Source organism: Arvicanthis niloticus, chromosome 17 (assembly GCF_011762505.2).
Source record: "Arvicanthis niloticus isolate mArvNil1 chromosome 17, mArvNil1.pat.X, whole genome shotgun sequence".
Classification (NCBI taxonomy): Eukaryota; Metazoa; Chordata; class Mammalia; order Rodentia; family Muridae; genus Arvicanthis; species Arvicanthis niloticus.
The window spans coordinates 61,676,379-61,748,467 of record NC_047674.1 but is presented as its reverse complement, the minus strand read 5'-3'; the positions used below and the strand labels follow the sequence as shown (position 1 = coordinate 61,748,467).

At 39.7% G+C, this 72,089-nt stretch overlaps 1 protein-coding gene and 1 pseudogene across 2 annotated transcripts; both read left to right on the top strand.

Annotated features, from left to right (window-relative positions):
• Nucleotides 1-27,781: 27,781 nt before the first annotated feature.
• On the top strand, nucleotides 27,782-29,020 carry LOC117722170 (rRNA-processing protein FCF1 homolog pseudogene; annotated as a pseudogene).
• Nucleotides 29,021-32,282: 3,262 nt separating this feature from the next.
• Nucleotides 32,283-67,704, top strand: LOC117722540 (sulfotransferase 1C1). Of its 2 annotated transcripts, XM_076915406.1 has the most exons (9): nucleotides 32,285-32,420; nucleotides 42,926-43,063; nucleotides 54,789-54,971; nucleotides 56,927-57,055; nucleotides 60,703-60,800; nucleotides 63,751-63,877; nucleotides 65,331-65,425; nucleotides 66,976-67,156; nucleotides 67,357-67,704. In XM_076915406.1, the coding sequence occupies exons 3-9, from the start codon at nucleotides 54,800-54,802 to the stop codon at nucleotides 67,467-67,469; spliced, it is 915 nt and encodes a 304-aa protein (XP_076771521.1). In that variant the 5' UTR covers nucleotides 32,285-32,420; nucleotides 42,926-43,063; nucleotides 54,789-54,799; the 3' UTR covers nucleotides 67,470-67,704. The 2 variants fall into 2 exon arrangements, with proteins under 2 accessions (XP_034377641.1, XP_076771521.1); XM_034521750.2 differs by lacking the exon at nucleotides 42,926-43,063 and having other exon boundaries at nucleotides 32,283-32,420.
• The last annotated feature ends 4,385 nt before the right edge of the window (nucleotides 67,705-72,089 follow it).

Below are 72,089 nucleotides of genomic sequence, written 5' to 3'. Positions count from 1 at the left end.
AGCAAATTCTAATATTGTTGCTCATTTGATTTATAAAAACTATAGCTGCTGAAGACTGTTTGTATTTTATCTGAGTCAGAAACAAGTGTAACCTGAGTGTCAGTTTCTTAACACAACATCTAAGATCCTAAGAAAGAACTCTGGGTTCTGGTTCAGTTTTTTAAAACTTATTGGTGGGACCTTATTTTTAAATCAGACACGCCCTTCAGTAAATGTAAAAACCATAGACAATTCAAGGGCACAGCATAGAACAGCAAGGTGCCACGTTGTCCATCCATATGAAGTAAACAGAGCTGAACTTGATTTCCTTATTTCTTGACCAAAGTGGTTGCTTTAAGCATATGCAATATATTATAAGGTTGTTATAATAAGCTTTTCACATACTGTGTAACAAATGGCAGAATAAGGATACATATCCCATGTGTTTCTAACACCAAAATTCAGGACATTGAATGCATTCTAGAACAAAGAAAGTGACTTTTTCTAACATTTGTTACATCTTGTAGTATCTAACAGAGAGTTCTAATAAATTATTATTGTTTTAGAACCATGATCTGAGGCAGCATAGAGGAAGAACAAGATGGAAAACAGTGAGCCAACACAAGGACATGTTACACTTGCCAAATCATAGTTCACCTGAGAAAAACAAACAGCATGCCAGAATTGTCCCTTCAAGGAAATAAAATGAGCCATAACTTACCTATTGGTTCTGCACTACCAAAAGAACTTTGCCTTGTAGATTGTGAATAATCCACATTTGGGAGCTGTACCTCCCCCCACCCCCCGGCACAGCTGAAAAGCTCTAGAGTTGAGATACTGAGGTGCAAGTTAGATCAAATGTTTGGAGATAACTTGTTTGGAAATCACCTTTAGAAGGGCAATGAAGCACAGACAGAGCTACAGCCGGAGGCTGGGAAGGTAAACAGGCCTGGAACTGGTAAAAGGGATCTGATACAAAACCCTAAACTAGTCTGGAAAAGAGTGGTGCAACTGTAGGTGTTCAAGGCCAATGATTGGAAATTAGCCACCTCTGTCAACTGTAGCATATGAGCCTAAAAATCACTATGAACCAGACTGAAGTTATTTCCAATGAAAGACAGATCTTTTTCTTTGTATGTTGGTGATGTCTGAAAAATCAAAACAAAATGTTAAAGTCTCCCTCTAGTGTCCAAAATGCTACTTCACAATTATTGTATACAAATGCACTTTTAAATTGTTCTTCACCTAACACTAAGTGCTCTCAACACTGCAATGAGAAAGAGAAGAACAGTATATTTAAAAGAGTGTGTGTGTGTGTGTGTGTGTGTGTGTGTGTGTGTGTGTGTGTGTGTTTTGTCTGGATGGATAGATGTACACCAGGTGCCCATAGAAGTCAGAAGAAGGCAGTAGATATGAAACTGGAGTTACAGGCAGTTGTGAGTCACTATGCAGGTTCTGAAAAACAAACACAGATCCTCTATAAAAGCAACAAATCTTAACTACTGAGCCATATCTCCAAAACTGAATTTGAATTTTTAAAATAAAATATGCAAAAGAAAGAAAAAAATGAAACTTACAAACTAATTACAGATACGCAAATCCCAATGCAGAAACAGAAACATTAAAAACAAGATAACTTGTCTCCCTCACAAATAATTAGTCCTATAATAATGAAACAACATGTAAGAAATAAAAAGATAGCTCAGCAATTAAGAGCACTAGTTGCATTCCCAGAGGCCCAAGATTTAGTTCCGAGCACCCACATTGTTTCACAACCATCTTTACTCCAGTTTCAGGGGATCTGGCTCCCTATTCTGATCTCTGCAGAAAACTAGACACACTCATCCATATAAAAAATTAGCGCATCTATCAACCCTTACCAGAGTAATTTCTTTTTGCAGTTGATGATGATTAATAAAGACTATAACTTGTCAATGTTTAGAGAATGAAAGTTCGTGGAGTGCTCACCTGTAAAGAGAACATCTATATCACACTATCTTTCCCCAGGGTTTAAGGATAATCCAAGAAGAGTAGGCAGAATGATTTTGAGTCAGAAGAGTAAATGCTTGTACCAAAAAACTACTTTATAGGACATAAACAAGGCTGTTACATGTACACAGTCTCAGAGCCTATGAATGTGTGCATAAAACCTACACAAGACCAAGTAAACCAGAGTCCCAGAATGAATGCAGGAGAGCTCATGTTGTTCCACCCCATCTATGGAGCTACTGGCAACTAATGGCTGCTGAGGAAAGGAGAGTGAATTTTCTTCATAGATGCAGCCTCTAAGAGGCTACCCAAGTCCCAATAGCTAGTCCTATACCCATGCTTTCAAAAAAACCACTAAGTATATTCAGTCATTTTTTTTTAAAAGACCATATGGCAGAGAGGGAAAGGCAGGGTATATGGGATGATTTCGGAGGAAAGAAAAGTGGGAGGATATTATCAAAACAGATTTATGTGTACATGATGTTTTCAAACAATTTTTAAATATAAAAATGTATTACACTTCACATATCTAGATAAAATAATTCAAGAATTCATAATGGAACCACAAAGACCACAAATCACCAAAACCATTCTAAAGAGAAAAACTATTGATAAAATTCTCATAATACCTGACTTCAAATTATATTGCAAAGTTATAATGACAATGACAGCCTAGTACTAGACTGAAAACAGACAATTAGACCAATGGGACAAAATAGAACATTCAAAAATAAAGTGACAAAGCCGTAGGCGTCTAACTCTTACTAAGATGCCAAAACATCTTAGTGGTAGAAGAAAAGTCTGTTTTCCAAATGTTACTGGAAAAAACTGGATGTCCACCTGTAGAAGAATGAAGTTAGATTCATATCTTCACTCTCAGCAAAAATCAATTCAAAGTATATTAACAACATAATTAAAACACAAATTGCAGAAACTGCTAGAGGAAAACATGAACCATAATCTTCAAGACACTGGGAAAGCTAAAAACCTTCTGGATAAAACTTGAACAGTAGCCAGGCAGTGGTGGCGCACACCTTTAATCCCAGCACTTGGGAGGCAGAGGCAGGTGGATTTTGAGGCCAGCCTGGTCTACAGAGTGAGTTCCAGGACAGCCGGGGCTGCTCAGAGAAGCCCTGTCTCCAAAAACCAAAAACCAAAAAGAAAAAGAAAAAAAAGAGAAAAAAAAACTTCAACAGTATAAAAACTAACCCCAAGTTTTCAGCAAATGAAATTCTGTAAAATTAAAATGCCTCTGCACAGGAAAAATAATTTAGCAAGAGAACTAAGATCCTATAAAATGAGAGAAAATAATTAATAGCCATCCTTCAGGCAAGAGGCTAACATCCAAAATATACAAAGGACTGCAAGATGTCAGAAGGATAAAAATTAAAACTGTCTTGAGATACCAGCTCACCACAGTCAGAATGGCTGTTAGAAGTAAACCTGGGAGCTGGAGAGATGACTTAGCAGTTACAAGCAGTTTCTGTTATTCCAGAAGTCCTGAATTCAGTACCCAGTACCCAGATTGAATGGATAACAACTGCTTGCAACTCTTGATTCAGAGGATCCATTGTCCTTTGCTGGAGAGGTTAATATGGGAAAATAAGAAACTTTTTTCACTGTTGGTGAGATTCTGAATTAGCACAGTCATTATGGAATTCAGTTAAGGTTCCTCAAAGATTGAAAGCAGAACTACCATATGATCCACATGTTCTACTCCTAGACATAAGACCTCCATATCCTACCACAGAGAAATTTACAAATCTAAGTTTATTGTTGCCCTATTTACAATAACTACCATGAAGAAAAAAAAAAAAAAAACGAAACAGAAACAGTCTCCATGTCCAAAAACAGATGAATGGGGAAATAAATTGTATAATATATACATAATGGAATATTATCTAACTGTAAATGTACCTTGTAAATGTGAAGGGAAACTATAGCCCTACTAGACACCACAGGCTTACAAATAAAAACTCTTTAAGCAAGAATAGAGTTAATTCTTTTGTAGTTGCTTGGCAGTGGGTTTCCATAAACCCCCAAGCATTATAGGCTACGGTCAATACTCTTGGTGTTCCTCTAAAACTTGACTGTAAGAGCCTCGTGCTTATGATTTCATATACTTGAGTCAAAGAACATAGAAAGATTAAGGTAGTATTCACCTGGAAGTCCCACCCTTTCACCCTTAGCTTTTGTAATGATAAAAGGTGTTATGCATGCTACTATAGAAAAAAAGTAATCATCAATATCACCCAGTTTTTGAATCTTGTGAACTACAATAATGACCTGACAATGACTTACAATAATGGCCTGACAATGACCTACAATAATGGCCTGACAATGACCTACAGTAATGGCCATACAGTATATGCTCACTGGTACAACAGTCGCATGAATAAAATGTGAATAATCAGCTGCTTTCTGAAAGGATCAAGACCCACTCCATGAGATAGAACCCATACGTGGCACTGTTACAGGGCCACAAACCTGTTGCCATATGCCAAAGGGAAGGCTACTAACATTACTATGCTAAGTGGACACAGTACTAAAAGTGACTGGCTGCTGTACCCACATATACTCATAGGTCAGTGAGACACTTAGTTTTCACTTCAAAGAAGCTTTTTTTTCTTCAATAGATAGCAATCGACACAGAGTTGTTCAGTGGGTCAGTGTAAAGAGAATAAGAGCTGAGGGCAGTGCTCAGCTTAAAACTAAACATACATCATCACCCTCCTCAAAAAGCTCAGGGATTTCCATGGAAGATGGACAGAAGAGTCAGAGACAGTGGGTAATTTCAAGGAAACAGCGTTTTCTAGACACAGGGCAGTTGAAAGTATCAACTCAAAACAATTGTAACAACATGTAGAAGACCTGTGACAGCTCAAACCAGACCAAATCCCAGTATAAGGGTCAAAGTGGGTATAAAATTCCACCATTAGATGAAGAGCTATCGACAACTGGTAGCAGCTGGGAGGGAGAAAGCTAGTCTTCTTCAATAATGTAATGACTGCTTACTGCACTAAAGGGTGATGGGACCCTGGAGAATATATGCTAAATACAAATAAGGTAGATGAAAGTCTCATGCAATAGTCAACTTTACTCACAGCATCAGACAATTTATATTCTGTTGTTAAAGAAAACTCTCATGAGTAAAGTGTATACTCAAGGACAAACTGCGTATGACAAAGATATGTTTTTCTGTAAAGGCATACAAAGAATAGTTTAACCATTTTATTGAAAAATAGCAACAAGCAGTAATGAATAATCTGAAGAAAATTCATTCCTATTCAATACACCTTGAAGGAGCATGAAAACACATTCCAAGAATTCTATGTTTTGAAGAGACAGAGGTAACAAGACTTGGGTCTTGTTTCATTTGGCTTTCTCACAAGCATTCAGAATTCTCTTTGCACAACTTCATTCCTGGACCAGGTTCTAGCAGTTGACCACACTCTAACAAGAAGTTGGACAAAGCAAACTGGACTCAGTGAGTGTAATAAAAAGGAAAATGTGTAGGTGGGTGAGTAGGGATGTGAGGGTAGACAGGGTGGGTGTGGAACAAGTTGGAGGAGGGTTGGCTAAAGACATTTTATGAAACTTTCAAAACAATACTAAAAATCTTTTTTGAAATATTTTAAACCATATAAAATAATGCTAGTACAATTTGATATGTAAATAATTTTGCCATGCATAAAATAAAACATTGTTTTAAAGATAAAAATAAAATGAGCAGTAGGTACAGAATATCGATATGGAGCAATAAAAATTTTATTGGACAATAATGTTGTGATAGCCACGTACCATTGCAAGCATACATAATGCCTTGATATATTACTTTAAAAAATTACTAAAATGGCAAGTGTTAAGCTATATATATTTCTTGGAGTTTCTCACCAGCTAAACCCTCTCCGCTCCAAATTTTGTTACAGTTAATATTCTTTCTAGTCATTAAAATTCTTTCTATTAAAAATTTCCTGCTCAAATTATTGTAATTTACTACCCCTAATATTGTGTGAGCATTTAAAATGCTTTTATTATACTTTGTTGTCAATTTTTAACATCAATTTGATCAATCACATTTTCTAATAGAACATGAAATTGAAATTGAAATTAATATAGTCCCATATTTTCTTTTAAAAAGTTTTCAATCTGTATACTGATCATGCATTGTTCATCTCTAAAATCTATTAGCCTTTTTAATTTACTTTGTTTCCCTAGACAGGGTCATTTTTACTTTCATGTAATGTTGATACATAATTTAATGTATCTATTAACTAAAAATTACAGAAAACAAACAATATCTATTTTTCTGAGACAGGGTTAGTTAATTTAATAAGATTACATGCCTCTGCCAGCTAATTTTATGTCAACTTGACAAAAGTGAATCATCTGAGAGGAAGAAACCCCAATCAAGAAACAGCATCCATAGGATTGAGCTGCAGAAATACTTATAGAACATCTTTCGTAACTAGTGATTGTTTGAGGAAGGTCCAACTCACTGCGAGTGGCGCCACCCTTGGGCTGGTCATCCTGGGTTCTATAAGAAAGCAGGTAGAGCAACTCATGAGGAACAAACCAGTAAGCAGCATTCCTCCTCCGCTCCTACCTCCAGGTCCTACTCTGCCCAAGTTCTCGCCCTCACAGCTTTTGATGATGAACTGTGTGAGTGAAATAAACTTCACTTTCCTTCCCAAATTGCTTTATGGCATGGTGCGCATTATAACAACGGTTAACCTAACTAAGACAATCCTATTATATCTAGTTTCCTCAAATGACAAAAGTTGGTTGTTTTCTTTACAGAAGGAACCTTGCATTGTGTATGAATTTTTTTCCTAGCTTTCTGTTGTTAGACACATGGCTTGGCTGCATACTTATCTATGATAACCAGGGTGCCAATAAACATATGCAAGTGTCTTAGAAACCTTTGGATATATACTCAGGTGTGTTACAGTTGGATCATATTGTATATCTACTTTAATATTTAGAGGAACCTCCAGTCTCAATTACATAACAGCTGGACTTACTTACCTCTCCATCAACAGTGTGTAAGGAATCCTCATTGCCTACATCCTAGCCAGCATTTGTCACTATTTTTTTAATATCTTCCATTCTGACTGAGGCGAGATGGAATCATAATGTTGTATTCATTTGTATTTCCTTATGCTTATTGAGGATAAACATGTTTATGTGTTTATTAACCATTTATACCTCATATTTCTTCAAGCGTATACCGTTTTATTTGTTTATTTAGTATTAAGGGTAATGAGTTTGCCATGTCGTGAAATGTGAATCTCAGAGAACAACTTGCAAAAGTTGATTTTCTCCCTCCACCACGTGATTGGAAGGTTTTGCAACTTTACCCACTCTGGCACCTCGTGAGTCACAAGTTGTGCTCCAGGAAGTGTGATAGGATGTGTGCTGGGGACAGGGCTCAGAGTGTGGCACATCCACTGATCTCAAAAGCCATGTCCTGCATTATAAATGGGGATGTGTACTAGCAGCTAGGGGTTCACATATATTCTGAACTCATGAACCATGTTGCACATATAAAATTGTGTCTATTCACTTTGGGATTCAACTGAGTGGTGGTACAACTGAGGGTGTGGCCACAGTTATACCAGCCTCCTAAACTGATGTCACTGTTTTCACTGTTGCTGGTCTCTTATTTGTCCCACAACTATCTCAATCAGTCAGATGATGCCACTCCTCGTTTCCTATCCTATTGAGATGGCTTCTCAACACATTAACAACAAACTCCATAAACTCCTCCCTCAGATCTGCATACTCCCAAGATCACGTCTCTTGTTTTCTATCTTTATTCACCAAATTTCTGCTATCCATCTCCTTAAAGATATTTTCTATTATTAAATTCATTAAAAATATTATCACTCTGAAATGCTACTTGCCTGGGCCTTTACTTATTTTTCTCCATGACATATATCTCATCTAAACATTTCTATTTATCACCTATATCCTAACACTGATTGGGGCAAGTCTTGGGATATTATCCTAGTATACTTTTAATTGCTGGTAGACATTGTAACAAAAATCAATGTGGGAAAGAAAGTTTATTTGGCTTACATGTCCTGATCAAAGTCCATCATTTATGGAATCTGGGAAAGGGACTCAAGCAGGGTCAAAGGCCAAAATATGGAGGAAAGATGACTACTGGCTTATTCTTCATAGCTCACGGAGTACATTTTCTTGTACAACTTAGGACCACCTTATATGGTTCACATATATCTAGGTTCACAGGGAACCTAGATCTCACACATTAGACATTAGTAAAGAAATGGGTCCTGTAATCTGTCACCAACTACAAAAATCACAAGCCTAGTTTCAAATGTTCAGCACATTAACATTCTTTGCTACTAAGCCATCTTTCTGGGGATATTGATGAATGAGGAAAAGATTATATTAAATGAGGGAACCCAGATCCAGAAAGAAAAATGTTTCATGTTTTCACATCTTCTCTTCTTAGTTCCTAAACTTCTGAGTATAAAACATGGAAGAACAGATAGGAAAGGGTTTACGTATCAAGACTTGGCACCATCCTTGTATATGGACCATTTGCTACAGTGAAGGGGCTACCAAGAATGATTGGATACCTAGATTTTTATTTATATTGGGACATTGACTCTAGGGGACGGCTACTCAGCAGGAACTGAACTCTAATTCTGTATGTATGTGTGGCTTTGGCTGTGTGGAATGAAATACCTAGTAAAACCAGGCACAACCAATTTTTGTATGACGGTTTTGGCATCAGGAGAGGACACCTAGGACCCTGCATCTAAATTTTGTTGGACTTTTTTTTTTTTTTACAGAAGAAAATACGTAGCAGAAATTCACACCTAGCTGTGAGTGGTATGTATTTGTGTGTGTGTGTGTGTGTGTGTGTGTGTGTGTGTGTGTGTACATGTAGCAGTTGCTCATTGGGGTGGGGGTATCTAATAGTACTGGTCAAAAAGCTGTGTTTTTGTTTTGAGCCTTTGAATTGGAAGAGGAGGTACCTAGTATAGCCTGAAACCTAAGGTGGTTTGTAAGGAAGAGGAAGCATAGCAAGGCCTGAAGCCTATTCCTGACTATGGGTGTAGCTGTTAGGGAGCGGGCACCGGGCACCGGGCACCTAATATAATCTGACTCTTAGCCTTCTGGCAGTGTGTGTGTCTGTGTGTGTGTGTGAGAGAGAGAGAGAGAGAGAGAGAGAGAGAGAGAGAGAGAGAGAGAGAGAGAGAGAGAGAGAGAGGTATGAAGCAGAGAGACAAAAGAGACACAGACATGAAAACACACAGAAAGACATAGAGGGGAAAAAAAGAGGAAGAGAGACAGACTCTGTGTGTGTGTGTGTGTGTGTGTGTGTGTGTGTGTGTGTGTGTGTGTGTGTAAGAGAGTATGTGAGAGAGAAACAAAAAAGACAAAAAAATCACAGAAAGAGACAAACAGTGGGAAAGAGACAGTGGTTTTGCATGTTTGAAAGAGTATGTGCCTGTGGTGTGTGGGGAGGGGGAGAGGGAAGGAGAGAAAGGTGGGGAGGAGAGAAGGAGAAAGAGTGTTTATTTATGTGGGCTTTGTTATAGTGGAGGGAAAACAAAGGAAGCCCTGACACCTAGCCCTGTGTGCTGGGTTTGGCTGCATATGAAAGGGAACCTACCACAAATTTAGTCATATGTATAGCCATAAGTGTAAAAGAGGGAATAGAAGGACTTGGCACATATATGTGTAAGTAAACTTTATGCCAGGATGACATGCAGGACCTCACACCTAGTGTTGTGTGTGTGTGTGTGTGTGTGTGTGTGTGTTGGTCTTCAGAATCTGAAACCCAGCAGTGCATTGGATTTAAGTGTAGGGGAGGCGATAAATATCTAGTTGAACCGGTTGCCTAGCTATATATATGTGTGAGGATTTGTTTGTAAGTGTGGGGGCAAAAGGAGGCAGGACCTGACATACAGTTGTGTGTGTGTGTGTGTGTGTGTGTGTGTGTGTGTGTGTGTGTTTATGATAGTTTAGTTTTGAATAGTAGTGTATATGCCCCAGGGGTTTAGGTTTGAGGTTAATGTCCATCATGGCCCGATAACTAGCAATAGAACTTTACTTTGACATATCCCTTGGGGCATATACGTTGCTGCATATCAGGCTGAAATTATCACCATGTCTTCCTCCCACATAACATACTAGATTTCAGACACAGCTACACACATACCCTTATCCTAATACCCATTGATGGCCAACAAACACTGCTATTTTTGTACTCTGTGTGGTTGTGAGAAGTGTCAAGTAGAAGCTAATGCCTAGTAGTATGGGTATCGCCCGAGCAAGAAAAGGAGTATCAAACAAGGCCAAAACTTCACTTCTCAATTTTGTGAAGTATGGCATGAGGGGCAGCTTCCAACAAGGTCTGATAGCTAGACATGTATGTGAAGTAGGAGGTAAAACAGGACCTGATACCTAGAAATGGATGTGTGGTTCATCAGAGAGACGGTGGAGTTTCCAATGTGCCTGAAAATAACATTGTATGTCAGAGTGCAGCAGTGGAAGGAAGGTGTGTCCAGAAGTTCACAAAACCTAATAAGTACATGTTAGTTGATGGGTGACTGGGTGCCATTCAGAGCCTAGTAAATCAAATTGTCTGCAATGAGGTGTATGATGTCCAAGAGTGCCTGAAACTTCTAAGAGTGTATGTAAGGCATTTGGCAGTATCATCAGGGTCTGATAGCTAGCAATATATATGGGGCAGCTACAAGGTTGTGTGTGCATGTTCAAGGGTCTTCAGCTAGTATTGTAGGAGTTGTCATGGCTTGAGTGTTGGGATATCCATCAGGTCCGAAATCCTAAAGTTTATATGGGTTGATGTGCTTGTAGTATCATGCAGGGCCTACTGTAGTAGGTCAGTGTTCAGAGATGATGACCCAGAAGGATTGAAACCTAAGAGTGCATGTAGGTGGTGTGAGGGTGTCAGGTAGGGCCCAATAATTATCAGTGTATTTAGGGTACAGTGGCAGGAATATATCCATCATAGCCTGATAAGGAAAGGTTAATATGGGGTTGAATGTCTTCATTCAAGATCCAATACCTAAGAATACATGTGAGATGTGTGTAAAGGTTTGTTCACCAAGGCATGATTCCTAACAGGTGATTTGTTGTTTTGTGGAAAGTCATGCACTGGCCAAGACTTAGAAACTTAGAAACATATTTGAGGGTGTTGAGGTGGTGGGTTGTACAGCAGGGACTGACACATGGCAGTGCAAATGGAGTAACATAGAGTTGGTGTCCAGGAGTACATTATACCTACTGCTATATATCAGATTAGGAGACATCCAGTCAGGTTAGAACTTAGTAGTATACATGTGTTATTGACACGAGGTGGGGTATCCAACAAAACCTGATACCTATTACCCCCATCACCTCATCTCAGTTGAGACTGGGTTTAGAGGAACATATAGTGAATAATATCTATTATTGTATGGGAGATGGCAGAAGGACCACTGAACATGCAAGCCTGATCTCCCAAAACACTATATAGAGTTAGGATAAAGAGTATTCCTTATGTCTTTAATCTAAACATATATAAGGTATTAATTGAGGGAGATGCATGCATAACACATGTAACTTTCTAGGTACCAGGAAGTGCTGCTCATCCCATTGCACTGTACCTGCCTACACAGTACTATTATCAGATCCAGCTGGACAGCTTCTTTCCATCCCAGTGTCTCAGTCTCTTCAGTAAAGCAAATCAATGATAGCTTTTCCTCTGTGTAGGAGATGCTGGCCTAAATCACCTCATGTGTTCTTTTTCTTCACTGCATCAAGACGAGGCTTCAGTAACTCATCTTCTACCACAAACAGGCTTACTGTACTCAATCTCACCTTCAGACCCATGCTCACATGGACTAGAGCCCTTGATTCTCTTTGGAGTTCAGTTGAATCTGTCAACTTAGTGAATTGTTCCTAACCTGGAAAGTGTCCTGGAAAACATCTCAGACATGACACTCATCAGTGGCTGACATCCACAACTCCATGATGATCAAAGTTTCCTCTAAGCCTAAGCCTTATGGTGAGCATTAGTCACAAAAAATTCCCATGGCTTTTGACCTTGTGAAGGCAACACTCATCATTGGGCCTGGCAATGTCACATTGGAGCAGAACAATGTTCAATGTCAGTTCAAATGAATATTATGAATCCCTCCATTAATTAGATGGAAAAAGATACAAGATTCGTGGACAATGAGATGAGAGGCAACATGGAAGGCCTAGGTGAAGGTGGCTATAGAGAGAAAGACACTGAGGTAATCAGATGAGATAAAGATCTCCATGAATGAGATGAGATATCTCCATTGAATGATGGAGCTGTCCTTTCCTGCCACACCCTTCATCAGTAACACAGGACAAAAGTGCATTTTGAAGGCATTCTCCCTCTTCTCTACCTTGACACTTGCTTGGAAACATCAGATCAGGTCTTTGTTTTATAGTTGACATAAACATGCCCCGACAACTCACAGTTTGCTCTGCAGGGGACATTTTTTCCTGATCTTCTTCAAGACTGTCCCCAGCAAAATACATTCTCCCTTTTCTCCTTACACATTAACAGGAATTTCCTCAAGACAGACTATTTCACTCTGATTTGATATTTTTAAACCATAGTAATTTAACATATTCATAGTAACAATGTTCTAAGATTATTGTTAATTATTTGCTATAGGATTTTACTCTATAGTATATATATGGTGTAGACAACAAATAACAAATGTGGGAAATATTAAAATGCTGGAAGGTCATGATAAATGTGCATTTCTTTTTATTGTTTTTATTATTATTATTATGCTATTCATTTTACATCTTGCTCATTTCCCCCTTCTGGTTCTCCCTTCCCACACTCCTTCTACATCTCCCCTTCTCCTCTGAGCAGGTGGGATCCCCTGGTCCTGCTCCCACCTTGGCAAAGTGTGCATTTCTTATATTGCTTAGTATTTGTGTAGAAGTCAGTATTTGTGATCCCTTAAGGCATCACCAGGGTCAGTGTTCTCGCCCTTCATCCATGTTCCGAACCCCTCTTCCCAGGTTATGCTCCTCCAGACATCAGAAGCCCTCTGGAAGGCTTAGTCCAGGGCAAAAGCAAAATAGGTGGAGGGAAACCTAGCTATAGGGTACTGTGTGTGCAAACCTGGAGCCACAGGTATGGAATTCTTTTTTATATTTAGAGTTGGTGTGCTTTAGTGGTTGTTGTGTTTCTTTTCAAAGTTCCTAATGTGCTGTGTCCATCCTGGCCTGGAGGTCTCTATTCAGCTCAAGCGATTATTGATTTTTATCCCTTTTCGTCCCAAGTCTTGGCATGACAGCCTTGAGCAAGCCACACTTGGACAATGAACTGATATGTTGTGCTTTACATTTGTGTTCATGACAGATATAGACTTGTTTCTATGCTTTGCCAGATTTGGGTATTTATGAAATGCTGACTTCAAAGGATTGGGTAGGAAGTATACCATTACCTCTGTACTCTGAAGTTATTGTAGGGAATTGGAGGGCAGAGCTGTAGCACTGTTGTAAAGCTTTTGATTTCCACATAGTGTGGCCCTAATACAGACAAAATAAAAAAGAGGTACAATTTCTTCCCCCAAATGTTTGAAGGAAATTGCCATTAATGCTATATAATACTTGAAGTCAGCCATGTCAGTATACATCATTATCCCACCTCATCAGGAGACAGAGGTAGATGAATCTCCATAAATTTTAGAACAGCCTGGTTTTTTCTATTTTTTTTTTTAATTTTGGGGATTATAATATAATCATAACCTTTCTCCCTCTCGTTTCCTCCCTCCAAACTCGTCCATCTAAACCACCCACCCCACTGCCCCATTTCTGGTCTTCCCCTCACACAGTCACTCCCCCATCCTCTTTCTTCCTTCTCCCCTGAGACGGTGAAAGCCCCCCCTAGGAATCCCTCTCCCTGGAGCATCAAGTGAGAGCAGCTTGTTCTAAGTAGAGAATCCCAGGCCAACTAGGGCTAGTGAATTGGCTCATCAGATGAAGGTGCTTGTCATCAAACCTGACATTCTTGAGTTCAGTATCCAGGATACTTCATTATTGAAGAAAAAACTAACTCTCATAAATTACTTTCTGGCCTCCAAAGGTACACAGTATCTCTTGTGTGTGTGCATGTCTGCACATACACAATTTAATTATAAAAAAAGTCAAGGAGCCTGGAACCTCAAGAATGACAAATTTGACTTCTTGGCTCCCAATGTACACACATGCAGACTACGTAAATGAATGTCAATAGGTACTCACCACCCACCCACAAACATATATGCATTTGTGATATGGACAAGAAATCTGTATCTAATGTGTCAACATCAATACTACAATGCAGGGCACATTACCACTGGCTAACACTTGAACAAAGTATAGCTACTACCTTCTTTTTAGGTATTCAGTAAGAGGAATTCCTGTTAAAGTCAGTGACTGAAGAGTTACAAAATCTAAGCGTTAAAGAAAAATGTATGAAGCAACTTATTTTCCTAAAGACAAAGAAACCCTTGCAAAGAACACGAATCTCAGAAACTATACAGGAAATGCTGATAACTCAAGTCTTGTAAATATTTATACGTTTTCCTTTCAGAAGAACAATTAAATGTGTTAATAAATTTCTGACCTTGTTAATTATGAAGAGCTTACATGAAGCAATAGAAAAAAGACAAATCATCTAATAAGAAATGTGAACCCTTGTGGTCAAGATGTTTACAGACAGTTAAATCTTTTAGTAGCCTTTGAAGTAGGTCCTACTGCTCACTGTGAGGCTGGGAAGGGCAGGGAAAATGGCTGGAAACAGTCAGGAGTGCCTTGCTCCTATGACAGACAGGCTGTTTCTCGCAATCAGTCCTGAATGTGTGAGAAGGACATGGTGTACCATGATGAAAATCACATGAGGCTCAGTGTTGGGTGCTCTCCCATTTTTGCTCCTTACTTACCACTGGCACACAAAGAACTGACTCTGTCTTCTGAGGTGAGAGGAACTGTCCCTTTGCATTTGGCTTCTCCAGTGTATCATGGAAGTCCATGTAATGGACATGGCAATGAAATGGAAACTGAACCAAAGCAGAGAATTTTTATAAACACATTTTTCTGGTGAAATATTTTTATGTTGTACCCCAACCCACGGGGCAGTGAACTAGGATCCAGGCAGGGGACCTGGAAGAGAGAACTGGAGAACAGGGGAACACAAAGAACCATGGCTTGTCAATAGTCTGATCAAACCATAATTTTACTTTTTTCACACAGGGGTTATATACACAAAAAGGCAGGATGTGGGGAAGGGGGTAACACAGGAAAGTAGGTGTTCAGGGGGAGTAAGGTATCTTTCAGAACAGAGTGTCAGCTGGGTGAAGGTTCAGGGGACAGAACACTATGACTTCGCCTATGATTCACTTGTCCTAATCTAAGTTGGTACTATCCACCAAGGTCACCTACCTACAAGGTCTATGACTAAAGCCTGGCAACTATCCACCAAAGCTGCTTGTTTACAATATCTTATAGCTATCTGTTTCAGTGTTTTTCCACAGAGACCTGAGACTTTGTGTTAACAGGCTGACTTAAGCCTATGGCTGAATTTAGGCCTTCAGTGTATAAGCAAAGCTGCCCCTGACAGTGTTGAATAAAAAATTGGCAATTTTTTTAAATGTGCATTTTATATCAATAAGATTTTGTTTTATGTTTGTTTTGGTTTTATTCAATATTTTATTTATTTACATTTCAGATGCCATTTCTGTTCCCCATTCCCTCCCGCCCCCCCCCCCCCCATTAATCCCCTATCACATCCCTCCTTCTCCTTTTCTGCTTTTATACTGTTTAAATTACATGCAAGGATTAAGGTCAGTTCTAGGTTGAGGAACTAGCAATGCAGTGCATGCAAATAGTCAAGTAACAAACAAGACAATAAACCCAGATAGTCAAAGAACAGACAATAAACAGAGTCCGAGATCACAGGAGTTCCAAGGGCTTATCAGCATGACCAAAATATCAAAGTCTACTTCCCTGTCCTAGTCCAAAGTCATTTTCATGCCTGAAGCCTACTTCTTTGTTGTTTTATGTTTTTATTGTTATTATTGAAAATAGGTTTGTCTATTATACAGTACCTTCTGAGTATAGTTTACCCTCTTTCTACTCCTCCCTGCTCTTCCCTACCTCCCCTCTCAACTAGATCTACTCCCCATCCCCCCTTTCTTTCAGAAAAAAAATAGGCCTTCAAAGAACAATATAAAATCAGGACAAACCAAACTACCATGAATCAAGACCAAAGCCCTAATTTGGAGCCTGAAAAACTGAATCCATTAGGAGAAAAACGGTCCAAAGAGCAGGGAACTGAGTCAAAGAAACTCTTACTCCCTCTGTTAGGAGTCCCACAAAGACACCTACCTAGCAACTGTAACAGATATGCAGAAGATGTGTATAGATCCATGCAGGCCTCTTGCTTACTGCTTCAGTCTCAATGAGTCAAATGAGCTTTGCAAATAAATAGATTTTAAAAACAGATAAAATGATAAAAGAAATATACATAAAATATTTATGGAAAGATATTTGCATTTTTTCCCTTTGATATCAATGGCTTCTGTTTAAAAGGACATTTGTTGCTCTTTGCAAACTTGATAATAATTTCAATAATTATCTTTAGGCAACCAAAAGTGGCAGCATGCATGCCCTTATGCAGCATGCATGCCCTGTCATGCCACGCACATCACAGACATTGCATTTGAAGCTAGGAGGTCACTTATAGCATAGATTTAGGTAATAGAATAAATAGCAATCATTCAAATAAAAGAACAAAAGGTCTATTATATAGTTATTTTTCAGGAAATTTTAACATAATATATTAACAGAACATATTCTTTTAAATAAATAAAATAAAATGAACAAATTATAGACAGCAAGATGAAATATTGTGGGAGAATGGACAAACAACAGATATATACAAACAGCCAAAACTTTTCACTGGAAAGGAATTTTCTTCTATCCTGTGATTTTGATTTGAACTTGTTTCTTACTTTTAATTTATATTACATGCTAATAAATACACTAGACTATAAACTTCCCCTTCATAGTCTCTCTGTTCCCATGTCCTCTGAGAGGGTGAGTCTTCCCTGGGTATCTTCCAACCTGGCATATCACATCTCTGCAATTACACACATCCTTTCCCACTGAGGCCAGATAAGCCAGCCCAGTTGGGGAATGGAGTCCACAGACAGCAACAGTTTTAGGGATTGCTTCCAGTCCAGCTGTCGGAGGACCCACATGGAGACTGAGCAGCACATCTACTACATAAGTACCAGGGGCCTTGGTTAGGGTAGATCTTCTTACATTGTGGGCTGCACTTGTAGGCTGTCACCAGAAGCTATTGACTCTAGGTCTCCCTACAAAAACTGTTCCCTTGTATCATTGCTGTCTAAAAGATGCCTAGCACAGAGATAATGAGCACTTGGTGAGCAACAGGGCAGGGAAAGAAAGGTGAGTCAGAAGCAGGGGGTTGATAAAAGTAAGAAAAAATGAGGAAGGGAAATCTGTGATGGGGGATAAGGAAGAGAGGAAGGGAGGAAAGGAGGATAAAAGGAACAAGAAGAAGGACAAATGCTGGTGAAAGATGGCCTTATGAGGTGGTAGGAAGGACAGGGAAGCATTCTGACACTAGGTTTGGCTGTAGTGCAAGCACCTGTTGCACCCCGGGGTTTTCTCTGCAAAAGGTTATACACATACATTCCTGCTTCTGCCATTTATCATCATGGCTCCAAAGGAAGTAGAGTATGGCATACTCTTCTTCTTCAGACAGCAATAATCTCACCATATTAAAACAGATGCTGCAGTTAAGAAAGGAGGGAAAGCCTTTGAATACAGTAGGTAAAGAAAAGTTTACAGGTCCTGAAAAGCAGAAAATTAAATCTTCTGTTGCTCCTAGGCAGCAATACAACAAGAAGTAAACACTTGCTAGGGTGGGAAAAGCCTATCAAACTTCAGGAAGAAAAGAGACATTCTGGGTGTGGAGCTGCTGGTAAGTTGCTCAAATAATGTCAGGATTGATGTTTTCAAGATTTTCACACACCATGGCATGCACTTTCTAATTATGCAGCTACTATTGACTTATCCTTGCTACTTATAACCCCTCAGACATAGTTTCAATAATCCCAAGGAAAAAGTCATTGGTCCAGCAATGTAGACATTGGATCCCTGGTCTTATGTTCTATTGTGCAGTGTGGTCCCTCTTCTGAGGTGAATTGATTGCATATGTCTATCACATGATAGAGTTTTACCCAGGTAATGCCTGGACTTCTGTGCATTTTCTGCTGTAATCCTTTCTTGAAATACATTTTCCCACCTATAGTTTTTCTCTCCTGCTCCTCTTTCAAAATGAAGCCCCTAAAACCCAGTCCAATAATAAGAGCTATGTACTCCAACATTTTCTATGCTCTGCTTCTACTAGCTAATGAGAGCAAACAAGGAAACTAGAATACACTGTTTAAAAAACAAGTGAGCAGACCACATGAAGCTCAGGGAGAAGACCAAAGTGTGGAGGCTTTGGTCATTCTTAGAAAAAGTAACAAAATACTCATGGGAGCAAATATGGAGACAAAGTATGGGACAGAAACTGAAGAAGGGTCCATCTGGAGACTGTTCCACCTGGGTATTCATCCCATGTGCAGTCACCAATGGTAGATGCTGATGTGATGCCAGGAAGGGCATGCTGACAGGAGTCTGTTATAGCTGTCTCCTTAGAGGTCTGCAGGAGCCTGACATATACAGAGGCAGATGCTCACAGCTAACCACTGAACTGATCATGGCGTTCCCAATGGAGGACTTAAGAGAGAAGACTGAAGGAGCTGAAAGGGTTTGTGGTCCCATGGGGAGAGCAACAATACCAACCAACCAGAGCTCCCAGGGTCAAAACCACCAGCCTGGGAGCACATAGGGAGGGACCCATGGTTCCAGCTGTATATGTAGAGTAAGATGGCCTTGGTCAGGCATAGGTGGGAGAGGAGTTCCTTGTTCCTGTGAAGGCTGGATGCCCCAGTGTGGGGGAATTCGAGGGTGGGGAGTTGGGAGTGGATGGGTAGGTGGGGGTACATCTTCATAGAAGCAGAAGGAGGAAGGATGAGATAGAGGGTTCCTGGGTGGTGGTGGTGGTGGTAGTGGTGATGGTGGTGGTGGGTGGTGGGAATTGAAAAAGGGGATAACATCTGAAATGTAAATAAAATATCCAATAAAAAAAAGTAAAATAAAAAATAAGTGAACATAGCAGGATGAGCTCCCATGTCTCCTGTCCCTACTGTTTCTTCCCCATGCTTCCCTCAGCGTTGCCACACTCACGATTGGGCCATGTTTATTCTCAAAGCCTGTTTTACTATTAACTCAGTCCAGGTTGATAGATATAAATTTACAGAGGGTTTTACAGCCACCAAAATCAAAGTGTCTTTTCCAGTAAATCCTAGTAGTATTCTTCATATAGGCTGCTGGCCAGGAATTCCCTGAAGAAAGTTGAATTGTTCAAGCTATTTACCAATAATACCTACTCTGGAAAGACCATTTTCTTTGTTTCGCCCGGAGCTGCCCCACACTTGGGCGTCAAAATGTTGAGAGCCACTCTAGCCCACGCTTGGGATCCAAAATGTCTCAGACCACTCTATCAATGTTGGAACCTGCACTGCCAAAAGCCTTGGGGACTAACTTGTTAGCCCACAATGCCCCAAGAAGCTCCTGTCCAAGGGCCAGGATTCAGCCAGAGAGAGAGTGAGGACGGACTCAAAGAATGTTGACCAGATAGAGTGTGATTCAATCCCATTTATTCTTCAGTCTCTCTTCTTCTCTCCAAGTCCCAAGTCTTGAGTTCCTAGTCGCTAGTGCCTCCAAGTTCCAAGCTTCTTTCCAAGCTCCCTTTCAAGTGCCTAATACCTAATAATAATCTCTTCTGAGTTCTCTAGTCCAAGTGTCTTCTTCCTCAATGCTTAATTCCTACTCCAAGTTGTACTGAACTCTTCTGTCTGCCTCTCACCTTTTATATGTCTCACTTCTAAGCCACGCCTTTAGGTCATGTCTTTAAGTCATGCCCTTAGGTCTTGTCTCTAAATCTGATGTCTAAGTCACACCCTTAAGTCACACACCTTAAGTCTCACACACTCAAGGGAAGATCCTGGGTATCTAAAACAAGATGTTATCAGAGTGTGCTCAGCTGTTGCAGGCTATTGTAATCAAATCTCTTATCAAGGTATATGGCTCAAGATGGCTGCAAAGATGATAGCCAGCTTCTGTCGGCTCCCCACATTTCTTGACCTTGATTTCCCTGGGTGCTTTTGACAAAATCAGCTAAAATAATTAGGTGAGTCTGTTACTAGGCTTTGTGGTCAGTCAGCCCCATGTGTCCAGTCTCTGTTCCTTTCCTGTGGCACTTTCTGTATATCTGAGACTTTGTGGGAAATGCTAGAACCATAAGTGTACTGTCTTAAGGAATCTCTTCTGCCCTCTGCCATCTCTTCTAGGGTTAGTACAGTTGGATATTACATTTAGTGTTTGGGTAACAGACTGAATTTTGCTAAATCTATAGATGACATTCAAAATATCTACCACCTTAAGAAGAGTGATTGAGGGTACAAGAGAGCTTATTTTTCTTTGATTTCTCTCAGCCATGTGTCAAAGAATTATATTAATTAATTAATTAATTAAGTAGCATTCCAAATATAGTGACCCCTCCCTCCTCTACTCCCAGTCTTTTTCTTCACCTCCTCCTCCATTTATTATCAGAAAAGGGGAGACCTCCCATAGATATCCACCAGTCCTAGACTATCAAGTTGAAGTAAGACTAGGCTCATCCTCTCCTTTTGAGGCTAGATGAGGAATCCTACTAGGAGAAGAGGGTCCCAAAGGCAGGAAATAGACTCAGAAACAGTATCTGCTCTGGCTTTTAGAAGTACTGCTTGAAGATTAAGCTACATACACAGTAGTAACATATGTGCAGAATGTAGTGTTGAAATCTCCCGCTAGTAATGTGTAGTTTTCAGTGTGTGATTTAAGCTTTAGTAATGTTTCTTTTACAGATATGAATGATCTTGCATTTGGGGCATATGTATTGAGAATTGAGAAATCGTTTTGGTGGGTTTTTCCTTTGATGAGTGTGAAGTATCCTTTCTCATCTGTTTTTATTAATTTTGGTTTAAAGTTTGTTTTGTTAGACATATAAATGACTATACCAGCTCAATTCTTAAGCTCATTTGCGTTATCTTTGATGTTAAAGTGTGTTTCTCATATGCAACAGAATGTTAAATCCTGTTAACAGATCCCTTCTGTTAGCCTGTGTCTTTTTATTGGGGAATTGAGGCCATTAATGTTGAGAGATATGAATAACCAATGACTGTTAATTTATGCTATTTTGATTTTATTGGTGGTTTTGTGTGCATGTGCCTGTGTGTGTATATATCCCTTCTTTTGCTTTTACTAGTGTGAAATTGTTTCCTATGTTTTTGACAGTGTAGTTAACATCCTTTGGTTGGAGTTTTCTTTCTAGTATCTTCTATAAGGCTGGATCTGTGGATAGTATGGTTTAAATTTGATTTTGTCATGGAATATCTTGTTTTCTCTATCTATGGTGATTGAAAGTTTTGCTGGGTATAGTAGTTTGGACTGGCATCTGTATTTTTTTAGAATCTGCAAGACATCTCCCCAGGTCCTTTTCTATCTTTTAGAGTCTCTGTTTAGAAATTGGGTATAATTCCTATAGGTCTACTTTTATATGTTTCTTTTCTGTTGCAGATTTTAATGTTATTTCTTTTTTCTGTGTACTTAATATTTTATTATATAGCAGGATAACTTTCTTTTCTGTTCCAATCTATTTGGTGTTATTAAGCTTCTTGTATGTTTATAGGGATCTCTTTCTTTTGGTTAGGGAAATTTTCTTCTTAGATTTTGTTGAAAATATTTTCTGGTCTGCTGATCTGGGAATCTTCTCCTTTTATTTCTTTTATTCTTGGGTTTAGTTTTCTCATAGATTTCTTAGAGGTTTTGTGTCAGTTACTTTCTAGATTTAGCCTTTTCTTCTATGCATGCAACAATTTCTTCTTTGCCTGGTACTCTCCCATCTCTTGTATTCTGTTGATGATGCTTGTATATGTAATTCCGGTTTGCTTAATCAAATTTTCCATCTCCAGCATTCTCTCAGATTGTGTTTTTTTTATTCTTCAATTTTCATTTTCAGGTCTTTTGATGTGGAAATTTCTGGTTTCTTGGGAAACTCAGTTGCGTCATGTCATGTGTTCCTGGAAGATGTATGTGAGAGGATATTTTGCTGAAGCTGACACATAGGGGGCAAAAACAATGGTTTGCAGGAGTGGACATTAGAGAGAGCACATGATGTTTAGAAAGAATATAAATATAACCCCACAGACAGTGAACAGGAGCTCCTTAAAGTCCTCTATCATCTTCATATATTTGGATTTAAGGTCTTTTTCTCATACTTCATCTTTGTTGGAGTATCCAGTGGTTTCTTGTACCATGATATCTGTGCTCTTCAGATGCCATATTGCCTGGAAAAAATGATCCTGGGCTCATTATGCAAAGGGAAGATAGCATTATGGAATGGATTTTTTAGCACATAAACAAAATAAATAAATAAAGACTTATATTTAAAAGTTTCTGATTTAATCATAAAAGGTTGACTAAGACTACATCAGAAACAGACCTAGCAGAAATCATAGTACCTGCTGAGATCATGTCATTATAGGTAATCAGCAAAGACTGGCAAAGACTTTGTAGCAACTATTGGGGAGAAATTAACAGTAAATATTCTAAAAAGCAAGTATCTTGAGTTCATAAAATGAACTAATTGGATTTTCCTATGTATTATAAATGGAACACCAATTCCTGAAGCACCTATAGTCTATACTGATACAATGTATTTGGGAATGGCAGGGATAAGTCAGACAAAATGAGCAAAGTAATTCAAAGCCCATTTAAGCCCAGTTCAAAAATTAGACCTCTGTGTAATTCTTATGGTATTATTAGATTTTTCTTAATCTCATAATATAATTATTGGCTCTTAATATGCCAAAAGAGTTATTCTGCATATAGAAACTGAAGAATTTATTCCAGATAATTCAAACTTACTTTTTTATTTATACAGATGCAACAAGCAATCAGAAATAGAAGCTATCCACTGTACATCACCTATATTTGGTCCCATACAGGGTTGTCAGATGCATTGGCACAAGGAAATTAAGATATTGGCCAATTATTGGTAGAAAATATTTTAGAAGCCTCAACATTTCATTTTAAAAAAAACTCTATTCTGACAGTAAAGATTTTTTAAAAATTTCATCAGCTCACAACAAGCCAAGGATTTATAAGAAAATCTCCTACTTGTTCTTTGTATAACTAAACTCTATTGCCTGATGGGAAAAAATGTAGGGGTACTAAAACAATAAAAATGAAATAAAAATAATATTTGCTACATGAATGTGCTTCATTTTGCAGATTTTGGAAAACTAAAGTTTGTACACCATATCACTGATACACATTCAGAATTTTAATGCTTTAGGTTCTGAGAAGGCTGATTCTGTAAATACACATTTACTGGAAGTAATGTCTATTGTGGGGTGCCAGTACAAATTAAGACTGAGAATGCTGTCATATTTGTCTCAAGTAAGATGAAGAGATTCTTGCATACTATAATAGAAAGCACATTACAATTTAGCACACAATTCTACAGGACAGGCAGTTGTAAAAAGATATAACCACACCTTGACGGAAATGCTTATAAAACAAAAGGAAAAATAAAGACCCACAGTGATAGACTAAATAGTGCCAAACTAACTTTAAATTTTCTAAATGTTAATGAGAAAGGAACAATAGCAGAGAAGAGAGGCTGGGTTATATAAAAATCTGGATCTTCAGGGGACCTGCCTAATGTTTATCAACTTGGAAAGACCCATAGCTTCTCTTTTCCTGTGGAAATATAGCCATAACCTCTCCCTCAGTGTAAAAAAAAAAAAAATTCTGTTTTTCATTCTGAGGTTAGGAGATCTTCATGTGTCCGTTTCTTTGCGTAATTAACAATTTGTAACTCTTAGGTCCTAATATGGAGATTCCTGTACCGTTGTCTCCCTCTAGTGTTTGATTCTGGACAGTGCAATCCTTTCCAGTTCTTTTATTCATAGGAAGGGGCTAACTCTAGGAGAAAACAAACAAAGAAACAAACAAACAACCCCGAGGATTCTGTACGTCTGATCCTCTTTTGTCTCTTATGCCTCGGGCATGGAACTGGACTCCAGCAAGCAGTATGTACACTGACCCCAGGCACCCTCGGTGCAAGCAGGCAAACGAGCAGGAACTGACTGTCCTGTGTCCTGTTTAAATGTGGGGGTGTGGCAAAAAATGCTCAGATCAGCCCGCTGTGCCCATGAGAAGGTGTTAGAAAGCTAGATGCTGTTTTCTTCAACTGTTGATCCTCAGCTGTGAAGGCTGTGTCTCAGGCAGCCATATCCCTAGGACCCTAGTCTGTGTCGGGCGGGCATAGGGAACCCTGGCTGTGTTTTGGCACTGGCACTGCCTTGTGTCCCAGCTCTGACCAGGTTTGCTGCCTCCAGGTGCCAAAGTTTGCTTGGGGATTGTGCAGTGGGGAGGAGGCCTCTCAGTGCTCTGTAGACTCCATGGACACAGCGTTTGATTTCCATCCTGCTGCAGCTTTAGAGTACAGCCATAGTTGTTTATATTTGGGAGTGAAATTTTATCTCAAGTTAATTCGGTTCTGAGCCCACTATTAACCACCTCAGTCCCCAAGCCCAGGGAATAGGGGCACCGACTCTTCATTAACTTCTTCAAGCTGATTGTGGGTGCTGAGATATTAGAAAAGGGGCGGGGGGAAGAGTAAATTGATAAGCCTCTGATGTCTGTGTCTTCACTGCATCCATCTGGAATTCCAGGACATCAGAGGTTCGAGCAGTTCTTCTCAGCTTGCTTGATGAGTAGATACACTGAGGCTGTGTATTCTGCAATATACAATTCTCAAAACAAATATTAGTAACAATATAATTTTTTGTTTGAATTCTGGAATCTAGTCTTCTGGGGGCCTGCCTTTGTCATGTCTAATCCATATAATTCTGGGAGTTTCTATGAGGGTGTGCTCCCACCATCCACCCATTCCCACCTCTAGAACTCCCCAACACTAGGGAATCCAAACTTTCAGGCACCAAGGCCATACACTTCCACTGATGCCTAACCCCTTACCCCATTCCCCTCCTCCAATTGCTTTGAGGGTGTGCTTCCACCATCCTCCCATTCCTGCCTCCCTGCTCTCAAAATTCCCCAACACTAGGGAATCCAAACTTTTAGGCACCAAGGCTTTCCACTTCCACTGATGCCTGGCAAGACCACCCTCAACTACCTATACAGGTGGAGCCATGAGTCTCTCCCTTTGTGTTCTCAGGCTGGAGATTTTAGTATGGCTACTTCAACTTGTTTCTTAGGACCATTTGCTTGACAAATTATTTTCCAGCCTTTTACTCTAAGGTAAAGTCTGTCTTTATCACTGAGGTGAGTTTCCTGTGTGCAGCAAAATTCTGGGTCCTATTTACATATCCAGTCAATTAGCCTATGTCTTTTAATTGGGGAATTGAGTCCATTAATGTTAAGAGATATTAAGGAACAGTGATTGTTACTTCCTGTTATTTTTGTTATTAGAGGTGGAATTATCTTTGTGCAGCTATCTTCTTTTGGATTTGTTGAAAGAGGATTACTTTCTTGCTCTTTCTAGGGTATGATTTCTCTCCTTATATTGGAGCTTTTCCACTATTATCTTTTGTAATGCTGGATTTGTGGAAAGAAATTGTGTAAATTTGGTTTTGTCATGGAATATCTTGGTTTCTCCATCTACGTAATTGAGATTTTTGCTGGGTATAGTATCCTGGGCTGGCATTTGTGTTCTGTTAGGATCTGTATGACATCTGTCCAGCATCTTCTACCTTTTATAATATCTGGTGAGAGGTCTGATGTAATTCTGATAAGTCTGCCTTTATATGTTACTTGGCCTTTCTCCCTTACTGCATTTAATATTCTTTCTTTATTTTGTGCACTTGGTGTTTTGATTATTATGTGATGGGAGATCTTTTCTGGTCTAGTCTATTTGGCATTCTATAGGCTTCTTGTATGTTTATGGGCATCTCATTCTTTAGATTAGGGAAGTTTTCTTTTATAATTTTGTTGAAGATATTTATTGGCCCTTTAAGTTGGGAATCTTCACTCTCATCTATACCTATTATCTTTAGGTTTGGTCTCCTCATTGTGTCCTGGATTTCATTGATATTTTGTGTTAAGAACTTTTTGCATTTTGCATTTCCTTTGACAGTTGTGTCGATATTTTCTATGGTATCTTCTGCACCTGAGATTCTTCTATCTCTTGTATTCTGTTGGTGATGCTTGCATCTATGACTCTTAATTTCTTTCCTAGGTTTTCTATCTCCAGGGTAGTCTCCCTTTGTGATTTCTTGATTGTTTCTACTTCCATTTTTGTGTCCTGGATGGTTTTGTTCATTTCCTTCACCTATTTGGTTGTGTGTTCTTGTAATTCTTTAAGAAATTTTTGTGCTTCCTCTTTAAGGGCTTCTACGTGTTTACCTGTGTTCTTCTCAAATTCTTTGAGAGTGTTATTTATGTCCTTCTTAAAGTTCTCTATCATCATCATTAGAAGTGATTTTAAATCTGAATCTTGCTTTCCTAGTGATATGGGGAATTCAGGAGTTTCTTGTGTGGGAGAATTAGGTTCTAATGATGCCAAATACCCTGAGTTGCTGATGCTTATGTTCTTGCACTTGCCTTTTGCCATCTGGATCTCCTTAGTGCTAACTGCCCTGTCTCTGAGTGGAGCCTGTCTTTCCTGTTACTTTGGTTGTATCAAAACTGTGTGGGGTGGGTGTTACTACTGGGGTTAAAGCTGGGTCCCAAGATCTGCTCAGTGCTTAGGCACAGACAGGAAGGAACCAGTGCTCCGGGCCAGGAGTGACTTTCTGGGTCCTAGTGGGTCCCAGTTACTACCTGTTTGGGGCTGGTGTTGCTTTCTCCTTACCTAATATACTGCCCAGTTTAGAGCTCCTGGAAGGTCGGCTTCCTCTGGGTTCTGTGAGACTGGGAGCAGAACTGGCACCCGGGATCTGCTCAGTGCTCAGGCCCAGACCAGAAGGAACCAGTGCTCTGGGCCAGGAGTCCATTGTACTCCTTATTATGCAGCCTTTACTTACTATTCTATGAAGAGGGGACACATTCTATTCTTGATTCTAACCTTATTACATCTTTCTGGCAAAATAACTAAAACCATCTTCTTAAATTTTCTTCCTAAAATTATTTGAATTCTATAAAATCATTAATTCATATAAACAACATCAATTCATGAAAGTTCATCTTCATGTTGATCTGTAGAAAATTTACCCAATAGGGTAGGCTGATGTCCAACAATCATTAGGCTATATTATTGGCAGGAGAGGTATATCAGCAATGAGAAATAATCCTGAGATGAAGTCCCTGGGGCTGTGCCACACCTTTCCAGCATGTACCTGTCACACACATGCAAAATGGTGGTCCATCTCTAGGAAATTCATTTGGTTGTCATAGCCTTTCCTAGATGCGCTCTCTCTCTCTCTCTCTCTCTCTCTCTCTCTCTCTCTCTCTCTCTCTCTCTCAAACACACACACATTTAAAAGCTAAAAGAAAAGGGAAGACATTGTTTAAAATAACATTTAACTTACATACTTATCCAAAGATTATCACATAGTTGATTCTAGAATTATATTAAGGTCCTACTCTTAGTAATTTTATGAAAAATATATTCATAAATATAACATATTGATAATATATTCTAAATGTGACAGGAAGAGTATGACTTGACAATAAAAGTATTTTTTTTTCAAAGTCACTCACTGTTCAAAAAATGAAGACAAGACACAGACTTGGAGCAAGTGTTTCAAACCACATTATTGACTAATAATAACATATGGCTATGACCCATAACTTTAAAGGTTCTATAACACTAAAACAATTTTAAATGAACAACAAATCCAGAGAAGACTTTTTACTAGAGATGATATGTGTACAGCAATTAAGTATGTGAAATCAAGTTCAGCTAGTAAACAGACAACACCAAGTGCTCATTAGGATGTGGAGAAAACAGATCGTTCACAAGTTACATGAGTCATGGTAGATGATTGAGTCTTAGAAAATAGTTCATTCATAAGTCTGCCCCCAATCTGAAGTTGGCAACCCATTTTTTTTCTTCTTTTCCTTCTATCAGAAATAGATTGGTTTTTTTTACATAATATATCCTGATTATGGTTTCTCCTCTGTCTACTCCTCCTAGTCTATCCACACCTTTCCTCACATTCTGACTCAACTCTCTTCTCATCTCTCATTACGAAAGATCAGGCTTGAGAAACAGGAGTGAGGCGTGAACATGGGGAAGCAAAAGAAAACAAGGAAATATGCGACTATGAAGTGAATGCTTAGTCTCAGACATAAGTGACTTAAACAGAAGGATAGGTTGAAGGCTAAAAAAAAAGAAAAGAAAGATTTGAGTGCGCTGAAGGAAAGACAAGTACCCCAGAATCCTTCCTGCTTGTTCTTCCAGTATAATACAGAGCTGGGTCCACCTTGCCACATCCTTGTCAATACCAACTTCATCAACTTTTCTTTTAAGGCCAAACTGGACTTAGGGCAGTCAATGATGGACTGTCTGTATGCCAAGTGTATCCTTTGTTTAACTGATTGTGTAATGGCTGAAATTGAGAAATTGGGACAGAAGTACCCTGTGGCTCTGAGAATTGCCAAGGATCCACGATTTGACTGATTGCCATGTACACACAAAGGAACCTACACTGATGATTGCCTAGTACAGAGAGTAACTAAGCACTAGTGTTACGTTGTGGCCACAGTTGACCAGGACCTCAAACAAAAAATCTGGATGATCCCTGCTGTTCCTATCATGTACATTTCTAACCACAGATACAACATCGAGCAGATGCCAGATGATTACAGGGGCCCTTGCTTCTAATTCTCGCTCCACGGCCTCCGCCTGCCATTCTTGGACTCTCTCTCTCTCTCTCTCTCTCTCTCTCTCTCTCTCTCTCTCTCTCTCTCTTTCTGTCAGTTAATTAAATGCATTTTCTGATTTTAAAAAAAGAGAGAAAAGAACAGGCTTCTAAGAGCTAATAATGAAAGTCACAAAATAAAGTATAATATGATAAAACAGAAACTATCACATCAGTGTTGAAACTGATAAACGAGAGAAAAAGAGTGCAAGAGAAAGCAGAAGAATCAGAGACCCATTCCTTTATATAGTCAGGAATCTCGTAAGTACATTAACTGGAAATCATAATATATATGCAGAGGAATTGATGCAGACATTTGTAGTTCCTGTGCATGCTAATTCAGGCTCTGTTAGTTCATATGAGCTTTGATCATGTTGATTTAGAGGGCCCTGATTCTCTGGTGTCCTAGAGTCCATCTGGCTCTGATGTTCTTTTACCTCCTCTTCCATACGAGATTCCCATGTTGGAGGTGGGAATTTAGTGGAAAAATTACATTTAGGGTGAGTGTTCCAAAGTCTCTCGCTCTCTGTGTGATATCTCGATGTGGGTGGTAGTATTTCTTCCTGTGATACAGCAAGTCATTTTTCTGATGATGGCTAAGCAAAGCACTGATCTGGGAGTATAGCTGCATGTCATTTTATCACACTTTTTAGACCAGTTGTATTTGATTTTACCATAGATCCCTAGGATACCAAGTCTCTTTGTTTTGATTTTTTGTTGTTGTTTTCATCTAAGCATTGTCTGGTATGGGTTTCATCTCATAGAGTGAGTCTTAACTCAGATAAGGGTTGGTTACACCCACCATCTTTATACTACAACTGTACTAACATATCTTGGAGGAAGGACACTATAGTGGATCAAAGTGTTTGTGGCTCTGTTTGTGTTTACAATTTTATTTTGGTAGGATGCAGAATACATTCCTGGACTAGAAGACACTAAAATGTAGCTTATGTTGTGACCGACTCAACTTTTCCACATTCAATGAGTTGTGTATGTGTTTTCAGCAATAGAATCTTGCTGTCAGGAGAGAAAACCCTAGTCTTGGCAACAGCAGATGCTGTTGCTTGGAGATTCCCATGAGACCCATTTGGCAAACACTCCATCTTATATAACCTAATCCAGGAGTGCTGTTAGCTTCATTTGATGACAAAAGATGGCCAGCTGGAACTCTATCTTCCCCCATTTTCTGTCTATTTAATTTACATTGCACTGATATACGTAAATATTTTAGAACACATCTACTATATTAGGTTTTCATACTATCCCTAAAGTGGACCTTAATGTCTTCTGTATTTCCCCATATTTCCTCCATCATTTCTTTCTCTGATCCCAGTTTCAGATTCCATTCATTCATGACACTCTATTCTACTTCCCTTTCCTAAAAAAATTTATTTGTATGCTCTAGTCTCTTACTGTGTATACTCCTGTGGGTCTATGGGTTGTATCTAGTTTATTATTAAATTAATAGCCATTGTACTCCTGCAAGTGAATGCATGCCAAATTTGTTTTTCTGAATCTGGGATACCTCACATGGAATGGGCTTTTCTTATTCTACCAATTTACCTGCAAATTTCATGATGTCCTTTTGTTTTAATAGCCAAGTAACACCCCATTGTGTAAATGTACTACATTTTCTTCTGTTGAGAGATATCTAAGTTCTTTCTAATTCCTTACTATAATGAATAAAGTAACATGGACATGGTTAAGCAATTGTCTCTGTGGTAGAATGAAGAACCCTTTAAGTATATGTCCAAATGTTAAACAACTGTATCTTGAAGTAGCTTGATTCCAATCTGCCTGAGGAATTGCCACACTGATTTCTATAGTGGCTATACAAGTTTGCATTCCAGCCAGCAATAAAATAATGTTCAACTTACTCTACATCCTCATAAAACTGAACTGTCCCTTGTTTTATTGATCTCAGCCATTGTGATGGGTATAAGGTGAGATCTCAAAGTCCTTTGGATTTCCATGTCTCTGATGCCTAAGAATGTTGAACATGTCATTAAGTGTTTCTCAGACATTTGAGTTTCCTCCATTAAGCGTTCACTGTTTACATTGCATTTTAAAGGGGATTATATGGTTTTCGTATCTAGTTTCTTGAGTTCTCTTTATATTTTGTATATTAGTCTTCAGTTAGCTATGGTGTGGGTAAAATTCTTTTCCCATTCAGTAGGTTGCTCCTTTGTTCAAATAATGGTGTCCTTTTCCTTACAGATGTTTTCAGTTTCTTGAAGTCCCATTTATTAATTGTTGATCTTAGTACCTGTGCTATTGGTATTCTGTTCAGAAAGTCTTTTCCCATGTCAATGACCTCAAGGCTATTCGTCCACTAACTCTTCTATCAGGTATAGTGTACCTACTTTTATTTTGAAGTCTGTTATCCATTGGAGTCAGTGTTTAGTGAAGGATCCACTATAAAGTGTTTCCCTTCAATAATAGGCTCAGTCACATGATGGGGATAAACAATTCTCCAGGAATTCATCCTCCATTAGCCATATGAAGATGTCCTCCTGTGAAAGACTCAGAAAGAGAAGATGACTTCAGAGAAAATAGGTCACAATGCCAAGTCCTAGTAGAAGGAAGTGTATACTGAGTCACAAGGAGCATGCAGGGAAGAAACCTGAGTATTTTGTGATGTTTGCTCCTCTGGATTCTTTACAGGTACAAAATATAATCTTTACATCCTCAACTGTTGAAAATATTATCACTGTTTTATGGAAGGGTAAGCTGAGCTTAGAGATTAAAATGCTCACTTAAGGACACATGTCACTAGAATCTAAGCAGGCTCCTTAGTTTGTCTTGTGGCCCAGCATAAGGAACTTGCCAGCCATGGAGAATTGCTGAAACACTGAGAAACTGATATTGCACTGAGAGGTACACAAAGGAGGTGAGGATCCAAAGAAGTTATTACAGTATACCCTGCCTATTCTTCTTGCTAAAAGCACACCACACTGGCCACTTAGTGATCCTCAAGTGGGTTAAAGACTGTCCAGCTGGGCTCTTTCCAACCTACGCAGATAGTAAACTGAAATCAAGAATTGACCCAGGTTTTTGTTTGGTTTTTTTTTTTTTTTTTTGTGGATTTGATTGAATCATCTGGGAGGAAGAAACTTTCTTGCATCATCTTGGCCCAAAGAAAGTCTGTGTATGCATTTTAATGATTAATGCTTATGTGGGTGGCCTCAGCCCTATGTTGTCGGGGACATGATTGGCCAGGAGATTCTGTGTTATACAAGAAAGGTACCTTATATAACACAAACCAGGCAGAGATGGACGTTAAGCAGATTTTCTTCATGGCTTCTGCTTTAATTCCTGCCTCCAGGTTCCTGCCTTGACTTCTCTTCATAATCAGCTAAAACTGTAAGCAAAAAAAATTACAAACAAACAAAAAACCCCACCCCTGCCCAGGTTGCTTTTGATCTTTCTACTACATCCCAGAACTAGCAAAGTAATAAGAACACAAAGAAAAGTATTTACTTTCTTCAAATCTAATCTTAGGAAAGTGTGTGTGTGTGTGTGTGTGTGTGTGTGTGTGTGTGTGTGTGTGTGTATGTATGTGTGTGAGTGTTTGTGGGGGGGAGGTGGGTGTGTATAGGTGTAGGGATGAGGGTAGGTGTGTCTTTGTAGGTCTGTGTCTGAATATGTATATATGTATTCTTTTTCTTTCTATCTTTCATAAAGAATGGTAAACTGAGTTCTTGCCCCATGGAAAGAGTATGGGATTTTGGACCCTCAATGTCTCATGCCTTTTCACAGGAGAATCACTTCTTGGCTTTATTCTAGAATTAAGTGAACTTGCATAAATCCAGTGGAGGAGGGAATGGGTGGGCTCTCCTGTGTGACATTTGGAGAATGTATTTGTAAACTTTCCATATCTGTAATATAATTCCTATGAACAACAACTTAGAAAGACTAAGTATTTGTTTGGGCTCATAGTGTTGAAGGCTGTAGCCTATGATCCTTATAACCTTATGATGTCTTTGTCTATGCTGGGGTCAAATACCATGAGGTAGAATGTATAGATTTCTTCATGACAACCGGAAAACAAAGGGACAAAGCCACCGGGGTTCTAACATACTCTTCAAGGCCATGTCTCCAATGACATAATTTCCTTCCCTTACACTCTACCTCTGAAAAGTTCTCATCAGCTCCCTCTAGAGCTTCTGCTAAGGAGCAAGTCCTGAACAACAGTGAACCCTTGGAAAATTTTGAAATCCAAAACTCAGGACCCACAGAAATCTCCAAATGTTCACATCCTTCCCAGAATACAAAATTACTCAGTTTAGTCCAAAAGTTCATTGAGCCTCCGGGCATAGTCGCTCAACCATCCTGGGTGTTATCAAAAGTTATCCTAAATCTCAAATGCCAACACAGTGGCACAAATGCAACATGACCCATAATATAAGGGTCTCAAGTACTTGGCAACATCACTGAGTAACTGACTAAGCATGCTTTTCCAAGCAGCCTTACTGTGTGCAATACTAAATGTTTCTATTCTCAAGGTCAATAAGTACAAGTAATTAGCACAAAGCTCACTTTTAAAAATAGTTAGGTTAGTTTTTTTTATAACTAAACTAAAAAAAACAAAATAGTAATATAAGAATAAAAAGATAAACTTTTGGTGCTACTATGCTATTCTGCCTCTAACATTGGAAAGTGTGAAGGTCTGAATGAGAATGGCCTCCAGAGGCTCACATATTTAATGATCAGTCATCAAGGAATGACACCATGTGAAAAGGAGAAGTATGTAAGTATTACCTTATTGTAGGACATACGTTTTTTGAGGTTTCAAAAACCCATGTCATGCCCAGGCTTTCTCTGTTGGCTTACAGATCAGGATATAGCTGTTAGCTAACTGTTAAGTATCATGGGTGCCTGCTGCCACTTAAGTTAATTAAATAATTTTATATATGTGTGTGTGTATCTGAGTTGCATTGTTCATTGTGTCTCTTCACAGCAATAGAACCATAACTAAGAAACAATTCTTCTAAATCCATTCTAATAAAATAGATACTCTAAAATCACCAATGCACAATCCTTTCTGAAACAAGGAAGGCCATATAAGGACTCACATACTTTTCTTCTCTTTCAGAAGTACCCAGTTTTATTACCAGCACACACAACTGGCAGTTCACAGACTCCATAACTCTAACTCTGAAGGCTTCTAACTCTTCCAGCTTTTGCACAAAATACAGGGCAGTAGAAATATATAGACATTGACACATGTGTGAACTTAAAATCTTGTTAGATACCATTAGGCAAATTCTTAATTCAGAAATTATGTTTATAACCAAAGAGTTTTTCACCAGTATTTTCCACTTTTGAAACATCCAATAAGTTCTTCATACTTATTACAAAGCAATTGAATTCTAGAAGCCGGTGAAATGTCAACTAGAGGCCCAAGTATCACTCCTGCACCATGCATTTTATTTATCAAGCACTAAGCACAGTAGAAGCTTAAAGGCCGATCCAACAGCTTGCAGAAAGAAAAATAAGGGACAAGCTATTCTATCCATACCCTATGCGTAGCTTCAGTGGCAAGCTTTTTTTCTAGCCAAGGCCTCAAATTATATATAATTCACGAGAATGCATACATAATGTGAGGGCAAATGCTGGTTAAATATAAAAACAGACACTGCAATATACAGGGAATGAATTTGGGTCCTGGCCTGTGCCTCCACAGGAGTCACAACTGAGTCCATGGTCCTACAGAAGCAACAATCTGTTACCACCAAAGGCCAGATGATGTCCCAGTTATAGGCTGAACCCTGGCGACATATTGATGTCTGAGAGCTATACAGAACTGGCCCCACCCCTCACCTGAGCATTGTGGGATAGCTGGCCCTGGAGGTATGAGAGCAGGAGAGCGGACATTGACCCTATTCAACTGCAGCACTCAGAAAATTGAGACTCATACATTTCAGGAGGTGCATGTGAGCCACACTGAGACTATGAACATTGGAGAGCTGGCCCCGACACTCGATCTCCCATGTAGTGACATGAACAAGGGAGAGATACCCTCCTCCCTCTTCACCTCTGAACACCTGCAACAGGAGTCAGATTGGTTCTTTGGGTCATAAGAACAGGAGTACTGACCCTGAACATCACCAGCTGCAGCACTCAGGAGAGCAGCCCCTGTACCTATCCTAGGCAGCAGGGTAGAAATGGCCCTGGTGGCAGGGACATGGGTGAGCTGAACCTGAGGGCATGAGTATGGGACTTGTCTACTGCGTGCTGGCATGGGGAAAGAAGACAGACAGAAGAGATACCCCTGCTCCTTGCTGCAGCACTTGGGAGAACTGACCTTGACCCTCACCTGAGCAGTACAATAGAGTTGGTCCTGGACATGGAGGCTGCAGGTGATCTAGCCCAAGAATTTAAGTGTGGGAAAGCCAATCCCCCCCCCCCATCTCTTGTTTGCTGTGTTGTGGTGTCAGCAAGGGAGTGATCCCTTCCCCAACCTTTTATAGCAAACAGAAGAGCTGGCCCTGGGTTCATGAGAGCAGAAGAGCTGGTCCTGCTCCTCACCTGCTGCAGCATTAAGAAGGGCAGGCCCTACAACTCACCTGGGCAGCACAGTAGAGCTGATCCTGATGGCAAAGGTGGTAAAAGTGAGGCAGCCCTGAGGGTGTGAGCATGAGAGAGCTGGCCATGCAATGTGTCTTCTGTGAAGCAGCCTGGGTGAACAAGAAATGCTTTCCCCCACCCTCACTCCTTTACATCTGTGAATGGCATGATGACTCTGGGGTCATGAGAGCAGGAAAACTGGTCATGTCCCTCACCAGCTGCAATACCCAGGAGAGTGGGCTGTGCACCTCTCCTGGGAAGGAAACTAAGGGTGGCCCTGGTTGTGCAAGTTGCTGTTATGCCAGCCTCGCCGATGTGAAAGTGGGAAAGCTGGTGGGCTGCACAGATCAAATACCTCTCAGACCCAGACCCAGGGTTTTGAATTGCCCACCTCAGCATTTATCCCATTGATGAACTGCTGGAGAGCAAGAAGAGACATGTCCTACAGATCCAAAACTACAGAATCTTCATGACACAGGGTAGCAACAGGGTATCTGAGAGGAGACCAAGTCTGGTGAATTTGTTAAGTAGCTGAAGGCACTTGCCATCCAGTCTAATGATCTGGGTTCAATCTCCAAGACTCCCCATAGTAGAAATAGAGAACTGACTCTCACAAATTATCTTCTGTCCTCCACAGACACACAGTAGTACACATAGTTCCACTCATATATACATATAAACATAAATTTATACATGCACGCATATATATATATATATATATATATATATATAATTTTGCTTATAAAAGAATCGGGGGGGGGGGTGAAACTTGAAAAGGATACCCAAGGTTGACGTCTGGCCTCAACATGTACACATATGGAGACACGTCTATATAAACACAAAGAGACACCCCACACCCTGCACAATATACACAAAAACATACAAAAAAGTAACAGTTCAAATCAGTGACAATATCAAAACTACAGAAGATACCCAAGGGTCTGTCTTAACCCTGTGATGGGTACCATAAAATGAGCAAATATGTGACAGAGAGATGGGAAAGACAAGAATATGTGGTGGAGAGATGGGAAAGTGAAGCTGAGTGGTCCGTGCACTGTGGAGAGCAGTGGAACTGGAGATATGACTGTGGTGAGGAACAGGCTGACATGGGGAGCCTTTGCAAGTACTTGAAGCCATGGCGACAAATGTGGTTAAGAACCACCAAGAAATGTAGTTTTTAAAGGCCTGAGTGAAGTTCAGCTGTTTTAATGTAAGCAGTTTCTCCTTTGAATGTCTTCCTGGAAAAATGGAATTAATGTCCACTGGCCACATTTTCCACAGGGTATCTTCTCAATAACCAAAGGGTAAGTCTGGCTTCTGACTCTGGAGTTTCAGCACAAATCCTCACAGAAGATGGTTGTGTAGGGATTTCTTCTACAAATTTACCCCTACCATCTAAAAACAAGCTTCTCTCCTCAAAACAGCCAGGACACATGCAGACAAATCTCCCAGGAGTGTTGTAGCAGTTTTCATTTTGCCATTTTGCTTCTTATGTGATTTTTCTGCTAGTGAGCATTCATCCATCACTCTACACCATCCACAATTCTTAGAGTAGCTAGAGATACACATTTTACAATGAGGCAGGCTTGTTCCTGTGCACAGGAAGAATCACACTCTTCATCTCTATATGACCCATGTACATTCTTACATTACTTTACATCACTTCACAGAGGCATCTCTGACACATATTCTTCCACATCCACTTGTATTCATCCCTCTGTACAGACTAGACCAGTCATTCACTCTGGCTGCTAGCTGCATATTACAGAATAAACAGGACTGTATCAGTCTCTTGGGAGTGATTAAATAAAAACTAATATTGTGAAGCTTAAACAGGAGGGATTTTTGTCTTATGGACCTAAGAGCTAGAATTTCAAGATCAAGATGTGCACTTAGCTCCTTAACTTTTCTTAGCTGGTAAATGCCTTGTTCATATCTACCTGTTGTATTGGACTAGTACTCTCTCTAAAGAGGTACTTCATAATCCATATGTTACAACCCCCCCAAAAAAACATTAAAAACAGATATTTACATTATGATTTATAAAAATAGCAAAATTATAGTTATGAAATAACAACAAGAATAATTCTATGGTTGGAGTCACAACATAATGAACCGTATTAAAGGGTCATTGCATTAGGAAGGTTGAGAACCACTGTCCTAAAGATATTGATTCAACATAATGGCCTGATAAAGGCCATGTTTGCAAACACAATGATGTTCTGAGGTACAAGATGTTGGGATCTGAACATTTAAAGTCATGACCCTAAGGAGCAAATTTCATAACAAAATTGCATCTGACTTGGGATGATTAGGGCCAAAGAAAATGGCTTCTTACTAAGACCACACCTCGACCTGAGCTTCCTCTTCATCTTGGAAAAAAGTGTCATGTCTGAGTTTATCAGTTCTTTTTCCTGCTCAATCTGCCAGTTGAGGTTGAGTACTGAGAGTAAAACACCTTCCCACTACTCTCTCTATTCCCCCCACCGTCCCAGGAGTCAATACCCATTTTTCTGCTTGATCTATAGATGGTACATCCTGTCTTGGAGCCCTACCTATAGAGCTACTTAGAAAAGCCTGTGTCTCCAACATGAGTGTACAATTGGCTGAAACCAATGGGTTGCCATTTAGCTGTAGATTGTTGTTTCAAAGTGCTTTTGCTGAGCTAACCACCTTGAGATAACTCTATCCCACTCACACTCCTAGACCCCATGGAGCTATTCTCTCAGCTCTGCTCTGTGATGCTCATTCCAAACCACCACAGATAGCAGGCAATGCACAGGCAAGATTCACCTCCTCATGTCAGAACCTTCAGTTTCACAGAAAATTCTATTGAGGTATTGAAGACAGAGCATCAGAATTGCTGGGTATTTGGCTACAAACTCAAAAATGTTTACTATTGCTCTTGACTAATATTTATTATTTGTTTGCTTCCTTACACACACTTACAATTACAGTCATGCTGCTTTCTGAGAAGTTCTTTTTACTCATTTGCATTTTTCTCTTTTCACTTGGATGGGAAGAAGGAAATTGGTGAGAGATTATACATAGCTTTCTTCCTTATGCCCATTTATCACAAGCTCTGATCCTGTTCTACCTCATTATGAGCTGGTAAACAATTCCTTAATCCTCTTGTGGCTGCACACGAGACAGCTTATCATCACACTTGGAAGAAATCCTATTAGTCCCCAAACAACAGAGACCCAGAGTCTGGCTTACTTTGGAAACATTTCCCATCCTGAGAGAAGCAAGTAATCCCTGCAGGTGTCCAAGAAGTAAGACAATCCACCTCAACAGGTGTTTCCACTGAAAAGAAGTCAACGGGCAAGACAGATGTGATCTGAGATTTATTCTTGTTGATGGACAATACCAATCTGTAATAATGTTAAATAATATTAGTCATTGCACATGTTCCCATAGTCCTTGCCAAAATATTAAACACAGAGCACATCTATGTAGCAAATGCCTTCTGAGCACTGATAATTAAGAAAATGCTACTAAGCAATTATTTGACTACAAAAGAGTTTCTGAGCTGATCTCATCACTGCATTTCTGCCCCTTATAAATGACTCTCTTGAAGCACTCAATATACTCCTCATTCAGTAGAAAGCAAAGCACTGATTTCAAGCATAGAATCTAAAGTTTTCAATGAAAGCCTTTTGATTTAGAATAAAACCCAAATTATCTCCAAATTTCCCAGACTTGCCCATCTAAGCTCATCCTGTGCCTTATGACTTCCCACATTCAGGTTTCCTGTGAACCCAGCTTAAGCTCCAGCCCTGAGGTTTAGACTCTACTGCTCCTTCTGCCTGCATACCCTTTGCCACAGCATTCACCATCATGGCACCTCAAGTCTCAGAGAGTTTCTCTGACTTCTTAACCATCAACCCAGCATTCCCATTACTCACCAACTTTCCCTATTTTCTTTGAACAGCATAGCACCTACTACAACCTTATATATTGTTACCTGTGTCTTTGCATTGGAGAAGCTTCTCATCATAACGCCAATGCTCATACCATGGCTAGCACATAGAAAGTACTCATTCATCATTACATACATTGATATATGGAAGTCATATGGATAGAAAGCTGTTATGAAGATCTCATGTCTATGGCATTTGTCTAAAACTGAATTGCCCTATAGTTTTGTACTATGAATAATTACCATCTGTAGGCATAATTTTTTTTTAGGCATAATTTTTTACAGCCTATTTTAGTAAGGGCTCAATCTCCCCTCTTGCCTACCTAACCCACTGGAGTTAGTGTAAGAGAAAAAGTTATTAGGATATGAGAGAAGTGGACCTGTGTAAAAATAGTTTTTTGGGGACAAGCTCAATCTTCTTTGTCAGAGTTCAGTCTCGTAGCAAACACCAAATACAAATCAGCAGCTGCAGTCCAGTCCTCTCACCAGGTAGACACCACATGCAAACTGACAACTGTAGTTCAATCCTGAAGAAACCTTAAGACTCACCAACTGGCCTGAGGCCACTGAAGCAGCAAGAAGCCTCAGGAACTTTGGCTAGTTTCAATGGCAGTGTTACCACAAGTGGAGTTCAACAATGCTATGTAAAGCAAACCAATACATGTGTGTCATTAGCAACGAATAACAAGGCAGAAAAAAATCAAACCAATGCTCCAGTTCCCACTATCTGTGGGGTCATGTTGATACTCCTTCACACATGTTCTTCTTTACATGTCTCTTATAGCAAAACATGCTTTCACCTGTGTCTGCTTCAAGACAACATTCTTTATGTGTCTGCCTTAGCAAAACATACTCTCATCTGTGTGCCCCAGCAAAATATCATTTGACATAACTGATATTCCAAAGAAACTAGAAGTTTCTACTTCAGCCATTATCTCTACTTCAAAGACCTCACATGCTACTTACTTATTTCAAATGTGTCCAGATGAGAATGGGACTTTAGCCTACTCTGGGCTTTTCCTTTTCAGAATTCATTAACAGTGTCAATGAACATCCAGAACAGTCTGAAGAAATGGCCAATAAAAAGAAAGTGTAGCATTTTTTGCAACTCTCCCCTCAGGATAAATACAATCTTGGAGTTAGTTGAGATCAGACACACGTATTCAGAGTCTTGATGATATAAACAAATATTTTAGAAGATATTTATTTGACTTTTAAAATGTTTGAATATCACTTAGTAGGTTCCTAAGATTATTAGTTTAGCATGTAAAATTGTGAAATGTGGCTCATTTAAATAACTATTTTACCTAGTCTAATTTTGTTTTACCCAATGTGTCAAGGATATCAATTTTATATATATTCAACATAAAATATAGAGATATTTAGATCTGTAATAATATTACAGAGACAACAAGAGTGGCTAAGAAACTTTGGGCCTCAAATGTTTGATTTCTGACTCTGAGCCAGCTGCCCAACTCCAAGTGGAGTTTTGAAGTTTTCATGCCCTTACTTAAAAATTTTCTTACTTTAAAAATTAAGACACATAGTAGGCAGACTTTGGCACAAAGTTTTAAATTATAGTAAGATGATAAAGTACCCAGAAATTTGGCTCAGTGTAGATCAAGCTTTAGTATTATGGGGTTATCATTTAGCTTATATAGTAGTTTGAATGTGCTTGGCCCAGGGTGTGGCATTATTAGGAGGTGTGACCTTGTTGAAATGGGTGTGGCCTTGATGGAAGAAGTATGGTACTCTGGGGATGGGTGTTGGGACCCTCCTCCTAGTCACCTGGGATTACTCTAGTTTTCTTCAGAACAAGAGATAGACCTCTCAGCCCCTCCAGTGCCATGCCTGCCTGGATGCTGCCATGCTTCTCACCATAATGATATAATGTACTGAACCTCTGAACCTGTAAGCAAGTCCCAATTAAATGTCCTTAATAAGAGTTGCCTTGGTCATGTTGTCTCTTCACAGCAATGAAACCCTAAGACAGCTTGTTTCATTGGACAAGTCTTTGAATTGTAATTACAATAAAAATCAGTAAGACCAACATGGAAAAATCTAATTTTTAAAGTTTTTAAGTGATTTAAATTGAAAATGGAACATCAATGTAGTACTAATATAAATGTAGGTGTAGCCTACATCATGTAAATAAAAACAGTGGGTTTAGAGAATGAGCTACACAGGACCTCCAATGGTATTATCTGCAATAATCTATAAGCAACTACACCTGAGGAAGGACTTCCAAGGTGTGTCTGTGCATATCTCACTAAAATGACAGCACATTATTCCATCCTCATAATTTTAAGCATATCATATTTCTTGAAGTTACAAATCTTCGAGGAATGTCTCTACCCAAGTGATTGACAGGTTCTTTAAATTAATTCTTTCAAAGGGGAAGAGTGGTATTCTACAATTTTATAATTTTTTCAAACACAATTCTCACTCCCACCCAAAATAAGTAATAGTTTATTTTCTAGTAAAATAAGAGGGGTCCTGGAATACAGGTTCAGGCTATCTTGAGTTACATGTTCCAATGAAGTACAGTTTAATAAAAGTTTTATGTGACAAAAAAAAAACAAAGTTGTAAATCAATGTACTTTTCAAAAATGTCAATGGAAACTTTAATTAGATGCTACACAAAGGGAGGGATCCTCTGCTGTCTGATGGAATTCTTAACAATTTGGTTCATGGAAGTTACGTGTTTTGTTACATTAATTAATTAATTAATACATCTCAAAGGGTTTTAATTCTTACTCACTGGATATAAGGTATAACACATAGGTGGGTAAGGGGCCCAATAACCAGCAACATTCCAACCTCACCATCATCACTGAAGTCCTAAGCAGTTAATTAGCCTTGCAAAGATTTAGTAGGTGTGGCTTCTAAGTGTCATGACACAAGACAACTCAGATACAAAACTTTTGATTAAAAAAATATCATGTAATAGTACAGAGCCCTGCTATCTCTGCATGCCTTCCTTTCATTCAGTATTTCAAATTTGTGGAGGATGCTTCCCTGCTTCTTTCATATAGTATTTCAAATCCTAAGAGGACCATTGTGATATTTTCCCTTCTTACAGTTTGTGTTTTACCAGGACAAGAAGGTAGAGCCCATAGCTAATGAGTTCATTGTCCAGGGCCTCCCTGCCTGCTAATATCTGACTCACTGCCTAACAAAGGAACAGAACTCTGGCTTCAAGGTCATGCAGAACTCTCCAGTATTCATATAAAGGCAGGCATATCCTTGTTTCTTTCTTTACCTCTGCATTGCTAGGCAAAACTGGTGCCAGTGTAGCCTGATCTATGGCCCGCCCTAAGCAGGCGCCTATATTTAGGGAAGGAGAGAACAGGATTAATGTAGAAACTGCCCACAGGCTTCCTCTGCAGGTGGCATGCATCTGGCAGAATTCAAGCGCTATCCTGGAAGAACACTTTAAAGACAGTGAAGTCACCAACTGTCAACAAGCAGGGAGCAAAGGTCAAGGCATAGAGAAGCCCTCACCTGGAATCCTGTGAGTATTACTTTCTTCCTGGGTTACCCTTGAGGACAGACAGCAAGGTCAGGAAGAGGGGAAGGTGTGGTCACTGTTTCTAGCAGAGAAAGGAGTACTACATTTCCAATGATGAAGGAGAAAAGTGTTGTTTTGCCTCTAGCCCCATATTTCTCAAGTTCTGGGTTCCATTGTTCTTATTGTTAAATTTAAGAGCAAGGCTTAGCTGAAGGATTTGCAGAAATCCCCCTGATCAAAAACTGTCAAGTACTTTCTTTCCTGAAGGAAGACACCAAGGTTAAATGAATCTGCCATAAAGCAAGGCCAAGATCTCCTCAGTGGATGATACTGGTACAAGTTCTGTCCACATTCTGTCTGAGGGGCTACCATGTGCTAGCTGTTTGAAAGGAACCAAAGTGTGGTCTGATGTGAGAAGCCCAGGCAGGCTGACTGTAAAGTCCAGGCTGAGCCACTGTGCTTCCTTCTCCTGAAGAAAGGGTAGCTTCCTTTTTGCTCTTCTCAGGAGGAACTCAGGCCTTTGCATCTGGCTGCCTGGGTTCACAGGAGAGTTGTCACAGTTCTTTCCCAAGGATGGTATGAGTACAGGTACTAGGGACCTCTCAGGATGCTGAATACGTGAAAGGTTATGCCTTTCCAAGAAGACAAGAGAAACTGAAAGGGTATCTTCCAGAAGTATCCAGTCCTCAGACTCCCTAAGGGCATCCTCCTTCAAGTCAGAGACAGGTTGATCTACTGAAAGCACCCTTACATATCCACGGAGAAAAGACTTAATTGCCTGACACAACTGAGTTCATGAGTCTTCCTGTGATCTCCTGGCAGCCTTGGAGCTGAATACTGCCCATTCCTTGGATTTGATGATGAAAGTGAAGAGAACAGTCCCTGATCTCCTTGAAATTACCCCACTGAGCCACTGCAAAGAGGCCTTTTGGGTTTTCACCCTGGCATGGGGCCACACAGAAGTTCTACAATGACACAGTAAACAGATAAAGATGCAGGAACATCTATGACCTGATGGGAAGCATTCACAGACCCACAAGATGACTTGGACCCAGCCCTCTGCAAAAGCAATCAGTGTGGCTCTAGCTCCAGGGTGGATCTGGGGATCCTGTAACTCCCAAAGTAGTCAAGGATGAAACCCTCACACTACAAGAGCACAAGGAAGCTGGCTCTGTATCAGTGTTTTTTTCCCCACGAAGAAGTCACAGGCCAGGCTATGTCATAGTAATTGATGCAAGCTAAGCAGGAGAAGCAGAAAGCAAGCTATTACTCAAGGCAGAAAAAGATGCCTCTAAAGGACATGGGTGGATATCTGAGGTGAGGCACTTAATAGCCATAGCAGGAAACAGGCCTCCATTATATGGTGTCATTGCACTAGCATTACCAAGCTTTCTAGACATAGTTCTAGCAGCGAAAAGTCAGAAACAAGTTTAAACATAGAATTCAATTCATGTTTTCTTAAGTATTGCTGTTTTTCTATGTCATTATTTTTTTCTAAACTGAATGTGCTCACGTTCACTATCAGTTTAAGAGTTTATTTCTCCAAGAAAATGTGACTTGTTTTCTGTCTTAGTATAAGAGCTTGAAAAGAAAACTAAAAACCTTAACACATATATCTTTGCCCATTTACTAAACACAGGGTTTTTACTTAAGCTACAAATAAGGGATTAGGGAACTTCCAGTCCAGAAAACAAAGCAGAACTTGAAAAGTTCTCCCACAACAAACTCTAGGAAACAGTATATGTGTAGCAAACATCCTGTTAACCCAGAACTGGGTATGAAGGCAAAGGACATTTCAGGGGGACTCAGCTAAGAGTATAGCATTACTCTATGGAGACATGCTAAAATGCCAACTGTGGCTACATTTGCAATATTTTAAAATTATAATATAATTACATTATTTCCCCTTCTCTTTCCTCCCTACAATCCCTCCCATGGCCTATTTTACTTTAGTTGTTGTTTTACACACACACACTCCTAAATGCATAAAAACAATCAGTCCAGTTACTTGTATGATTTTACTTGTGTGTGTGCTTTCATGTTGACCACTAGTATTGAAAATTCCACTTGGGAATGGGAGGAGGTCTTTTCCCTAGGGAAGACAATTTCTCATACTCTTAGTTTTCTTTACCACAGGGTTTTAATACCATGAATGTCAGCACAGAAAATCCTTGCAGCATTGGGAACTGGAAATAAATGCCCAGGTTTAACTGTGAATTCTTCAAAAGACTCTAAAGAAAAGTGGTACCCTGGGAGTTGAAGAGATGGCTCTGTGGTTAAGAGCTTCACAACCATTTGTAACTCCAGCCCAAGAGCATTCAATACCCTATTCTGGCCTCCTCAGTCACTGAGCAAGCACATGTTGTATGGACATGCATATACTTATACCATTAAATAATTTTAGGTGGTCTTCTATGAGCAAAATCAGAGACCCAGATGTAAATGAACAACTGTCTTCTCATTTCTTGTAGGCAGGGATCAGTGCAACAGAGCAAGCCATGCAGCTCATCTGTCTCAGTAATCTCAAAGATAGCAGTCAACATAAAAGCAAACTTCAAGTTAGCAAAATCCTGAATCTGCATCTCATGTCCTGAGCTCCCCTGGAAACATAAGCCCTCAACAAAGTTGCAGTAGTAGCTCCTATAGAAATGAACTTACTACCTTAAACCCTACTCATTGGGGAAAGGAAATGTATTAGAGTCCTAAGATTTCCTAACAGAGCCCAAGTAGTGGTAAATGCATATAATCTCAAGATTTTAGGAAGCTAAGTCCTAAGACATAAAACAGAGGGATTGCATGTTTGAGGCTAGCAGGCTACTCAATGAATCCAGGCCAGCCTATTTATATGACTTGACGCTGTCTCAAAACAAAACAAAATACCCCTAGGACTTCAGATAATAAGATAAGGGTATGGCATATATATCCATTGATACTTAGATCTAAAAATATAGAATTATCTTAACCCCAAAATATTGTTAAGTATATGTAAGAACAGATATCCTGAGGTAGCCATTGATAGAGAAATATGTCTTTCAGTGGTATAAAATACTTCTTAAAACATCTCCAATGATGCTTTGTGGAACTAGCCAAACTCGTAGGAAAATCAAGATAGATATAAAAGAAATAAGAGAAGAGACTTTTGGGATAGTTATAGTCTCTACTAGAGATAAGGCCTGAGACAGAGCCTGTTTCCACAGAAAGTAGGGAGTATAATAAGAGCAAACACAGCATCACCTTGTCGAAGAGGCATACATAACACAGAGACCCCTGTGATGGTATGGGCATGGCAAAGGAAGAGAAAAATTATTCCCACAAATTTGAAATGACAAGCTGCCTGTCACATATATATGCAACTCATATTCCTATTCTGTAATCAGTGGGATGTGCAAGCTTTATTAATTTGATTTCTTTCTCCATTAATTTGGATAAAGGTTCACCAATCTTTTCAAATAATGAACTCTCCATTTCATTGATTCTTTGTATTGTTGTTTTGGTTTGTTCTATTTCATCAATTTCAGCACTGATTTTTTTTTTATATAACGATATTTTTATATCGTTTTGTTGACTAACCAGCACCTCTGTCATCTATCCTAACTAAAACATTTCGTTCTGAACCTGGCTTTAGGATGAATGTCAGCTGACGACCATCCACTCAAATCTTTTCTCTTAAGGTCAATAGCTATATGTTTTCAACCCCGTCAGAAATCCAGAATGACTGAGTTAACTATAATTGTGGGAAGCACAAAGCACAGCTTCTAAAACTTAGCCAATTTATAGAGACCTCTGAACACCTGGACACTCGCTCTACTTCAAAACATTGGAGCATCTGTTCTTCTGCCTTCTGGCCCAGGATCATCTGACAGACCTTAGTGCTGCAGAATTATTAAGGGCTGATTACTCTGTCTAGGCAGATATAATCAGTCGACTGTTCTGCAAGTGTGTCCTTTTCTGGACAGTAATTTGTCTGTAGATGGGAAGAGGCAATTCTTGCCTAGTGGCTGTCTCACCACAACTGGAGTAACTGCAAAGATGCTCAATTTCTTCTTAGAATTCAATATAGGAAGCTGTCAGGAGCAGACAGGTCTCTAATCAAAATGAACATTAATACAGAAATGTTTGTCACGTCAATTCTGTGGATTTCTGATGTTTTGAAAGCCAACTATCCATGTAAGGTAATCTGGACTGTTGTCTGTTAACTCTACTCAGCTATCTCTAAATAAAATATAGGAAACACCCTAACAATAAACTCCAAGCCATGAATTTGCTATAGTCTCTTAACTCACAGGCTGTCCATCTCAAATCAGTTTTAAAAAGTTAAAGAAGGACTGGGTCTAAGCCTTGTATTCCTAAATATGTTATCCTGGTACAATGCCTATGAGAGTAACAATATTCATCTCACTTTTATATCAATAAGAAGCTCGTACCAATGAAAACCTTAAAATTTGTAATCAAAGTAAATTGGTGCCATTTAAGAATTTATATCTTCATCTTGATACTAATTATACAGATTTCTATTAATAGGTTATGGCTATGCAATAAATCCTAGCTAATCCTCTCTATTCCCACAAAACCACTACTTTTCCCTAGAAAGACAGCCCAACATTTACCACCTTAGTCCCCAAGCCCAGGGAATAGGGGCGCTGACTCTTCATTAGCTTCTTCAAGCTGATTATGGGTGTTGAGATATTAGAAGAGGAGTGGGGGGAAGGGCAAGTTGGCAAGCCTCTGATGCTGTGTCTTCACTGCCTCCAGATGGAATTCCCGGACCTCAGATGTTTGAGCAGGTCTGCCCAGCTTGCTTGTTGAGTAGATACACCAAGGCTGATCATTCTGCAATATACAATTCTCAAAACAAATTTTAGTATCAAGATAGTTTTTTTTTAAGAGGGCTGACATTTTATTAAGGATGTTGGTTCTAACTGCTTTTCTTTTTTCCCCTCTTTTATTGGATATAATATTTACATTTAAAATTTTTATCCCCTTACTACATTCCCCCCCCACCCAGGAACCCCTTATCCCATCCCCCCTCCTCCTGCTTCTATGAGGGTGTTTACCCACCTACCCCCCAATCCCCCTCCCCACCATCAGATTCCCCCACACACACTCAGTGCTCAGCCTTCAAGGTACCAATGACCTCGTCTCCCACCTATGCCCAACAAGGCCATCCTCCCCTACATATACAGCTGGAGTCATGTGTCTCTCCATATATGCTCCTAGGCTGGTGGTTTAGACCCTGGAGAGCTCTGGTTGGTTGGTATTGTTGCTCTCCTCATGGAGCCACCAACCCTTTAGGCTCCTTCAGTATACTCTCTAACTTCTCCATTGGGAACCTTTGATCAGATTAATGGTTAGCTGCGAGTATCTGCCTCTGGGTATGTCAGACTCTGGGGGACATCTAAGGAGACAGCCTTATCAGGCTGCTGTCAGCTTTCCCTTCCTGACATCTATATCAGCATCTATTTTGGTGACTGCACATGGGATGAATGGCCACGTGGAATGGTCTCCATACAACCTCTCCTTCAGATTCTGTCCCACACTTTGTCTCCATATTTGCTCCCTTGGGTATTTAGTTACTCCTTCTAAGAAAGACCTAAGCATCCTCACTTGTTCTTTCTTCTTCATGAGCTTCATGTCATCTGGTAGTTGAATCTTTGTTGTTTCAAACTTTTGGGCTAATCTCCGCTTATCAGTGAGTAAATACCATGTGTGTACTTTTGTAATTGGGTTACCTCACTCAGGATGATATTTTCTAGTTCCATCCATTTACCTAAGAATTTCTCAATTTCTAAATCTAAGAAAGAGGAACACTCCTTCATTGTTGATGGGGTTGCAAGCTGGTACAACCACTCTGGAAGTCAGTCTGGCGGTTCCTCAGAAAATTGGACATAGCACTACCTGAGGAACCAGCTATAGAATTTCATTTAGAATTTAGAATTCTATTTAGAATTTCATTATTTTTAATAGCTGAGTAATATTCCATTGTGTAAATGTACCACATTTTTGTATCCATTCCTCTGTTGAAGGGCATCTGGGTTCTTTCCAGCTTCTGGCTATTATAAATAGGGCTGCTATGAACATAGTGGAGCATATGTCTTTGTTATTTGTTGAGGCATTTTCTGGGTATATACCCAGGAGTGGTATAGCTGGTTCCTCAGGTAGTGCTATGTCCAATTTTCTGAGGAACCGCCAGACTGACTTCCAGAGTGGTTGTACCAGCTTGCAACCCCGTCAACAATGAAGGAGTGTTCCTCTTTCTTCACATCCTTGCCAGCATCTACTATCACCTGAATTTTTGATCTTAGCCATTCTGACTGGTGTCAGGTGGTATCTCAGTGTTGTTTTGATTTGCATTTCCCTGATGACTAAGGATGTTGAGCATTTCTTAAGGTGCTTCTCGGCCATTCGTGTTTCCTCAGTTGAGAATTCTTTGTTTAGCTCTGTACCACATTTTTTAATGGAGTTATTTTGTTGTTTGGCGTCTAATTTCTTGAGTTCTTTGTATATATTCGATATTAGCCCTCTATCAGATGTAGGATTGGTAATGATCTTTTCCCAATCTGTTGGTTGTGTAGCTACCTTCTTTTATGGTTTTTGGAAGATTACTTTCTTGCTTTTTCTAGGTTGTAGTTTCCCTCCTTGTGATGGAGTTTTCCACCAATTATCCTTTGAAGTACTGGATTTGTGTTGAGATACTGTGTAAATTTGGATTTGTCATGGAATATTTTGGTTTCTCCATCAATAATGGTTGACAGTTTTGCTGGGTATAGTAGTCTGGGCTGGCATTTGTGTTCTCTTAGGGTCTGTATGATATCGGTCCAGGATCTTCTGGCTTTTATGGTCTCTGGTGAGAAGTCTGGTGTAATTCTTATAGGTATGCCTTTATATGTTACTTTGCCTTTTTCCCTTACTGCTTTTAGTATTTTTTCTTTGTTTTGTACATTTGATGTTTTGACTATTATGTGGTGGGAAGTATTTCTTTTCTGGTCTAAGCTATTTGGAGTTCTGTAGGCTTCTTGTATATTTATGGACATCTCTTTCTTTAGGTTAGGGAAGCTTTCCTCTATAATTGTATTGAGGATATTTACTGGTCCTTTAAGTTGGGACTCTTCCCCCTTATCTATACCTATTATCCTTAGGTTTGGCCTTCTCATTGTGTCTTGGATTTCTTGTATATTTTGGGTTAGTAGCTTTTTGTATTTTGCATTTTCTTTGACAGTTGTGTCAATGTTTTCCATGGTATCTTCTGCACATGAGATTCTCTCTTCCATCTCTTGTATTCTGTTGGTGATACTTGTGTCTATGACTCCTGGTCGTTTTTTTAGGTTTTCTATCTCCAGGGTTGTCTCTCTTTGTAATTTCTTTATTGTTTCTACTTCCATTTTTAGATCCTGCATGGTTTTGTTTAATTCCTTCTCCTGTTTGGTTTCATTTTCTTGCAATTCCTTAAGGGATTTTTGTGTTTCCTCTTTAAGGGTTTCTGTCTACCAGTGTTCTCGTTAAGTTGAGAGTGTTATTTATGTCCTTCTTGAAGTCCTCTATCATTATCATGAGAAGTGATTTTAATTCTGAATCCTGCTTTTCTGGTGTGATGGGGTGTTCGGGGCTTGCTATGATGGGGGAACTGGGTTCTGATGATGCCATGTAACTGGTTTCTGTTGCTTACGTTCTTGTGCTTGCCTTTCACCATCTGGTTAACTCTAGTGCTGCCTGTGCTTGCTGTCTCTGACTGAAGCCTGCCTTTCCAGTTATCTCGCTTGTGTCTGCTCTCCTAGGGGTCCAGATGTCTCTGTGATCTTTTCCAGCTGCACTGATTATAGTGGTACCTCTAGGATGCCTCAGGATATGATGCCTCCAAGGTAGCAGTCCAGCTAGGTGTCTGCTGTTCTGGGTGCAGTGTCTCCTCTAGGATATCTCAGGATATGTTGTTTGACGCTCTGAGTTCAGTTGTTCCTCTGTGGCTCTGGGTTGAGTGGATCTTCCAGTATGTCTCAGGCGGAATCCGGGGTCCACACAACAGCAGATCAGGCAGAGGTCTGGTCCAGGCCTCAGATCCCGGAGAGGGGCAGAAGGGGAGTGCTCGTCCACAGGGGCGGGGAGCAGGGGTATCTGCTGGAATCTGAGCGCTCACAGCACCCAGCTATGGGCTCAGGGCAGTATGTGGGTCTTCCTACCAAACACTGGCTGTGGGATCCGTGGAGCCTCCAGAATGTCTCGGGTGGGATCCGGGGTCCACACAACAGCAGACCAGGCAGAGGTCTCACCTGGTCTGTATTTCATTTCTTTGTAGCTATTGTGTCAGCTTCATATTGCTGCTTAAGAGATTACTACAAATTTGGTGGTTTAAAGCAACATAAGCTTTCTAGCTTCCAAGTTCTGAGATATAAGTTCTAAGATCAGGGTTTTGGTGAGGCTGCTGTCCTTGAAGTCCTAGGAAAGAGAGAAGGGACTATCTGGCTGCATTTTTGGCTTAGCTCTTCCACATGTTGTCTTCAACTCTGTCTCTGTCTGTCTTTATGTCTCTCTGTCTCTGTCTCCCCCTATCATTCTCTCTTTCGATTCGTGGCTGGTTTTCATACTCACTATGTAGCTGAGGGTAACCTTGATCTTCCTTCCTCAGTTCTGGGATGACAAGCTTATCCCACCATGCCTGGGTTTCACACACACATCCTATGGAGCTTGTATAATTGGCATCCACATCCATGTTATTATGCAGTCATTTCTGCCCCCTAACCACCTCTAGCTTTCCATCTTCATCTTTCCCTAGCTCACCTCCACTGTCTCCACAGGTTCACCTTCCTGATAAGACCACATAGTTGGAATCACACAATATGTCACCTTTACAGACAGCTTTCTTGCACTTAGTATGCACTGAGATTTCCTTTGTATCATTCTGCTGCTTCACAGAACATTCATTTTCCATAATAAAGTAAGTCTCTGAGAAAAAAGCAGAAATTTCAGAAACTACTCTTACCTCAGGCTACTTCAGGACTTACCTGCAGACTCTCCTGCCCTGTTTACTCACCTCTGACCTTGGTAAAATGAATTTCTGGAAAAGGTCAACACATTGCCAGTAAGTGTTTCACTTCAGAAGAAAAGAGGAGGGAATGCCCTTAAAAGATAGTTGCCACGTATGTTTTATTTATCCCAGAGTCCTTACATTTTTCCCTATTTATTTATTTCTTTATTTATTCACTTTACATCTTGATCACAGGCCCCTCCTCTCCTCTTCTCCTAGTCCTACCCTTACAAATTGCTCCCCCATTACTCCCTACTCTTCCTCTCAAAGAAAGGGAAACCCCCCCCTCTTTCTAGTTTGGAAACCACAAATAGAAGATAAGTTAAATGAACCTTTTCAGGTCAAAGCAGCTGAGACAGGAACAGCCCACCAGGTAGAGCCCACTGCCTCAGGAACGAGGGCACTAATCCTGCCACATTCCCAGAAACTTCTGTAGCAGCCTATAAATAAGTAAATGCCTGGCCTTAAGAATAGAAAGCAATCGGGCAGTGGTGGCGCACGCCTTTAATCCCAGCACTTGGGAGGCAGAGGCAGGCGGATTTCTGAGTTCGAGGCCAGCCTGGTCTACAGAGTGAGTTCCAGGACAGCCAGAACTACACAGAGAAACCCTGTCTCGAAAAAAAAAAAAGAAAAGAAAAAGAAAAAAAAAAAGAATAGAAAGCAAGGCATTAAACTTTACCAGGAAGAAGAGGAAAGATGGATGTCTCAGTGTATCTCACACAACTGCAGTGTGAGAGGAAAGAGCTGCCAAGCCACAAACCAGCATTTTCTAGCCTTTGCTTGCTGGTCACTTTGCATGCTATAAGTGACAGCAGAATTTTCAAAGAATACCTGTCTCTTATAAATGGAGTGACCATTATAATAACTTTATTAAACTCATATGCAACATTCAGAACTATGGGTGACAGTGTAAACCCTTATTCTGCAAATGAATATCCTACCTCAAAAGTTATCCTAAATCTTGTAAGTTAAGCTTTTCAGTACGGTAACTCAGATCTCTCACTTACAAACCTGATAAAACTGAATCTTCCTACATAATGCCCCAATAATACATTAAGCTCTAACTGCAAGTTTCACCTGTCAGATGTTTCATTATATCAAACTCTTAGCCACATCAGCATTTGCTAAACATCCCGAGATCATTCTTATAATCTTAGAACAAAACCAGAAATGCTATGGCTTTTCTTGTTTTACTTCTATATGAAAATGATATGAGTATATATGTCTTTGCAGTCCAGACTGGTCTCAAATTCAAAGTCCTCCTGCTTCAGCCTCCAAGTGCTAGGGCTAACTACAGGTAGCAACAGCATATACAGCTCTATGTAATATATAAAATATATATTACATATATATGTATATATAAATATATAAATATAATTAATAAAATATAAATAAATAAAATATAAATAATATAAATAAATAAATATAATAATTATATAAATATAATTCTAGGATTTCAAAAAATTGAAACAAAATTATTCATCATAGAAATAGCTGTCATGTCTTAAGCCATTGTATTGTAGGGACTTTTGGGGTTCCTGCTTGAGATTTAATAACAAAGTCACAGAGACATTTAGTATAGACATATAGTATGAGCCTGTTAGCTTTTGTGCTGGGGGCAGTTCCTCAGATAGCCAGCTAGACTCAGCCCAGCTCCCCTATCACTAGTCTCTACCATGTGGTTCTCTCTGCTCTACCTCCCTGCTATGCTCCAATTCTGCTCCAAGCACAAGCCTCCAGATCTTTATTCATCCAAAGCCCTATACTCTCTCATACAATAAAAAGTGGAAGAGCATAGTGGGAAAGGTTCCACAGCTTACTCAATCAGAACCAGGACTATGTCACCAGTCTATTGTTGCCTTTTGGCCAGACTGAGGGCTATGTGACCTCCCAAAGGCAGCTTGCTTTTGAACATGATAATCTCAGAGACTACTTGATCACTCTGTTTACATCTTTTTGGGTAGGTGGGGAATCAACAAACATTTATATAGAAAGCGGGTATTGTGGGCTATAAAAATGATAATACCACATGTGCTGCCAATACCTGGCACTGCCAGTTTAGCGATTAACAAGAGAAAGTACAGGGACACACATACATAGCCAGTTCATACAATATTTGTGGGGTTGGTTACCCTAACACCATTGTGTTTGTTCTCCAAGATATACAGGATAGCTTTAGATTGTAGTTGCTCTTCAGCTGAGCCTTACCACTGCTGACTTTCAGAGAGATTTCTGTCAGCCAGACTGCCTTGCTGTGACCCTTTGATGATGAACAAAGTTTCAAAGGGAAGGACCCTAACAAGATGTTCCATGAAGGCATTTCTATAAACTTTGTACTAGTCAGGTCAGAAACAGTTTAGCTCAACCCACTTCAGCACTGCTCTGAATCCAATCCACGTCATGCTCCTTGAATCCCACAGTAAGCCATGATCTATGGCATGAACCATGTCTCTGTCTGTTTCTTAGGTCTCAGACAGTCTGGCTCCAAGGAGACAATACAAAATGGCAGATTCCTCCCTGGTTATCTTCCTCCCTGGTAGCTGTCCCCTCAGAGATGTTTGTAGGCAGGTTGCAAATGTCCCACATGCTGACAACATTACTTTTCTTACTAAATAAACACAAAAAATGTCAGTAACTCTTCTGACCACCTGAGAGAAATGCTTTCAAAGTTAAGCCTAAACATTAGAAATAACATAAATTCCCTTCGTACAGAACCTGTCAAGATGTCCTTGGAAGAAATGAAAGACCTCCACCTTGATGAACAGAACCTGCAGCCAGAAACTAGGGAAGTGAATGGAATTCTCATGGCCAAGATTACCAGTGATAACTGGGACAAAATCTGGAACTTCCAAGCAAAGCCTGATGATCTCCTCATTGCTACCTATGCAAAAGCAGGTGGGTATAAGGAACAGCAGCAGGAAAGGCCACTTACAGGAAACAACTGCTTCCTAACATGGGCATCTGCATTGGTGGGGCTTTATCTTGGCAAATCCCTGGAGGGTAAAAACAAAATGAACAAAACAACCATTCCAACTCATAAGGGTCAATACCCTATCCTACTTGATTCTCCTTTAATTAAGCTCTTGAAAGACAGAGATGGCCCAACCATAACAAATTCCCAAAGACTAAGTAAAATTACAAGGTATTCACACAGAAATTACAAAGCCCAAACTGTGGGAAATAAAATGGAAATTCTTGAGTTCTGCCAGCCCAGCAACCCTTCTGTATTCACCTCTCTAGCACCTAAACTATGCCCTCTAGTGGCCTAGATTGACATGGACTTGAGTGCGTGTAGCCCAGAAGTAATGCTGTGAACACATGTATACCCATTGTGAGAAAAATGGAGAAGAGTTACCAGTTATTAGAATCCTATGGAACAAAGAGGAAACTATGGGAAAGTATCAGAAAAAACCAAGAATGTCATGGACCTGATCAAGGGGAAAAGCAAGGAACATCCTCCTTGAGGAAACATTGGTGAATGACTAGTGGGTCTTTTTCCTCCCCAATACCATTTGTTTTTGTCACTCTACAGAGTATGTTAAAGTTAGTGGTTTTGACACTTGATTTAGAAACAGATTTTTGGCATGAAATTTCAGCTGAATTTTGAAAAAGGACCACTTTTGTGCTCCATATTGGTTGGCATTTCAACTCCTGTTTCTAATTGGGCCAAGATCTAGCTTAGGAGTTTCTAAACAGGGATTAGGGTTACTATAGGCTCTCTATTTCTGTCTGGCTTTCACTGGACATGTTGCTTTCCCACATCTGAACTTAAACATGTACTTTGTCTTAGAGCAGAAATTTTTGATAATCTAGCTTGAAAAATATACATCTACCGGCAAGGACCTCTGACCTCTGACCAATGGTCTCTTCTCTCTCTGTCTCTCTCTGTCTCTGTCTCTGTCTCTGTCTCTGTCTCTGTCTCTCTCTCTCTCTCTCTCTCTCTCTCTCTCTCTGTCTGTCTCTCTGTCTCTCTGTCTCTCTGTCTCACATACACACACACACACACACACAGACACACACACACACACACAAACACACACAACTGGCTTTATTACAGTATTTCTCTCAGCACCTCTCAACCTCCCATAAACACTACATATACTTCTAGGTGGAACAAACTGGCCCTGATCCCCTCAAGATAATATTATTTTCTAGGGCTGATGACATTCAATTTGTACTTCCATTCTTCATGTCAAAACGGCCATGATTCTACTCAAGTCTTTGAGCAATAAATAAGAAACCTTCCTGTGCATTGCTCAAGGACATTTCTCCCTTCCCAGCATTCCTGTGGCAGTAGCTACCTTTTGGTTATGTTTATACCTAGTGTGTTTGGTTTATCTGTGAGAAAAAGAGACAATCAAAAGTAGTGACTGCACCTTGGTACAAAAAAAACCTGAAAACTGCAGCCTTTAGTTAGCTAATTACCTAACTAAAATGAGAGTATCTCTTAATTTGAAAGAGAAAAGTAGATGTCCGGTCTCTGTCATGTCTCCCTCAAAAGGAGAAATGCAAATGCATTGGCTAATTCATCTTTGATTCAATCCACATTTGCCTGATTCCACACTTATTCACTCAAACTCCATTTATGAGGGACAAAGTAATTTATTAAATGCCAGGAAGAAAGAGGACAGAGGATTAAAAACAGCATACACTACAAGCAAAAAGTGACAATGAGCCCAGAGGGCCACTAGTGTTTAGAGAAAGACAAAGAATGTAATAGGTGAGCTGATTCTATCTAGAACCCAGCAAATCTGACTACAGTTTTGTTCACTATATGAGTGATTGATTAAATAGAATAGAATTGAATTGTGCCATGAGTGGGTAGAACTGAAAATAATTAATGCTTCTAGGTACCACCTGGACACAGGAAATTGTGGACATGATCCAAAATGATGGGGATGTTCAAAAGTGCCAACGGGCCAACACCTATGACCGACACCCTTTCATTGAGTGGACTTTGCCTCCACCCCTCAACTCAGGTGAGTTTACCTAACTGAGGTACAAGGGAATGCAATCATTGTGCAATATCAGTTTTTACACAGAGGAAGATCATTTCTACAGTCTTCCTTCTAAAACATGCTTTCAAATGGAACCAGAAAGGAGTGTGAAAGCAGCCCAGGTCAACACAACACAATTCCTTTCCTAAAATGCATGACTATGGAGCATAAGGCAAATGGCCTATGGTATGCAAGCATCTGAAGTGTTATGCATGTATAAGAGGTAAATAAAGTCATGGGCTACAGTTTGGACCATATGTGTCACAAAAGTCTGAAAGTTAAATGCCTGCTTCCCCAGGAAGGCACTTGGGAGAATCAGTAGAGCCCCATGTGGTTGGCCATGTGTGAGATACATTTAAGCCATTGATCCTGGATCCTGCCCTTTAGGAAATAATAGAACCCCAACATCTGACCCTTTTGTATATGGCTTGAGAAGAAAGGCTTTGTTCTTCCACATGCTCCACCATGATATGCTTCCTCAGCACAGGGTGAAAGAAATAAGGCCACTATCTATGTAAGTTCTTAAGCCATCCACCAAAGCAGACTTTTGTTTTTCCAACTTGATCATGTCAGGCATTATCCTATAATGACAGATAATGTGTATTACCATTCCAAAACAGAGGAAAGGGGGCATAGTTAGAACAAAAGCAAGACCAAACGTCAGCTGAGTAACCTCCAAACACTCCATTTTCAATGTCTGATGTCAAGTATTCTTCAGATCTCCAACTCCTTTTACTTTTGATTGATTGTAAAATACTTTTTTTTTTCCTCTTGGGCTGGTTCCACTACACCTGTTAGCCACTTTTCTTGGCAGGTATCCAATGTCATTAGGATTTCCAACATCTTGGAATCTCCAAGGCAATCCAGGCTTCAGGCTTCACCTTTACAGCTTCACAAGATGGTCTTTCTAGGCCTCTGTGCAGAGACACCCCTGACATATGTTTGGCCTCTGCCATTGTTCTTAGTTGCATAGAGAGATTCCAGAACTCATTTCTTGTATCCTTGACTCTAAAGCCAGAAGCACATGACTGAAGTTGTCAAACTCTGATGTTTGCTGAGGCTGAAACACGGCTTCCTTTGTTGAATAAATTTTTACCAGCTTTCTGGTTTCTATAGCTTCCTTTACTGCCTAAACTTGGCTGTCCTAGAACTTGCTCTGCAGATCAGGCTAGCCTTAACCTCACAGATCTGCCTTTCTCAGGCTCTGAGGTGGTTCCTGGGGTTTCCCAATCTGTGGATGTGACTGGGTAATAAAGGCAATGTTAATCACAGGATTCTTCCCTGGGGCTTTATGATCAATGATTATGACAGGTTAACAAGGGCTATGTTAATCACCCTTCTATTCTCTGGGGCTTCTAGATATATGGATATATAGGTCTGGAAGGGTTCCTATAGCCTTTCCAGAAACATGGTAAGAGTTTTAGCTTGTTTATGCCAAACTCCATTAACCTTAAACAAATTTGTAGGCTCTGTACAGCATTATAGAGATCACTCATCATATATGGGGTGGGGACTCCCTTACTTTATCCAGTATTGAAGTCTTATTGAAGTCTGGGAGACAGAAAGGCAATTTCCAGAATCATGGGGGTCTTCAGAGGCTATGAACTTCCTTGCTTCCCTTCAGATTTCTGCCTCCCCAGCCCCTCCAGCCCCATCCCCCTCCCCCTTCCCTAGGGTAAGTAGAGTTTGAGGAGTTTTTGGCAGTTGTTTCAGGTAGGCTGGTGAGTGTGAAACTTTGTCTGAGAAAATAAATTATACTTTGAGGTTTATCAGAAAAATTAGTATTTTGATTTTTCACAGTTAGAAAGGGGAACATGGACCATAAATGGAGTTGTAGGAAAGGTATGGTTATCACTCATAGCTTCCCTTGTGGTACTGGGCCCACGCAGCCAAAGAGAGAACCAGGCTTGGAGTTTGGCTATATCTGGGTCATTTGAGGATGAGTCAGAAAAAGAAAGCCTTGAATACAGCTTAGAGTAGAAATGTAGAACATAAGAGAATCCACTCTAGATGTAGGAATAGCTAAGGACAGTCAAAGGTGGTGAGATCAGAAGGATTCTGAAGTGAGGGATAGAATGGCTGTAAAACCTCAGAGTCTGGGTTCTCTGGCAGTTTGAGAGGCTTTTTCTTCTGTACTATTATAATCTGGATCTCACATTATTGCACTGTAAAAGCCAGGAGGGTTGTGTTTGCAAGATTATCTAGTCACACTCAAACATAGGAAAATTAACCCAGGACTTCCTAGAACATTATACTGAACCTTGGCGTTAAACATCAATGTTGAGTGACCAGTATCAGGCCATCCCGCACTGAAGGTTGGCCAATCCAACTTACCAAGTGAACAGAGAGTTCTCTTGGAGAAGTGAATTCCACATTCTGATTCTCATGCTCTGAAAACTAATTTAAAGTTTTATAATTTGTATTCCAAGAGGGAGGCTGAGACCATCATTGAGGTTCAGTTTTCCCACATCTGCCTGTAAATGAAAAAGATTAATGGGAACACGAGAATACCAAAGACTGACAAGGGACAGAGACAATGAAATGATACAACAAACAGGACACAAATTGGTGGCCACCAGGACAAACCAGATCCTGAGGATTTGCAGTGCTCTCCTGGCTAGAACCTGGACTCAGGAATTCTTACATTCTTTCCAGATTTTACCATGAATCCCTTCATGATTGGCATTTAAGACATACCAGAAGCCCAAAACCTTGTTTTATCTTACCTCCAAGCATCCCAAATACAGGTGCATTCATGGACTCTTTCAAAAATTTTAGAGGACAAGTTGGTGGGGGGGGGGGGGGGGCGGATTGTTAATTCCTGAGGCTGAGGAACAATTTTTCAATGGCCTCTCTATTACCAACAGCTCTCACCCTTACATAGAAGGCACCCACCTTAGGTCCTCAGGCAATTTTGTGGGACCTTGAAATGTTATATGGTTTGAAGAAAAAAAAAAAAAAAAAAACCTGAAAGGCCTGAATAAGTCAAACTAAATGGAGCTTTTATTTATGACCAGTAGAGAGAAGCAGCCACAACCTCTAAACTTGTTCAAGATTTCAATAACAAAAACTTCGATTGAAATATGTACAGAATGGCAGCTGTGGACATACACAACAAGGAAGCATTGTTTACATAATGGAGAGAGAGCAGTTAAAACTCAGGTATTTCTCACAGCCTTGAAGTCAGGAACACATTGTATAGGAATTTATGGCTGGTCCAGAGACCAATTTACCCAATATAGTTTTAGCATGTAAAGTATCCGTAGGAATACTTTCATAGGATAACATAACTATAGTTGAGAATCCACTACAAAGTAAATAAAATGTTCCAGTGACTACCCCTTCCTGAGTCCATCTTCAGGATCATGACATGGAATATAAATTTAGGTAAAGGGCAAAAGATATGTATAACTAAGTAGTCTTTTTCAAGGTGTGGTTTCATCCATCAATGTGGAGTATCATCCAGAATGAGCTGGAAATCTGCCCTCACGATAAAGGGAAACATATGTCTTACATATGTAAGACTGTAGAGTCACTCATTAGGTCAATACAGTTTCTAGTGCTCAACACATTGGATCCACATAGCTGGGGAGAAAGATCTGGCTAAACAAAGTTGTCTTACCTCCTAGGTCTGGATCTGGCTAACAAAATGCCTTCACCTAGAACCCTGAAGACTCATCTGCCTGTTCAGATGCTTCCACCTTCCTTCTGGAAAGAAAACTCAAAGGTAAGACCAGCCTAATTTTATTCATTAAAACAGAAACAGCCGGTGGAAACTACAGGAGACATGGTGGCATTACCCCAGAGCCCACATTCTCCTTTTTGCACCCACCTTTCCTTCAGAATATTATTGTTGGGTACCATTGGAAGTTTCCATGCAAAGTTCTGATCATCTGCCCACTATCCTGTGTTAAATGAGAGAAGTCAATACAAAATATGGGTTTCCTGCTTGAAGGTGGAGACTTAATTTGAAACCTCTATGATGCAGGGACAAAGAAGGACTTAAATGAGAGAGCAGTCTATCTAGGGAAACCTGCATGGGTAAAGTGAAACATGACAGTGAGTTTGTGGATCTCTGGGACCCTACAAAGCAGAAGCCAGGAGAATTCTGAAAACACAGGCCACAGTGCAGGTCCATGCAATATTCAACAACCTGTTAAGATTTCTCCCAAAGCCAACTATCTGAGAGCCTTACCTGTCTCTGCGTTTCTGCTGTGCCAACTCCTTAGCCACAAACATCAGTTTTGAAAGATGCCCTTGCCCAGAACATGATAGTTTTTTAAGACTATAACAGCTAAGGCCACCTGACAATACCCTTCCTACAACCATAGATCAAACAACATTCTAATGAACACCAATGAAAACATGTCCAACTTGTAGGCAAAACTTGGTCAAAAACATTGGCAAAAAAATTACAACTCTAATTTGATAATGTATACAAACTTAATCTACCCCCATGAAGCTAGATTTCAGTAGAGTGTTTCTGTTTCCTCTATTTAATTTGTTTTGACACTTCTTAATTGTAATCCTATACAAGTTTAGACACAGATTCTTACTAAACTCATACCTCCCAGACATTTTTTTATCTCTGCACATACCAACAAACAGATAAAGGAAGAAGGGTTTTATAATCATTTCATCTACAAGTCTTAAAATAAATAAAAAGTTTATTTGAAGAATTATCATCACTACCACAGCAAACAGACAGCATGGCAGGGGATCTGACAAGAATTCAAGCCTACGAGGTATAGTTCCTTGTTGGTGGTCAGAATTCATTCAGGCTGTTAGATTCCTAGGCAGCTCAGGGATAGAAAGAATTCTGGGATAGGAATGTGCAACTCCAAGAACGTTGGAGAGAAGGGACACACTTAGTTAAGGTGTATCTGCTGTTCAGAAGAGTGTTTTGCAGTCATAGCCCTCTGATGAGCTGGCCCTAACAACATAAGCATATACATTTTCTCAAGAAAATGAGAATTATGTCTGCCATTCTCCTGGAATTCAAGTAGCTGAGGAATCTGTTATGGGGTTAGAGATCAACACTCTCTCCTAACTCTCCACAGTTAGGGTTTCCCTTGCTGTGAAGAGACATCATGGTCCAGGCAATTCTTATAAAGGCAAACATTTAACTGGGACTGGTTTACAGACAGCAGAAGTAGGAAACTACCTTCCACACTGGACACAGCTTAAGCATAGGAGACCTCAAAGCCTGCTCCCACGGTGACAGACTTCTTCCAAGCAGGCCACACCTACTCCAATAAGAACACACCTCCTAATAATAGTGCCATTGCTAATGGACATTCAACCACATTAGTCTATGGGAAGCAAACTTGTTCAAACCACAAGTGTCTATATCAGACAAGAAGCTTTGCAGTACTAATTAAGCAAAATTCCTAGCACAAGGAACTGATGAAGGAAGGAGAGGTTCATTTTGCTTCATTGTTCTGGAGGTTAAAACTTAAGATGAGACAGTGTTCTTGATAGACCCTCTAGTAAGAGTAACATATCATGGCGGAAATAAAAATCAAAGTGAAAAGTTGGATCTCAAAATAGAAATGAGAGACAGGAGAGAGTGAGAAAGCAGAAGAAGGAAGGAGAGGAACACAATATCTTTGGATTGTATACTGCCAGTATCCTAAAGATTCTACTTTGAACCCTGTCTCTGAAATGTTCACAGTACCTCCTTGTTGCACTACCCTGGAAGTGTTTAGCCATTTGGGGAATGTCAAACCATAACAGCATCTTCCTCCCCAAACATTGCTGCAAACATGTACAGCCACACACAAGAATGGGAGCCAGGTGGCAAGGAATGGAAGGAGACAGACAAGATAAGACAAGGGGTCACCTGTCTTTCATCAGATCATACCATTGTCTTTCTTACACAAGAATGCCCTTGCCAAAGGGGATTTTACACTGCCACAGAAGGTGAAAAGCAGGGGAGACAAGTCATCTGTGAGACTGGTGTCTATCTATAGACTGGCTGGCTCACAGCCTTTGCTTCTCCCATATCCCACTGAGACTCTTGGCTGAGCAAAAGCTAGAGAGGATTTTCAAATGGTAAAACACACCATGCTGCATGGGCTGAATATTCTGACCTCCAAATTCATAAATTGAAATGTTAATCACCAAGTTGACAGGATTAGGAGGTAGCTCTTTAGTGATCATGTTATGAAAGTGAGGCCTCATGAATGAGGTTGAGACCTGTACTAAAGATAGCTATCTCTGAGGAAGCTGGACTTCTCAAGACAATTACACCTTCATCTTAGTTTCTCTAGCCTCCAGAACTGTGAGAAATTAATTTTTGTTAAAAGGCATTCAGTCTGCAGCATCTTGTAACAGCAGTATAACTGGACTAAGTCACTATGAGTAGCTTCCTTATTTCTCAAGTTAATTAAGGGTGACAGTAACATTTATTATGCAAACCACAACCCCTTTAAAATAGAAAATGGAATATAATTAGGAATAATGTTAAGAATACAGTGATAAATCAGAATGGCTCATGAGTAAATTGGAAAAGGTGGTCACGTTGATCATAAAAACACATGCACACCCAATTCCTCAGTAAGTCGACCTATAATATACAGAATGCTTTTTAAGAACACAAATGTCCGTACTGAATAGTGATAATGTTTTGTCTTATTTCCTCTTTGCTTCCCATTCCCTTTGCTGGACAAACCTAGATTATCTATGTGGCCAGAAATGCCAAGGACTGCCTGATATCTTACTACTATTTCTCAAAAATGAATAAAATGCTGCCTGACCCTGGTACCCTGGGAGAATACATTGAAACATTCAAAGCTGGAAAAGGTGTGTGAAATAAAATGGTGATGTCCTATTTCCTAACCCATGCAATGACAACAGACAAGATTTTCAGTAGACATTTGCATTCCTCAAGGTCAATCAGGGAAGATGATATACTCAGAATAGGTCAATTCTGAAGACTTTGGTAAAGAGACAGTTGTGAGCAAAGTTAGGGAAAGTCAGCAAGGGCTAGTTGGGGCTTCTGGTATTCCCTAGCCCCTGGTGCTACCAGAGGGATCTTTAATGGTAACTGAGCTTTGACATTTCCAGCAGTCAACCACGGTGAGCCAAGAGAAAATACACCAAGGAAACAAGTCCAACATCTTCCTATCTCCAAAAATCTTTCAGTGTCTATTTGAACAAAGTCCAGCCATAAGCTATGTTCCATTTGCCGGGTATGGTTGGCAGAACCAGAAAAAAGATAACAAGCATACTTCTTACCACTCAGCATCACAGAGAACAAAATTGTTCAGATACCAGGTAGTAAGACATTTCTCCAAGTTTATTTCAAAATCATACTATTAGAATGTTTTTAATATATATATGCTTATAACATTCCATATATATGCATATATTATGTTGCATATATAATGTGTTAATATGTAACATAGTATATACTATATTGCATATATAAAATAATGTTATATATTTAAACAATTATTACTATTGTTTAACATTAATCTATGTGCATTGTGACAATGCAAGAAAAATAAAAGTTTTGAACTCAGTCATAAGACAACCCTCCACAGCAGAGAAAGTTGAATGATGGGAATAAAATACAAGGAATTTAGAATGTATCTTATCATCTGACTCAATACTCTTACAAAATGAAGCATCTACCTGCCAGAGGTAGTGAATGACTACAAGGAAACTATCTTCTGACCACAGCAAAGGAGCTGTACATATATTCCAATTGTGAGAGTATTTTTAAGGCCTGTGAAAGCCCAAGCCATATCAAATCCTAGCATCAAGAGAGGAGCTGGGCCTTAACTTCTTCCCCTAACAAATGAGCTAATGTAAACTGTTATTTGCTGGAAGACACCTGATTAGTTTTCTCAAGTTTGTGTAATCTAAGAGTGTATATATATCCTCTGATAAGTATACGTGCTCCAGTGAAATACAGCATATTCAAGAAAATTTGGGGAGTACAGATTGGCCTTGATGGGAATAAAGAGATACAAAGTTGGGTGGTAAGAAAAGGGGGAATACTTCTGGTAAGACTTGGGAAGAGGGCTGAAAAATTATCAAGTGTGTGTGTGTGTGTGTGTGTGTGTGTGTGTGTGTGTGTGAATGTCAGTGTGTCTGTGTGTGTGTGTAAAACTGTCTTCTGCAAGAAAGAATTTTGTTCAGGATCCTTGTATTTTGTTTGTATTTATTAATGGGGCTTTCTTATTTAACAAGCCATTCTCATTTGATAAGTTTTAAGGTGACAGTGACATCCCCTTTCTTTCCTCCTTAGTGCTATGGGGCTCCTGGTATGACCATGTAAAGGGATGGTGGAATGTGAAAGACCAACACCGTATTCTCTACCTCTTCTATGAAGACATGAAAGAGGTGATGACAGTGTGATCTCAACTGTTATTATCCCCCACATCCTCATATACAAAAATTCCAGTGACATCCTGGGATGTGGGCTTGTCTGCAGAAGATCCTTGAACATGTTCTCTGCTTCCATTATACTCCACAACTCAGTCTTCCCCTAGAAATTTACAACTCAGTTTTTCCCCTAGAAGCTTTAACTACTTATTCCCTCTTTGTACTCATAGTTTCTTCAAAAACTATGAGTTTCTTTTCTCTTAAAAAAAACAGAACAAGTTTTATACTCAAATCAACTGACTAGAATCTGATACTTGTGACCCATATTTCATTACCTAAAAGTTGGTTGTTGTCTATCTCACAAAGTGACTAGAAATTTATCCAGTCATAGTTGCAGAATACAAAAAGTGTAGCTTCTTTGTCTCTCTTCCACACCACTGAAGTCCATCATTAACTAAGTTCTAGTCCATGTGAACACTGGCAGGATTAGACACATACAGTGTGGTACTTAACTGACAACTCTCTCTGTTTCTTTGTGAATGAGTAGAGTAATGCCTAAAACTAACCTGTAAACCACACTTGCTCAGGAAAGAAGTAACTTCCTAGAATGTTGGGAGTTTTAGCTTTTAGAAAATAACAAAGCCTCATCAAAGCCTCATCAAAGCCTCATGGGAAAATACAGTGGCCTACAGGATTGTCTTTATAAACTCCTGCAACACATGGCTCAAGGCCCTTACATCTGGGAAATTCCAGGAAATGATCCGACCAAAGTCTATCTTTTAGTCAGTATTTGATATTTAATAATGCTTGCTTAAAATTTGAACCAAATTTTAATTTAGTTTTTCTGGAAAATCTTAGGATTAACATAGAGCATGGATCTGCTCCCACGATCCTGTGGATTGGTGTGCTTATGTTACAAATCTACCTTCTACACCCAAACTAAAAAAAAATTCAGTGTGATTTAACCAGAAACTAGCTCTTTTTCTTTCATCAGAATGAGGCAAGCTACAAAGGTTCATATCCCTAGGTCCACTTGTTAGCTCTTTTGCTCATTCTCTTATTAGACTTCTCATAGCTCACAGTCTCATTTTGCTGAATATTACAGCCAACATACCAAAGTTAATCACACAAATTAACAGATCCTCAGCTTCATATGATCTTCACACAATCCCTGACACCCAGGAAATAGAACAGCTCCCCTCCCAATATTCCAGGTCCTGTCTCTGGGGGCAATTGTTCTCCTGCTACAAGTAAATCCCCAGATGGCAAGAGTAGAACCTGGGACAGTCAATGTTCTAAACTACACTAAAACTACTTAAGATAAATTTCAATTTGTCCCTTGAAACATCTTTTTCCAAATATTGTTTGGGATATGAACCCTTGCAGCTTGCCTCATTCTAATGAAGGAAAAGAAGCTATGGCTTCAGGTTAAATCACACTGGACTTCTTTGGTAGGGTGTAGAAGGTGGATTTGTAACATAAGCACACCAATCTACAGGATTGTGATTAAACAACATCTCTAATGGAAGAACAGAATTATTTATTTTGTGTAACTATTCCACATACAGGACCCTAAAAGGGAAATTGAGAAGATTGTAAAATTCCTGGAAAAAGACATATCAGAGGAAGTTCTAAATAAAATCATCTATCACACCTCCTTTGACATAATGAAGCAGAACCCAATGGCCAACTATACTACTCTACCTTCCAGTATCATGGACCACTCTATATCTCCTTTCATGAGAAAAGGTAGGTGAGGTTGACTTCTGAGATGTCAAATAAGTCTCATGGCCCAGCTTATATTTTCCATTGATATCCCATGTTACCTGACTTACTTTGCTAGCAGGTATAGTATTAGAGAGAGATAGCATGTGTACCTGTCCATAGGAGTGTATGGGCATTCCTCCCTCTGTGCCTGCAGCACTCCCTAAGAGTTCATTTTGTTTCAGGGATGCCTGGAGACTGGAAAAACTACTTTACTGTGGCACAAAGTGAGGATTTTGATGAAGACTACCGGAAGAAGATGGCCGGGAGCACTATTACCTTCCGTACAGAGATCTGAGAGCAGTAGGGTAGAGGAAAGCCCTAGATTTCCTGGCTAAATGCTTTAGCTATTTGAGCCTCCAATCCTAAACTGTTGCATGGTTCTGTATGTCCTGTGATACTATTTAATCAAAATGTAATCAGACCTTCTACAGAATGATTTTGGTTACATTATATGATTATTTTTATTGATACCTACCACACAATCATGTACTTTACTGCAGATAGGCAAAATAAATGGAGTACCTTCACTAGCCTACAGATGTCTTGTCTCATGGCAAAGCTCACAAATAGAAAGACACACAGGAGAACATGATTCAACATAAAGTAAAATAAAAAAGCAAAGGAAATGAGAAGTGAACACTGATCATAAACCAAAGGCTAGCTAATTTTCTTAACAATTGTCTTCATCTGTTCTATGACACTTTTAACAAAACACCTAATTTGTTTATAAAGAATAAAAAACTACTTCTTATGTACTGCTTTGAAGCCTGGGTGACTAAAGTCAAAGCTCCACACTGGCAAGCCCCCTTCTTATTGCACTCTCACATGATGGAATATGGAAGGCACAGAGAGGTGGAAGAGGAGGTCAAGTTCATGTTTTCATCAGAAACCTGTGATAACTCATTCACATGATAATGTACTTAAAACTCCTGACTCCATTGGACCGCTGACTCGTTTTCCAATATACAATAAACACTGCTATATATTTAGACTATAGCTGTTGCCCCAGCTATAAGACTCCCCACTTCAAGATCCCTAGACTATGTAACAAGAACAACAACAAAAAGTCAGGCATAAAAGCTGCCTTTTAAGTTGTCAAAGTTATCTAACAGATTCCTAAAACTGGTATCCTCGGTTACCTCCCCAAGTAGAAGGTAAGTGCCTACAGTTGGTGACAACATACACTTTGAACCATGCACAAAACCCAGAAGATCTGAGTTGGATCTATCTTGATCCATCACACCCTGAGTGATGTGAGGGCTATTGTTATTCCTCCAGCAATGAAGAATTAATCTCTCCAAATGGCTGGATAGATTGTTTCTACTAGCAAAGAATATCATCAGAATTTAAGTAGCCAATGTTTCCAGCTCTGTCAGTCTTTCTACATCACCTCAGATTCCGTTTATAGTGTCCCTTTCTTCTGAGTTGATGTTCTCGCTTTAACAGTAGACTCCCTGTGAGGCTTGAAGTTCATTGTCATTGAGTCATTTCAACAAAGAAATTATGTGTTCAGTTTTCCACAATAGAAATTCTCCCTTCCTCCCTCCCTCCCTTCCTCCCTCCCTTCCTCCCTCCCTTCCTCCCTCCCTCCCTCCCTCCCTTCCTCCCTCTCTCCCTCTGTGTGTGTACACACACACACACACACACACTTGGTCTCTTGTGGACAAACATAGCTTTCAGGTAAATTTATGTGCATTTTGAAGTGAGAGTTTATATCCTAGAACTCATTTTATGAGCAAGCAGCCAAACTTATATTTATTACTTAACATAAATAGTTCAAAATATCATATATGTGACAATCCAGACTGTTGTTCGATTAACAGAGACAGTAGCTATCTTTTTCTACTGCCATGTACTACTAGTGTTCTTTTTACAACTATAGAGTCACGGGTGTCTTAAGTCTAGCTACATTAGAGAGATGATTTTAAACAAATGAACCAAAATTTCTTTTTAAGATGGTTTCTTTTGGGCAGGGCGGTGGTGGCACACACCGTTAATCCCAGCACTTGGGAGGCAGAGGCAGGTGGATTTCTGAGTTCGAGGCCAGCCTGGTCTATAGAGTGAGTTCCAGGACAGCCAGGACTACACAGAGAAACCCTGTCTTGAAAAACCAAAAAAAAAAAAAAAAAAAAAAAAAAAAAAAAAAAAAAAAAAAAAAAAGATGGTTTCTTTTGAACTGATATCTAGAGAAGTAGAAACAATGCCACATGCACCCATGTATGTACACATATACACATAGGAACACAGTGTCACAGAAGACAGAAAATCCAAAAATTATACAGTTGATCTTCCAGTTTTAGTCTAAAGGCAAACAAACTTCATAGTAAGAAGTGTAAAAAGCTGTGTGGATCAAGGTACTAGGATGTGTGTTATTAGTATAGCACTTGCCTAACAGCTACAGCGTCCTATGTTTGATCATGATTACTGAAAAATCAGGGAAGGGTTAAGCAGGAGAGTCTTAGCTTTTAAGAATAGCTAATTATTTTATGGGTTCAGCTGTTTGGATAAGGCTCACACATGTGAAAGAAGCTAAACTCTTTACCCAATCTACCAGTTTAAATATTAATCACATCCAGAATCTACCCTCACAGAAATAGCTAAAATAATGATTGACCAAATATTTAGGTTCTAGATGATCAGTTATCCATAAAAAAACTACCTATCATTAGCAGCAAGGCTGATATATCAAAAACACTTATTTTAAATATTTACATTCCAGAAACATCAATGTTCCTGTGGTAAGTTTAGTAATAATAGTTATCTTTGGAAGAGTTTGGTTGCCTCTCTGACCTTCTGCCCTCTTTCTTTCTTCTAGGATATATTTGTTTTGTAGATAGTTGCTCAATGTTGACACATTTCATTGTTATGGTAAACTCATTGAGAAACAAGATTCAATAACTCAAAGGACTCAGAAACTCCCTGAAATATACCAAATGTACAAAGCTCCTCTTTCTTCAGGGTTATATGAGCATTAAGAATGGCTGAGAACACTCTCTGAACTTGTCGAAATGCCTGCAAGTTATCAACAGACCTTTGGGTTGTAGCATTCATGCATTGCCATGCATGCTGGTATAGGTTTTGAGTGATGTAGCTGCCTTTGGGTTGTTCATATTTCTGTAAGTAAAACCAATAAACTTACTGTTTCACCATGATGGACATTGGTGCTATTGTTATTTCATCCATTATCAGTTCCCAATTCAGGATGAATAGCCATTTGTTCAATACTCTACAAGAATAGTGTCATAGAACAGTATCCTTTATCTAGGATCTTATACAATCCCTGTAATCCTTTTTCTTGTTGCCTAATCCTGTTTCTTCAACCCTTATTATTGTTTAGTTCCAAATTAGTCTTTTCTTTTTTTAACTTTACTTTTTTACAATCCAGTCTTTGCTTGCCTCTTGGTCTGCCCTCCCATGGTTCATCTTCTCATTCTTCTTCCCCCTGTCTCCAAAAGGATGCCCCCCTGACAGACCTCCCCACTCCATAGGGCCTCAAGTCTTTCCAGTGTTAGGCATGTCTTCTCCCACTTAGGCCAGACCAGGCAGTCCTCTGCTGTATATGTATCTGAGGCCTCAGATCAGCTCATGCATGCTGTCTGATTGGTGTCTCAGTGTCTGAGAGATCTCAGGAGTACAGGCTGGCTTCCTATGAGATCGCCTTTCTTCTCAGCTTCTTCTAGCTTTTCCCTAATTCAACCACATGGTTCCCCAACTTCAGTCCAATAGTTAAGTGTAAGTATCCCCATCTGTCTCAGTCAGCTGCTTGATGGGCCTCTCGGAGGACAGCCATGCTAAGCTCCTGTTTATAAGCACACCATAGCATCAGTAATACTGTCGGGACTTAGAGCCTCCCCTTGAGATGGATCCCAAGTTGGACCAGTCACTGGATCGCCTTTCCCTCAGTCTTTTCTGCATTGTTGTCCCTGCAGTTCTTTTAGACAGGAACAATTCTGGGTCAGAATTTTTTACTATGGGCTGGCAACCCCATCCCTCCACTTGATACCCTGTTTTTCTACTGGAGGTGGACTCTACAAACTCCCTCTCCCCACTGTTGGACATTTCATCTAAGGCTCTCCCTTTGAGTTCTGAGAGTCTCTTACCTTCCAGGTTTCTGGTACTTTCTAGAGGGTCCACCCCTGCTTATCCCCCACCTCCTCACAGGTTGCATATTTTCATTTATTCTGCTGGCCTTCAGGGCTTCCCTCCTGTCTCTCACCACCCCGTACCTGATCCTGCTCCCCTTTTCCTCTCTTCCTACCCTCTCCCATCCAGGTCAAAAATTGTACCAGAGAACTGTAACTTCAACAAAATGGATATACAATTAACTCAGATATATCAGTAGTCTTCCTTTTTTACAAATGATAAATAGGCTGAGAAAGAAAATAGAGAAACAACGCCCTTCACAATAGTCAGAAATAATATAAAATATCTTGGGGTAACTCTAACCAAACAAGTGAAAGATCTGTATGACAAGAACTTCAAGGCTCTCAAGAAAGAAATCAAAGAAGACCTCAGAAAATGGAGAGATCTCCCATGCTCGTGGATTGGTAAGATTAACATAGTAAAAATGGCCATCCTACCAAAACCAATCTACAGATTCAGTGCAATCCCTATCAAAATTCCAACACAATTCTTCCATACATGGAAAGAGCAATTTCCAATTTCATATTGAAAAGCAAAAAATCCAGGATAGCAAAACCAATCTTTAACAATAAAAGAACTTCTGGTGGAATCACCATTCCTGACTTCAAGCCCTACTATAGAACAACAGTGACAAAAAACATGTGGTATTGTTATAGAGACAGACAGGCTGACCAATGGAATAGAATTGAGAATCCATAAATAAAACCACACACTTATGGACACTTGATCTTTGTCAAAGAAGCACAATTATACAATGGAAAAAAAGAAAGCA

Excerpts from the sequence above, each read along its gene's own strand:
- LOC117722540 (XM_034521750.2), top strand. The coding sequence starts at position 54,800 with ATGTCCTTGGAAGAAATGAAAGACCTCCACCTTGATGAACAGAACCTG. Across the intron at positions 60,801-63,750 it reads TCTGGAAAGAAAACTCAAAG|ATTATCTATGTGGCCAGAAA; the intron begins GTAAGACCAGCC and ends GGACAAACCTAG. Across the intron at positions 65,426-66,975 it reads TCTATGAAGACATGAAAGAG|GACCCTAAAAGGGAAATTGA; the intron begins GTGATGACAGTG and ends TTCCACATACAG.